We start from the raw sequence: 60,948 nt of genomic DNA, 5'->3' as shown, positions 1-60,948 counted from the left end.
AGCTCTTTGGCCTCTCCATCACACTTCAACCATTCACGCAGCCCAGTAGCTGTTCTTGATTTGATGTTCTTTGGTGGCCACTAAACTTTTGGTATCTGGATCGATGACACATTTTTTCGGGCAAAGTTGTGTTGCTCAACCATGCTGGAAAGGAAGTGTTTACATGTTTACAGATGGCCACGCTGGAAGGCAGAGTGAAAAGCCAGCAATAACCATTTAAATGTGGAGATAACAGCAAACATGCAGACAGTCAATCCTGAGCGGTATTCAGAAATAGTCGCGTAAAAGAAGACAAGAGCTCGCAAACAAACTTTGTCTGCTCTGTCACCTCTGTGCACCAGGCCAACGTTTGTGCGAATGTTGGATTGTCGCTTAAGTAACAGAAATTGTTGGATACAGCGTTTAAAATGCGACTTAAGTGCCTGCAGCCGTGCAGCTCTGTGAGACCCTAACTTTAAGCTAAAATCGGACCAGCAGGATAAATCTGGGTGGGGAAAGAGAAAGAGAAGCACTTGCCCCCCCCCCGACTCTTGATCTGCCTTAGCACTACTGAGGAGCCCTTAACACCCAACAGATCAGACTGTGTTTGTACTGGGTAACTTCCAGCTGTGCGCAGGGAGCACTGGTAGAAAGAAATAGAAACACGTATTTATTTGTATGTATTTTAACACCTTAGCTTTGTGTCATGAGTGCACATGGATTTATTAGTAAATGTTTTGTTGAACAAATGTGTTAAATGAATGGAAATATATTTATACTATAAACAAAAAATAAACATTGGCAAACTAATAAATCATGTTATTTTATGTATTCCACAAAATATAAACTGTAAGACATTATATTCCACTTGCATATATGGAAATATACATTTCTGCTCCTTCATGCAAGTGTGTGGATGTAAAAAGGCAAACTCACAAAAGGACAAACAGCCTGGAAAGTAATTCATTTTACAAGTGTCATACTTTTCCCTGCTTTTGCTTAAGATGATTAAAAGAAAACTTTTTCTTCTTCTCTTAAAATAAGTAGGACTGTTGCTGGCCCCAAGGTCAGCAAACTTCCCCACTGATGTCAAGGAAACTAAATTGTTGTTTCCTCACTGTCTTGGGTCAGTGAAGCATAGACTCGCCCCATTCAGGCCTGTTGAAGCATTTGTGCCATATCAAATACAGCAGGACACGTCAGTTGTTCATTTTTCCCAACCACTGGTGTCTTATGTCACACACACACACACACACACACACACACACACACACACACATTGAAACGCGCACACACACGCACATGCACACACTGAAGCAATTAGCTGCGGCCTTGTGGTTAAATAATGGAGTGTAGGCATTCCTGGTGATTTCTGTGGACTGGAGGAAAAAGACGATACTTTTATCCACTTCTTCTACAAGGTCCATATGTTTCATCTTTCATAGCAGACATGAATGCCCTCCTTCCACACCCAGACTGTCAACAAATCTTCACCACAAACATCTGAGCAGACTGGGGATCGCTGTCTAATTGTTCAATCCAGAGAGAGTAAACTCCTGCCAGCTGAGATCTACAGTTCCTGAAGCCCATCAACTAAAAATGTTTGGACACTTCAGATGTAAGCTTGTTGGTAACCCTGCATCACAGCTTTCTAAATAGCTATGATGACAAGAGATTTGCAAGTTAACCTTTATTTGACCAAGTAATATGCTTTTCAGCCATTTTCTCCTTCCTTCATGTTCATTCTCACTCACGCTCACAACTGGGAGCTGCCCAGTACAAACACAGCCCCCTACCATTATCTACTGAGCAGCTCCAGAAGAACAACTCAGATTTTCAGATTGCAGAACAACAACATCTCAGTGCATGGGCAGGATTTGGGAAATCTCATTAGTTTCTTCATTTAGAGATTCCCATTTATAAGAATACTCACATGACATTCTTTAATCTGTTATACAATGGAAAAAGGGGAAATAAATACCACTGTGTGAACAGCTGCTTCTGAATTTTTCGGTATGGAGTCAAGTTTAAAACAAACATGGCTGCAGATGGAAACTGCAGTGACTAAGCTCTGGCTGTCCACAAAACATTTTTCAGCTTTGGAGAAAAAAAAAGAAAAAAAAAGAAAGAAAAAGCAACATGACAAGTAAAAGCCGGAGTGACACTAATATATGAAAGAATCATATACGTGTAAACAAACCTCAGACAAACAGAAACCCTGGTTGTTAAGGTTTGAAAAAAAAAAAACTGCTGAGAGGCAGAAAGAGAGATGGAGAGAGCGCTGGGAGAGGATAATTCCTGACAGATTATTCCTTTACCAGATGATAGGCTCAGCTTTTCCATAGACACAGCCATGCACATGCACACACAGACGCACGCATACATCTTACACTTCTTTTGTAGAATCTTTCATGATACACTCATATTTCTCCAAGGAGAGAGCCATCTGCGTGTGCGTGTGTGTGCGTGTGTGTGTGTGTGTGTGTGTAATGGTAAATGCATTAACAGTGAGAAGAAAGGATTATGACTCTACAAGAAAGGGACTAGACACAAAGCCTGTCGGACCTTTGAGATAACCCAGCACTTCTCTCTGCACCATTTCTTCTCTCTTCCTACATGTGTCCTGGTCTCAATTGTGGCTCAAAAAGCTGCTTTCTGAACTGACTCAGCATCAGCAAAGGAAGGTAAATCATTCCCTAACCACAATGCTAAAATCTTCTGCAGACCAGTCCTCTGCACTGAAGTCGAATAACAGCCTCTCTTTCTTCCCTCTCTATTGTTCTGCTTGTCTTCATTTCACATTCCCAGCTGTGAGGCAGTGGCCACCTTACAGTCTCAGTCTGTGGCTGCCAAATCAGAGGTTGTAGGATTTTTATCTCTGCATAATTCTCCGAGGAAAAACACCGGGGAGGTAAATAGGTAATACAGTCGCTTCTTGCAAAAACTCCTGTCAAGCTTGATGCAGAGTAGCAAAGTCTTTCCCCCCCCAAAAAATAATAAATCCTGAAACTTTCAGCAGCCAGCAACCGAAGTCTGTGCTGTTGCACTGGAAAGGACCCAAGTATGACTGAGATGAAATATATGAAAGTGAAGCAGAGACGGAGCATGATGAGAAATCAGCAGTCTATCCTTGGATAAATAAAGATTTGAAAAAAAACCTTCCTTAATTCCCTTTAAACCTTTTCATAGTCGAACACGCTATAAATCCTAGTGTGTCTTCAGATGTTAGTTGGTGCTAAATGTAATGGGGAGTTGGTGTTGTTACAGACTCACTGCTCACACACACAGAAGAATCAGATGCAATAAATTCAAATTAAAGGGATAGTTTGACATTCAGGAGAATATGCTCATACAATTTCTTTTTGGATGGATAGATAGATAGATAGATAGATAGATAGATAGATAGATAGATAGATAGATAGATAGATAGATAGATAGATAGATAGATACTTTATTATATCTATATCTGGATGGTAAATATAAATCTACTGCTAGCAGTTGTTAGCTTAGACTATTACTCCCCTATATCACATTATATTCCATATATTCCAAACCATATAAATCTTGTCTAGTCCGGTCTGGTCTAGTGCGTGCATCTGCAGAAGTGCATGTGAATTAACTTTGTCTTCTCTGGTTTAGGTTGTAAACACAGTTTTTATAAAGAGCTTGCCAGTCTGTCTCATAAATCCTAACCGGCACAGCCTTTCACCTCTCAGTCCTAACCCTTCACTATTTCCACTGACCCTGAACAACCCCTCTCCTCTCCTCTACCACCTCCTCTCCTCTCCTCCTCTCTTCCTCTCCTCTCCTCTCCTCCACATTCTGAATTTCCTTGGGGACACACTCATGTTTCCCCCTATCCTCCCCTTTCCTTTTCTTTTCTCCATTAATCTTCTCTTCTCTTCTCTTCTCTTCTCTTCTCTTCTCTTCTCTTCTCTTCTCTTCTCTTCTCTTCTCTTCTCTCCACTTCATGTCTGTTGGCAATCCTCTTGTTGCTTCTGGCTGTAACCATTCCTTCTCACTATCTTCAGGACAAGTCTGCCTTTCATGGCCTTATTTGTCCTCATAATGTGACTTGACATAGTCGTCTCTCTCCACTTTGGTTCCTTTCGTGTGTTTTTTGGCCCCAGTGTCTGTGTTTCTGTCCGTCTCTCTCTCTCTCTGTCTGCATATGTGTCTCTCTCCACTGCTGTCTCCTCTACCGCCTTCCGTTTTCACTCAGTCATTCTCACACTTCATCTGTCTTTCTCGGACACACACACACACACACACACACACACACACACACACACACACACCTCTCTACCTCTCTTTCTCTCTCTCTTTCTCTCTCTCTCTCTCACCCAGGGAAAGTTGTTCTGGTGTTGAGTTTCAATACAGTAGGAAATATTTCGACCATGCAGGAAATGTCTGAACTGTTAGAATCGTTCTCTTCTCACGCACACACACACGCACACACATACACACACACACACACACAGAGTTTTAACAGCAAGGTGACTGTATTGCAATTAACTTGATCTAGCATACAGGCGCGGGAGCGGGAGCCAGGCTGCAGACAGGAATGGCACCATAGAAGAAGGGGTCTGTCAGCGGGAAGAGCAGCACCAGAAACAGCAGGGCTCCCATCAGATATAGGAAGAGTAGAGCTGTGCGTTGAGGGTGCTGCAGGGCGGAGCCGATGTCAGGCAGGCCCTGACTGTTACAGAACGAGTGGCACAAAACTGGGCCCACAATATGACCTATAGAGAGAGACAAGAGACTCAATGAGGCGTGGTCTGTGGTTGAGTAGCGAGGAAATGCGCTGTCCTGTTCTCTCCACATCTCACCAGTTCTCATGAATATGAAGGCAGTGAAGGCACCAAACACAGTTGTGTACAAGAACTGCATCCCTGCAACAGAACAGCATAAAGAAGAGCCGCATTTATAATCTTCCTCTACAAAATCAATATGATAAATGCTTATTATATCTTTAGCATGTCCATGTTATACTCAAGCAAAGCTGATAGAGGTTGTGTAATACATACTAAACATGAACCAAGGTTTAGATGAAGATGTCTGTGGTGCATGAGATTTGAAAAGCTATTTAATCCATGCAGCTGTGAGATAAAAGCATACATCAGCCGATGCTTGCATTGTTTCACTTTGGTTTACTTGAGGAGAAGTTTGAAAGCCAGCTGACCTGCCACCAGGAGAATGACTCTCATACTATCCTTCTGGAGGCGCCGTTGCTCTTTGATATGGTGGAAATGAGCTAGAATAACACGGTAAAAGAACTATGAATTGTGGGATAAATGTAGTTTGTTTGGTTAACAAATATCATGTCATCGAAAATAATCTTGCACTTACTAATAGGTATTTAAACAAAAACAACAAAAAACTTTCATTCATCCCGCAAACAAAAGGCATTCATTTAATTCATGTATTTTATCATTTGTTAATCTGTAAAAGAGTCAAATCTTGAGTTGGTAAAGTCTGAAAATCTGGTTGCCACACCGACACCGAAGAAGAGTGGAGCCATAAAGATGGCAGCTGTGGGTCCTGCACAGGGCACCAGCATGGGCAGCATGGCCCCTCTGAACACCAGCTCCTCCGTCACTGGCGCCACCACCTGGTTCCTGAGCCACACTACGTCTCCTAGTGAGAGTCTCCACGACTGAACATCTGGGAAGATTAAGTCAGGACTTTACTATGTATGACATAAACATCAAATACATACAAAGCACATATATATACACACACACAAAGTATAACTCACCCAGTGCAGACTGCAGTTCCATAGTGAAGCCATTAGGGTTGTCCATTGCGGAATGAACCAGGGGACCAAGATAAAAAACCTGATGTTTAGAATAAAACCAGTTGTTTATAACATCCAGTGGAAGTACATAAAAAGAGATTAAAGATGGGGATCTAGAAACAGCAGGGCACAGCATTTCAATGTGTGGTTTAAGGATGCTCATGGGATATTGCTACAAAATGCAGTAATTTCATGGAGGTTGTAAAGCCATGCTGTAATGCAGCAGGAATGGAAACTGAGTCTCTGAAATGTCAAAACTGCCTTAGTGCAGCATAAATAAAATGTTCTAAGAGGGAAAGAGGATCCACAGAATACCGTTTCTTTCATCCAAGTAGATTTACCTTAAAGAATCTCAGGTTGACTTTAGGTCTGGCAGGTTAAAGAAAATAAGGTAGTAAAAATTGTTAAAAATGAATAAAATAAAATGCTTTTTTTATTGTGTTTGTTTTTCCTCAGATCCTGAGATGTATCTCTCAGTGCTCCTTGCCAAGCAATATTATCGAACCAGCTGCGAAAAGCAGGTGCTCAAGTTGCAGAGAGTCTAATTCTTGTGATTTTAACAAAGCAAACATTTGCTCCAGATGGTTTTTAGGGATAGAAACATCATCTTTTTCTTGAGGGGCTCATCTATGTGAGGACTCTCTGACGTACCATAGTTAGTAGCAGTGGCAGTATGAGTGCAGGAACAAAACCTTCCAGACGAACCCCCATCAGCTCCCATACAGACGCATCGACCTGGAAGGCCAAAATTTACCCTTATGAACAAAACCTTTACACTAAAGTGACTGTAAAGTTAAGCTGATGAGTGACCCCATATGACCCCTTATTTATGGTGAACATGCCCCTTGGATTGAGGACACAGCCCTTCACCTGGATGGGTTCAGGGTTCAGTCCCCTCTGTGAAGTGTCCTTGAGAAAGATATTGACTCCCTGTACGGAGTGTCTACACTAAGTTACCAGTTTATTAGGTACACCACAGTCTGATGCAAGGGACACAAGATTATAAAGGTCGCTTTTTGTTCTACAGAAGCTCAGCGCCTGCAGGGTGTAGTTTGTGGTGCTGCTGAACTGTATCACATTATACAGAGAGGTGGGTCCGTCATTTAGGCTATCCTTGTTGATGAGACACCTGTCAGTATAAATCAATGGACCTTTTTCGCAGCAGACCTTTTGACTTATCCAAGTCAAGTAAGTGCACTTGTGTGCAGAAATACGGTAGTTCAGCGGTTGAAAAAAATGTAGTGCGAAAAGAAAGTGCTGTTTTCACAGGAAGATAAAAAAAATATAATATAAAAAAATATTTTCTATAGGTTTTGTGAATGTAGTTGGACAACTGGGTTTTGTATTTACATGTTTGAGAAAATAAATGTTTTTGCCACTGTGAAAAACCGTAGTAAAAATGTGACAAGCCGATAATTGAAGAGACATACTGTGATACAGATGATGAATTCTACTCACCCTGATATCAGCCCAGTGAATCCATGCCTTCACTGCTGCAGGTGACAGCGCAGAGACCAGCAGCACACTGACACAGCGACGCTTTATCACACTAGGATGGTCCCTGTGCGTACACACAAACACACACACATACACACAAAAGTTTAATAGCCCAGTCTAACAGCACTGTCACAGAACTGCTAGTGTGTTGTATACCTGGGTAAGCTGCTTCTCCAGACATATAAACTGCCAACGTACACACAGGCGAGCAGAAGGCAGCTCAGCACACACACCCAGCACCTTGTATGGGCGTGCTCCACCTGCCTTATAAGACCATGTTCTGGTTCCAGCATGACAAAATTGAGGGTGTGAAATCACAGTTTCAGGAGGTTCCTCAGGTGAGCTACGGCTAACAATAACAGCTCAGCTTCATCATGCTTTGGACTGGCTCAATCCAGTCTGTCAGTTCAGATTAGAGGGAGCTGCTTAGCTCTAATACTCTCTACTGAGAGGACACATATGGAGGTGTGAGTGTCCACACACAAACACACAGGTTATAATTATTGTCTTTACTGATCCAGTTGTATGCAAAAGTGTAGGAACCCCTGGGCAAATTACATGTTTTGTAGATTTTTGAATAGAAAAAGAAAAATACAACCCTGTATTTTATTGCATTCAACCGCCTTAAACATGGGGGTAGAATAGATTCCACTAAATAGCAGCAAATACAGGATGGAACTGTCATGCAGTCATTCAAGAAACTGAAAAGAGGTTGGCTTCTATAACAGGACAGTGATCCAAAGCAGACCTCAAAATCCACCATTAATTACTTCAAGGAACACAAGATGAAACTTTTGGAACGGACCTCACAGCCCCCCCCCCGACCTGAACATGATTGAAAATCTGTGGCTGGATCTGAAACATGCTGCATGTACAAGACAGCGTAAAAATCTTGAAGTGATCTGCAGGATGAGTGATAGAATCAAGAAGAGAAAGACTCTGAGCTGTTGACTTTTAGCTACAGCTTATTTACTCATTTTCACTTAAGAAAAAAACTAAATGTACTATTTGCCCAGAAGTGGCCAAAGTTAAACTATATCAGCTACAGCACAAGGACTAGACACAAGAAGATCACCTGTAAAACCTGTAAAATAAAACCATCCCAGATATCAAAATAAGTCTTCTTCTGACCCAGTACACCCAGTTCCAGTGCCCGAATCCGGTCCATATACAACATGATTGTAAGATTCTACTTCCACGTCTGGATCAATTATGCTGCACACAGAAAATCTTCTGGCTGCCAGTCAATATAAGAGGATAATAGCTGGAATCTGCCCAGATATGGGCCAGACTCAGGCCGAGGACCAAGGCATGTGTTGGGCCATAACTTGCATTTTACTATCTGGGATAGCTCCACAATAAATACTCCATGAATCTCATAATGTTAAATGTTGGTTGAGACTGTTGAGAGGTGTTGATTCAGCTCTTTGTTTGGTAAATTATCACACTCCGGATTTGATGGGATGAAATGAGAAGCAACATAACCGTTTCATGAACTACAACGTCAAGGGGAATACTTCTTCTAGCAAATAGTTGAGGATGGGAGGTAACTCCTTAACATGCAGAGGTTAATTTACAGAAACAATGAAGAACAAAATCCGAGTTGCGGTTAAACATATTAGCCTTTGCAGAGTAAAACGTAGTCGTTCCCTGACCGGGAATCGAACCCGGGCCGCGGCGGTGAGAGCGCCGAATCCTAACCACTAGACCACCAGGGAAGTGCTCACAATCCCGTGACGATGGTTAAAGTTTTTGAGGGAAAAGCACGTCTCTCGTCAACGGCTTCATATATTTTAGTAATACATTGTGCAAAATGAAAAAGAACAAAAAAATAAATAAGAAGGCAACGTTCATGTTTTCAAAGGTAGGCCCATCCATGACGTACTGTTGCACAAGATTACATAGCCTACATATCTGAACAAACTTCATTTTCCGACTTAGCCCTAACCACGCTGTTTCTAGCCTACACCAGTGATTTCCAACCTTTTTCTGCCCAAGGCACCGTGTCTCCGCTATTTACTGTGTGAGGTTTATTCTGCTTTGCAATAAACCCCACTAGCATGTAACTCGCCTCCATCGCCTTATCAGACACTTTCACACAATCCAACAAGCTGTCTTGCTGCCTCGGATCACGTGCTATCCTGGAATAGGCCAAGTCTCTCGCAGCGTGCGAGGGATGTTTGGTTTCCAAGTGCCTTTTAAGCTTTCTTGGCACCATGTTAGCATTAGCCAACTTCTCCCGACAGATGACGCACTCGGGCTAGGGGGTAGTTAACATCCCCGGGCCATCTGAAGCAATAAGACAGGTAGCGCTCGTGATTCTGCCTATTGACTTTGTTTCACTTTTGTCTTGGTGTTGGTTCGTTTTCTGCACTGGTGTCTACAGTTGCTCTCCTCCTTGGCACTGGCTGTCTATCAGGGCCATGGATGGCCCTTTGATGTGTCACACAGTAATAATTCCCACCATCTGATACCTGCTCCGACAGCGAAAATCAGGGGTTGCCGAAGGTTATTGAATGTTTTTTTTTAAGGGTATAGCATTTACCTGTCTTGGGAAATGAGTGCATACAAAGAACTGACAAAACTCAGAACTTTTTGTATAGTTGTGTAATGCAATAATAATGGTTTGTCTCAAAATACCATGGCACACCTGGACTTACCTCACCCGGCACACCATTTGTGAACCACTGGCCTACACTTGTTTGATTTGGATGAACTAATCCTATGAGTAAGTCTGGGCAAGTGTTGGCCTGAGCGGTTTGAACTCTTAACTCTTAAACTGATGCAATATGTTGAATATTTTTTTGCATTATGCAACATCAAAAACATCTCAAAGATGTAAAATAAAAATTGTATTTTGTGTATTTAACTTAAGTAATTTGATGTTTTAATTATCTTACACTTCAAAACTCACTACAGAGCTGAGGAGTTCATGACACTTCATAATACAAATATATTAATGTATCAGCACCACAAAGGGTGTGATGGGACATTGCATTAAATATATTTGTTTTCTGAGCACTATGGTACACCTTATCAATAATACACAGAATTCAAACATAGCAAATGTAAACAACAAACCAATATTTACTATAATAATCAACATCATTCTCAACATAAATAAAGACAGCAACCTTAGGTATACAGTGTGATAGGCATACAGTGATGATATGAAGCAGAGTACCACTTTATCAGCACACCTCAAAAAGCATGCATACAGTAGTCAAACAACACAGAAATGAGGAAACAGGTTAATTTCTGTGCATAAAGCAGGCGTCACAACCATATATACATTATGATTGATTTAAGGCACTTAAAATAAATACTTTAAGTTACAAACCACCATGAGCCTCCTTAATAAAACACTTTCAACCTCCAACATCTAACAAAGAAAAAAAGTATAATATTGCAAATACATGGAAATGCTTTCAGGCTTTATCAAAATGTGACATTGGAGTCATCCTGCAGTTGAAAACGTGTACACTGTACAAACAACACTGTGGCTTTGAGTCCAGCTCATGACTTCTCATGTGTGATGTCATCTGAAATGTTTTGACATGTTAACAGATATTTTTCAGGGTGGAAATGTCTGACACAGAAATGTAAAACAAACATCACCAGAAACAGAGCAGTTTCTTTTTTTATGTGTGCATACCATAAGCATCTATAAATTATTTGCCATAAAAGTTACGAGGATATGGCACATTCTGCTTTAATTTTGAAAAACAAGCAAACAAACAAAACAGGAAAACCCAGTGTTCAAATACTGAATGAACAGAAGAATACGCACACAAAACACACAAAACACCACATGTGCAATAGAAGTCCAACTTTCTGACGCATCATTTAAATAAATAAAAATAGGTGAATTGAATCAAAATAATACTATTATGTTAAGACAGACTGAAAATAATTCAACTGTGACATGAACAGACAAGCATTTTTACAGAGAAGAAGATGACAGTCTGCAGCCTCAATCTGGCAGTTCTCTGGGAAAATGAAGGCACTTAACTTAGAAAACAAACAGGAAAATACAGAGCCCCCACAAGTCCTGAAAGATTTGTTTTCATCCTGCGCACACAAATTATGAACAACCTACAAAAGTATCATCTTTTGTGACTTCAGGGGCTCAGCAGTAAAAAGCCTTTTGTGCTCCTCCTCTCTTCTCACTGGAGGACACATTTGTCTTTGTTGCTGTATTTTCTCCTCCTCATCTCTAGACCGCGCTCCAGTCGCTCGTCCTCCTCCAGAGCCCTGCACATACATTTTTACAATCATTAATCTAAAGGTTTCATTTAAAACATGGTAATCAAATAATATGAAATATACAATATATAAATATCAATTTTTAATGCTTTCTCTTTTATTTTAGGAATTTGCTATCTCCCTCCTGTGACTTTGTCTTTTTCACACAGCTGTACACCCACACACACTCACCCTCTCTCCTTGGCGTCGATGTCTCTGATAATCTCGTCCCGTTGGTTGACCAAAGACACCAGCTCTTGGAGGAGAAGCTGCTCCCTCTGCTGATGAGTGGACGACTTCTGCCAGTCTGCAGGGCAAACAGCAGCACTTTACATAATGGTTCACATAATCATTTACTGTAAAGATGTCGTTACTGAGGACTTTGCAGATTAATGATATTTTTACACTGTGATATTCCTGCTTTCACTTCAGTAAATGATTTGAATACTTCTTCCTAACCTTCGATAGCCATCATGACCCGTAGCTCTCTGGTCAGAAGCTCAAACCTCCGCTCCAGATCCTGCTCCTCTTGCCTGTGGATGCAGTCAGTAATCAGGTGGATAAAAAGAAGTGTGCGATGTATATGCAATATACTGTTTGTGCGTGAGAGGTCTTACAGTAGCTCCAGGTTGTCCTGTCTGCGTATCAGAGCGTTCTTCTTGTTCACAAGAGTGAACCACTCCTGGATCAGTCTCTCCTCCTCATCACGGTCACTTCCTGTATACGCAGAAAAAGAAAGGACAGTTTGTATAAAACTGTATGGTCTCCAAAATAAAGACAATTATTTTTCTACTTGCTGTTTCTAAGAGTTATTTGTTGAGAAGTGATGAGCAGAATGTGACTGACAGCAAACAGTCAGTTCATTTAGATCTTACTGGCTGCTTTATACATTTAACTATGCAGTGCCACTCCTCTCCTCTCCTCTCCTCCTCTCAAGATGTCTTTAAAAGGGTTCAGGCCAGAGCCCATAAATCTACTGTACCAGGTTTAAACGTGTGTGACACTCACCTGTTTCCATGAGGCTTCGCAGTCGTCGCTCCACCACGGCGGCTCTGCTGTCGATGTGCTTCTGCTCTGTCTCCAACGCTGCCAGCTCACTCAGCACATACTGACTGGTGTCCTGCAGACACTGACCACAAGCCCCATCACAAACAGACACACACACACACACACACACACACACACACACACACACACACACACACACACACACACACACACATATGAACATACACACAATGACAGACGGCCACAAAGAGAAGAAAAAAAGGGAGAAAGGAAATCAAAGGGAAAGAGGGAGTTGGAAAGTAAAGTAAAGAGGGAGGGGGAAGCAGGAAAACAGGCAGAAGAAGAGGGTCAAAGGATTAGAGAGAAGCCAAAGGTATGGAAAAATACAATTTGTGTATCCTGGAAATACTTTCTTTATAATGAATTCAACAAAAAATGAATGGGTTGTTCTTGCAGCCATCGGCCACATTGATCATATTCATTTGCTTTGATCTGAGAGTGAGAGTCAAAGGTAAAGAAAAGAAGCAGAGAAGATACGGAGCAAAGCGAGGAACACACAACTGACCATTGTTTCTGCTTCTTGCTTGGGAGGCTGTGTCTCATCTGCAGTCTGCAACTCTGCAAAAACAAGAACAAATTACAGTGTAAAAGAAGAAGAGGGAGAAGGGAGGGAAGTTTGATGCATTGTGATGTTTTTTTTTTTTTAAGATGCTAGCTTGATACGTCATGTACGCACCTGTTTTGTTAGTGTTTTCCGTCACTGTGTCTTCATCCTGAAGAGCGCAAAGCTGACACATTAATAAAGAGTATTTGATAGCTTTTCCTCCTTCCTTCTTAAGAATAGAATTTAAAGCCAATATTAGTTTAAACAATCAGCTACAGCAAAAAACACAGAAAGCGTCACCTGAGTTAGTCCAGATATGACCGTCTTGGCAATGGACCTTGGGGGTGGGACCGGGGTTATCGACTCGTCGACTAAAAGCAGATGAGAAACAACAATCAGACGGATGGATTTAACCTCTTCAATCTTGCTATTCCCCTAAAATTTCCACAGTCACCTATATTTCTCTATAACATTAAAACTGAAAGACTAAATAAGCAACGATCAAAGTTAAATAAAAATCCAATTAAAACATCGAAAGCTGCATCAGGACTGAGTGGGTGTGATGTGATCAGATTTCACTGACAGTGACCCGGCAACGTGAGCGTGCAACCCGACAACTGTCATCAAGATTTTGCTAACCAGTGAAAGGAGCTCAGAGAAAACAGCCACACACAGAAACAACAGAGCTGTTCTAAATCTGGTTCATGTAGGATTGCATCAGCTATAGTTAGAAGCTGACTGAGACAATATGTTGTCAGGAGATTTGAAATTAGAACAATAAACTTCATGACTCATACTGGGAGAAACACTTACATCCAAAATGCCTTGTTCATGACTGACATCTGCACAGGAAAAGGAAACCTCTAGATGAGCATCATTTTACACACATTTCCATCCAATTCAGCGTGACATTTTTTGTTATCTTTGGAAACCTTGGGAAACCTACGAGAATCTTAACTGCTGTGCTGTGAACTTGATTTAATGATCTGTTTGTCCTTCTTCCTTGTCCTAAACTCTGCTCCATCACATTCCTGAGTTCCCTGGAGACACACTAATGTTTTCCCCTTCCCTCCTCTGTACTGCTGTCCTGACTTGATTCTGTTTTGCTCCGTTTAATTATGTTTCTCTTCAGTTTTTTTTTTTTTTCATGTTTCCATGGAATCCAGCTTTATGTAGAGGGCTTGAATACCTTGGGATATGCTCTAAAGCACTGGGCTGAAGAGGCTAAAATCAGCCTTGAAAATAGATGAATGCTGACAAGACGATACCTTTAACTATTCGTTTGGTCCTCGGTGGCGGGACGACCAACGTGCTGCTTCCTCCTTCCTCCAGACTCACTCCTTCGTTAAGTCTGGCCATGCAGAAGGCGGCGGCATCGACGTTCGTGGGAGCAGGACCGGAGAGGGCGAGGCCATAGCTGGACTGGCTGCTGTTGTGCTCTATCTGCAGCACGCTCAGCTCCTGGTTGGTGAAGTGCGAGCGGATCTGGCTGAGGTAGGTCATGACTATGAGCCTGTCGGGGACGGACAGGAGAACCATGTCGGACGGCTCCAAGAGACGAGAGATGCCCAGCGCCTCGAAACCGTCAAACGCCTGATGTCGTCGTAAAAAAGAAGCACATCATCAGTGAAGAACAGAGGGACCGGTCCATCTCACTTTAGTAGTTTAAGTCTGTCTCTGTATACGATGTCATCCGAACCATTTCTGACTCACTCATCTGAATCGTTTTAATCACAGAAACAGTAACAATGAGCTTATTGAGCAGCAGAAAGTGATGTAGCCAGATTTTTATTGCCCTCTGTTTTGCCTCTCAGGACACATAAAGGTTGCTCTGGAGCTTGTAGGGGCTTATGCAAAGTGCAGACACTACTCTGAAATAAGCATGCCCACCTTCTTTGTGTGGAATGAATATTTAGAAGAAAAAGCCAGTATCAAGGAAATTAGAGAAGAAACATTACTTGGGGGAATTTATTTTAAGCTGTTTTAAAACAACATTATAAGGAGGGACCATAAAAGAGAATGGTCAAATAGAAAAAGAAGACTGTTCTTCGGTATTCTGGCCTATGAATTCTGGACCTCAAAAGCAACTTGTGTTAATAGTAAACCATTAACACTACTGATAAAACAGGGCACTAAGCAGCTGCTGTGAAAAGCTCCATTCACAGTAAATTTGATGAATCCGAGTCTCATCCTTACCCTTTTGTTGTTGAGCTTGATGTCATGAGGGTCTAACTGGTCAAAATCTCTAATGGGACAAAAGCCGTGAAGAACAAAATGAGAAGCAGATTGACAACATTTAAATAAATGAATCAGACTCTGAGCTGCAGTGCAACATGGAATAACGTTAAAAACTGAATGCACCCAAAGTGTTTATATAATCAGCGTACATTTTGTCTGGATGGAAGTGATGCAGGATGGCACAGAAGGCCAGGCCGTTTCTCCAGGACGTGCTGAAGTTTGTGACCTTCACCCCCTGGTGCCTGCTGGTGATGTCCTGGCACCACTGGAGCAGCGACTGACTGGAGTTCACCAGGCCCTGGTGGAGGAGGTGGAGGAGGAGGAGGAGGAGGAGGAGGAGGAAGAGGAGAGAGGGATGAGAAGAAAAATAAGTTCAGTTGTGGTTGTGTGCTGTGATTTATTGAAGCGTGTCAGACGTTAAGTGGACATCAGCGTTCTGAATATTTAACCTCCGCTGTGTCGTCCTTCCCATCAGCCTCCTCTCTGACTGTTGGAACTGGATCAGGCGCCGTAACGTCACTGGTTTCTTCCTCTGGTAACGTAGGAAGCCAAGATGTCTTCAACTCACAGTGATGGGGAGGAGTGATGTGTATGTCTGTGTGTTTCTTCTCTGGACCGTCGGGGAGGTCGGCCGGTGGGTGTTTTAGCCTGAGGCGAGACGAGACATAAAAAATAGGCAAGACAGGTGATGAATAGAAAACCAGACTTTGTTTAGAGGAAGAAAAGGAGCTCATCCAAGCAGCCTGGTATGAGCATCAGCGTCCTCGGTGATTTGGAGATATTGAGCAAGAGACATGCAAGGTTGCTAACATGACAAGGAGAAGAGAGCAGATCTCTTGATGTTAGAGGGCAGGATGGGAACACACACCATGAGGAGAATGGGTAGCTACATTTGAAGCGGGATAGATTAAGCGCAGGTCTATGCTGATTGGAAAATGTTTAACAACCTCAAAACCAAGCGGATACACCGAACAGTTGGATCTTTTTCTTTGGATATTCAGTTGAAAAACAGCAAATTCAACAGTTCAAACTCCACACAGCAACTTTGTGAAACGGGCTAATGTTACTGTGTCAGACTTAACAGCCGAATAACACGTTATATATCTGTTGATATTGAATTGTAAAACTGGTGTAATTCCTTCCCAAGTCTCTGCATATCACACTCAAAACACACATTCAAGGCTCAGTGTCATTTTATAGAGCAGCACAGGTTGACGCCTCATGCTGACTTACACATCCTCCTCTCCCAGTGGCTCCTCTGTCTCAGCCAGTGATATTTCCTGCAGGGCGTCAAAGTGGGGAATAAGCGAGCGCTGATTGTGATCAATAAGTTTGATTTCTGATCGGCTCTTGGGCTCTGTGGCGTCACAGTCAATATCACCGGGGGCAGGGAAAAGCCGTTTCATACTGTGAGGGCTGGAGACAGGTGATGTCTCACCTGTCATCAGGCGAATTTTAGCCAATAATAACCTCTCCTCCTCTTGGAGCTGCTGGTCTTTGGTGACATTGCTGTGATCGGGGGTGTGTGTCGGTGTGTGGAGGTTGTCCGTTGGTGTACCGTCAGTCTCTGTTGGGTGTGTGTGCTTATTTAAGCTCGGGCTCTTGGAGGGATTCATGTCTTTATCGTCCCTCATTTCAAGACTCTTGCGTGAATCTGTGGCTGTTTTGTCATCGTGTGTCTTGTTGATGTGAGTGTCAGTATATGTCTTGGTGTTATTTAAGTCACAGTGTATGCTACTAGTGTTTGCGCTTGGAGGAAGCGGCCAAGGCACCACCGACGACTGAACAAGTTCTGCCTCCTCATTGGCTGCCACCTCCTGGCTGTGACCGGTTTTTCTGTCATCATCACTCTGCTCTTTCATTGGCTGTTTTTGTGCCTCACTGTGTCTGAGAGCAGGTTTTGCCCTAGTTGTCTGACTGATTCTTTCCTCTTGCTTAGACACCAAAGCAGGGTTAGGATGAGGACGGCCAGCCTGATTGGTTAGGGAATCGGGAGGTTCTGGTTTATTTGGCTGACTGACAGCAGAGCTCTTGTAAAGGGTTTGTTCGCTGAAGGGAAGTGAGGAGGGCTTCTGAGCTACAGCAGGGGATGGGTGGCCTGGGCTGGAGACAGAAAAGGAGATTTCAGAGCTGAATTGCTTTTGAGAAAACTGACCAGCAACAGAACCGCGGTGTTCTTATCATGCTCCATTCCCCTCGGGCAGCATACCACCAATCATCTCACGCAGCCAGAGATCAATCCTGTTATGCTCACAAAGGTCTGATGAAATTCAAGAACAGGATAGAGCATGGTGCTGGTGCTCATTAAAGAAGGAAACCTCAAAACAAAAACTATCCAGACGTGCTTTTCCCAGTACAAACTCTATAGACTAAACTCAAGCATTCCAAAGGTCTTGACATGCCCATTGTTTGGATGAGATTTTCCCCAGGCTTTTCCCCAGGCAGAGATCTGGCTATGTGAGATTATTCCAAACTACAAATGTTAGAGGCAAAGAAAATATGGGACTCATCCAAAGTGAAACACGAGTTTTAAACATGCTCCAGCTTCCACTGAACTGCAGTATCCAATGACCGAACCAGTCCATGCTACGTGGCATGCTACTTAGCTGCAATGAGTAATGAACAAATACAAAGAGCCTTGTGATATTATTTGATGCCAGACACATAGTCACAGTCATGAACAGAAACACACAGGAGTGGTAGATACAGCCACAGTTAACCCTTTTTCATACTGCGTCAGGGGCCTCACGTAGGTTGTATGTGTCCCTGATAAACGGGTCCCAACATTGTGAGTCAGGGGTTTTCAAAGTCTAACCTCATGATGCTTTGGGGGATGTAAACCGCAAAAAATTTTATTGAGTTCCTATGCGTTACAACCGTACATTTTAGACAAATTAGCACAATAAAAAGAAAGCCGAATTAGCTATTAACAGTTCCTGTTTACAATTTGCCCAAGGATCTACAAAGTGCTATCATTACATTACTCTGATACTGAAGAAAACCTAAAACTGCGATCATTCCCAGGCAGGTACTGGAGTTCTAAGGACTTTCTTCTTTTGCTGTGCTTTCTACATGGATTTGTGGATGTTAATTTACAATGGATATTGGATGTAATGATATGAAGTACAAGTCATACTGAAACTAAAAATATGCATAAGATGTCTGTGTGTTCAGATTCAACTGAGTTGCGACTCTGAGAAGAAGGACTGGGATACATGAGGCAAATTACAGCAAATTGGGTGCTAAGGGCTTTTAGGTGCCTTAATTAAGGCAAGATGTAAAGAGGAAATTCCAGTTTTATTCACAAACAACACGGTAATGATGTTGCTTGGGGAAGAAATACATGACTCACATGCCAACAAACAGCTCTTTCCTGAGAAACACCTGCAGGAAAAGGCCACACCCTCAGTAAATGAGGGATACTAATGTTTGGTGAAGATTTCCCCGCAGACATAACAAGTTAAAAGGATTGGTTACTGGAAGTAAACACCAAAACGCCACAGGCACAGTCCTCTTATCCACATGAGGCAACAAGCAGATCTCTTTCGCATAGCCAACTCCTCCACAGTTACTCACCTCTCTCTCCCTGCTGCCATGTATCCCTCCCTCTCACCCCCCACCCCACCCCCTTACTCACCCTGCTTCCCCTTCCATGTAAAGCTCAGCCAGCCAGATGGAGCCAAGATCCTCATGTCCTCTCTCATACTCCACCTCCTCATCCTCCTCCTCTCTCATCCACACTGGGATGGCACCAGATTTAAGGTTTGGCTTGCCTTTTCTAACTGATCTCAGAGCAGAATGATCCAGGCCTTTCTTAACAGCAATATCAGAGTCATCAGGTTTGTCTGATCTGGAATCAAGTTTATTTGTTGGTATGTCTGCAGGGACTGAATCAACTGGTCTGGCCGAAACCAGTTTGATTTCAGCTTCAGGGTCGATCATTTTCACTGATTTGGGATCAGATTTGCTTTCTGACTCCTCCTCATTGCCCTGTAACCTCTCATCATATGCAATATCATCCAGGTCTGCCTCTCTCAGTGGCGGACAGTCAGTTGATTGGATGTTCTCATCTTTTTGGTTGCTTTGCACTGATTTAGAGTCAGAAAGGATCTCTTGTCTCTGTTGCGGTTTCTCTTCTTTTTCCATCATCCTGCCCACCTCTCCCTTTTTGTTTTTTTCCCTTTCCATCTTCTTTTCTGCCCTTTCTTCTTCCTCTTCTTTTTTCTTCTTCTCCCTATCTGCCCTCTGCTGCTCACTTTCTCTTTCTGCCTTTTCCCTCTCCTCCCTTTGCTTGTTCTCCAGCTCTTCCCTCTCCTTTTCCAACCTCTTTCTCTCCTCTTCCTTTTCCCTCTCCATCCTTTCTCTCTCCTTCCTCTCCATCTCCCCTCTCTCCTTTGTCAACCTCTCTCTTTCCTCCTTTTCCACCCTCTCTTTCTCCTTCCTTTCTGCCTCTTCCTTCTCCTTCCTGTCTCTCTCCTCCCTCATTATCCTTTCTTTCTCCCTTCTCTCCCTCTCCTGCTCCCTCTCTTTCTCCTGCTCACTTGCTGCCAGTCGCAGACTCGCCACCAAACTGAGCCCACGTGTCTCCACTGTAGGTAAGCACTCTAGTTTCTTAACTAAAACAGTGTGATTTTCTGTTGCGTCTGAGAAGGCCGTGGGTGGCGAAATGTCCACACCAACGCCAATCAGCGACTCATCATCTGGCTCAGAGGTATACAGCATCTCTGCATCTACTTCACGTATAAACAGCTGATCTTCATCGCTCAAAAGGAGGCACGATTGTTCTGCAGACGGGTGTGGAGGACCTGCATCAGTGGATCCAGTTGTGTGCAGGATGGAGGCCACTGTCTCATAGCTACAAGGACAGACATGAGGGAACAGAAAAACTCTGAGAACGAGCTCACCCTACAATGACCTGCACAATGACCACAGCAGGCTCTGAACAGTGTGACAGAAAGCCAGACAGCATGCTTGATTAAGTAGTTCCCTCTCAGACTTTGTTTTGGTGCTTGTCCAAAGCGCCGTGCGAAAGCAGACCGCAAAAACATTTATTGTTTGTTACACTGAGAACCAACCAAGCTCCCCTCACCCCCACCCTACCCAGTGCACTAAAGATCTACATCACTTATGGCATCATTAAGTTCAGGTAAACAACTCTTTGACATGCATATGAAAGCTCAGATCTGCTCAGAGAAAGATACACAGCTAACTGCGAGCTAGCTAGCTAAATACAAGATAAATTCTCTATAACACAGTGAACTCACCACAAATCACAGAGTGGATTACAGCCAAATAACCAAAATAACCCCCGACACCAATATAATGACGGAATCTAAGTGCTGGTAAATGAAGGATGGATAGATGTACATACAGTTTTTTTACAGGTCAGTTAAAGGGGCTATTTGTAAGTTTTCTCTTCTGCTGAATATGTTTTTTTTGCAGGGAACAAGTGGTGGTGATCGTTGCTTGAGGATATCGTACGACCTCTGAGCAGCGCTACTTCTTCAGGGCAGATTTGATGCTAGAGTGATTTACTATTGGAAAGTGAGAAGATGGGCCGGGGCTAGCTGGTTAGCATGCTAACTTCAGTAGAAGAAATAACGTTGCTTTCCACCTCTGTAGTCATCTCTCGGCGAGTAAAGGAATTAAGTTGGATGCTGAACTCACAGCATTTGTTCTAGATTGGTAAGTAAACAGCTGTTAATGCTAATGCTAACTATGTAGCAATAGCAAAGCTTATAGATAACTCCCTGAACAAACACCAAACTGTTTCAACACTGCTCTGGCGGTGTCTGTCAGTTTTTAGCTTTGAGGAATCACATAAGCTACATACGTGTATATATGGGAAATGTAAAAAGCAACTCACACTAAAATAACTATCATGTAAATAAAACTACTGCTTAAAAATGTATCAAATGTAATAAAATAGCTCTCTGAATAGGTTGACAATGTAATAAAAAGTATGATAAATAATTTGAATAATTGAAAACCATACTGCAACATTGTTTGTCCAATTTTACTACGTGCGGTGCAACATTTAACTTTTTAACTTTTAAGTCTGACATAACAGTGATTTTAAATCGGAAATCTATGTTCGCCTAATTATTTCAAAATATAATTTGACAATCTTAAAGAATAAGAATGTAATAACTTGAATTGTTACATCATTAAAATCATTGATCCTACTTTTGAGGTGATAGTTGATAAAACCTTGTTATGTTGTGTTTACTGCGTCTGTATTGTATGTATCTGACACATTATTAAATTAGCCACTGGCAACATATCCCTACTGTATCTCGACGTAGTCGACAAAATCTTTTTTGCACTCGTCACATCTTAACAAATGATTCAACAACAGAGGCAGGCAGAGAGACTCACCCTCTATACAACACCCCAACTACTGCTGACATGAAGCCAGCAGGTGCCTCCTTCTGCTGCTCTGCAACACACACATCTGCCTCTGTGTCTGCACATTTGCGGGCACTGCCACACACAGAAACACACATACACACATAAACACACATACACACACACACACATACAAAGCTCTCATCAAATCACATTAAAATATTCAGTCCAACAGCATAGACAGAGGCTGAGATGGAGCATCAGCTGTGGTTAATCGCAGCTGCTGAGGAAGCACTGGTTAGGCTGCAGCACCACAGAGGAACGTTAGTGAGCGTGTGTACAGGTGTGTGTGAGTGTGTATGTGGTGGTTTGCCAGTGAAGAACAGACATGTCACGCCATGCTGCTAAGGCTGCATTGCTGACTCACCCCCCTATTACACCCTCCTCCTCCTGCTCCTTCTCTTCCTTCTCGTCAGTGCTCTCACTACTTTCCATCCCTCTCTCTGCTCCCGTCTCCGCTGTGGTCTCCTCCACGGCTGCCCACAGCTGCTTTTCTGCCTCGCACACTGGCTCCTCGTTGTTGACGAAACTCTCCTCACCACGAGCCACGCTGTCTGCTGGTTTCTCCTCATCTGCTCCCTCCCCCTGTGGCTTTCCTGATGGCTGGAGAACTGGTTCCGGCCGCAGTCCCGGTTCTGGTTTTGAGGGCAGCAGCGGCTCCAGCGCCAAAGCCGTGCGCTCCCCGACCGGTTTGGGGGAAACCTCGAGTGAGGTTGCTGGTTCCACACTGGGTCCCTCTGGCTCTTTGGGTTCCTCTTTAACTGATGGTGCAGCGGGTTGAGCAGGAAGTGGTGGCACTATGTGATGTGTCCCTGACTCCTTGGCTGTGATTGGCTCGTGCTCCTGCCTGACAGGGGTGTCCACCTTAGCAGCATCTTCTGTGTGTGAGCTAGGAGAGAAAAAAAAACGCATGAAAGATGCAGCCATTACAAATTTACATTTGCTACTTACTACAATAATAAGAAGCCAGACTATTAGCGAGGCCGCCACAGACAGTCAGACAGGGAGATAAAGCACAGAAAACAGAAAGACAGACACCCCCTCATCCATTCTTACCCTCTGCACAAAGGTTTTGCACTCTCCTCGGCAGAGATTTTTTCAGGTGTATCTTTCCCACTTCTCCCTTCTAGCACTTTCCACAGAGGAATCTCTGCAGCACTCATCCTCTTTGGAGGTGGCTCCTGGGTCAAGACCTCTAATGTGATTGGTTTATCCTGAGCAAGGGGCTGAACAGTGGGGTCTGAACGGATGCCAGGTGGAGGAGTACATGTGGCAGATATTTTCTTTTCTGGGACAATAATGTTTGACAATGAACCTTCCTTTATGAGAGAGGGTTGGGGACTGGAGTGAGGCGAGAGAAAGAGGAAAATGTGAAACAAGGAAGAAAGGGGTGGGGGGGGTGACAGGTGGAAGAACATGAAGAAGAGTTCAGCAGCAATAAGATAGACAAATAGTAGGGGTGGGTGATACCACAAAAATTGACACCAAGTAATAAGGGGATTGAACAAATCAATACCAGTATCAATACTTCTTATCATTAGAAGCAGATAGGAAATGTGTCATGATTTATTAGGTGAATGCATCTAATACATTTTTATCACTACTGAATAAGTGGCAATTAGGCTTTTCTTTTGACTATTCTCCATTATCACATGCATGTTAAAATGCCATACAGCTTTTAAAGGTGAATTACAGAAGTTTATTGTGTGAATTCACACATGCACAAACAACGACAGCAGAGAAACAAGATGGTGCAGCGCTAAGACGAGTGTTAATGAGCCCAAAATCAATCTCAAAACAAGATATAGTATCAGTAGTATCAATACTGATCAGCCCACCCCTACAACACAGATAATCAATGATGTTCTACGCGAGCAGAGAATCACAATGTTTCACAATGTTTAAATCAGTAGGAGGAGAATTTAAAGTGTAAAGTCGCCACTTTAAGAATAACACTGATTAATTGATTTATTTTATTGATGCTGATTAAGAAAGCAGACGACAAGCAACACCCACAGTGAAGCCATTACTTTTTTATTTCAGTGCTGTAACTCACCGGTCTTTGTTGGAGTCTACGGCGGCAGAGCTCGGTTTGTTAACTGACTGAAGGGTCGACGGTCTCGATCGTGATTGGCCGAGAATGTGTGAGGGCAGCTGCTGCTCGGACGTGTTCGGGGGAGGGAGGTGGGAGGCGGCGGGTAACAGATTGGGAGGAGGTGTGTTTGTGAAGCTGGGTGGAGGGATGTTGGTGTGTGTGTTTAGCAGAGAAAATGGCAAAGAAGAAGAAGAAGAGGAAGATGAAACTAAAGTTCTCATCTTCTGCTTGTCCTCATCTGATCTGTTGACCTCCAGACTGCAGACTGGAGCTGCTCGTTCCTCTGTCCTCCTCCTCTCTTCCTCCTCCCTGACTCTCCTTTCTTCCTCCTCCTTCTTCTTTCTTCTTTCCATCTCTTCTTTCTCCTGCTGTTTCCTTTTCTGTTCCGCCTCTTTCTTTTTCCTGTCTTCTTCCTCCTTCACTCTCCTCTCTGCTCTCTCTTTCTCCTCTTTCTCTCGCTTCTCCTCCTCTTCCCTCCTCTTCTTTTCCTCCTCTTTTTTCTTCTTCTCTGCCTCCTGCCTCCTCTGCTCTGCTTGCAGTTGTCTCTTCTTTTCGTCTTCCTCCCTCTTCCTCCTCTCCTCCTCCATTTGCATCCTTTCCATTTCTCTCTGCTCCTTTAAGAGTCTTTCTTTCCTCCTCGCCTCTTCCTCTTCTTGACGTCTTTTCTCATCCTCTCTTTTCCGCCTTTCCTCCTCTTCTTTTTTCTTCTTCTCCACTCTTACTTGCTCCTCCTTTAAGAGTCTCTCCTTCTCTTTCTCCTCCCTCTCCTTCTCCTCTTTCAGTAGTCTCTCTTTTTTTTCCACTTCCCTCTTTTTTCTCTCCTCTGCTTCTTTGACTCTCTTCATCTCCTCCTCTATCTTCTTCCTCTTCTCTTCTTCCTCCTTTTTCTTTCTCTCCTCCTCCTCCTGTAGACGTTTATTCTCCACCTCTTCCTTCCTTCTTCTGTCTTCCTCCTCTTTCATCTTCTGTTGCTCCTTCTCTTTGTCCTCCTTCAAGCGTTTCTCCTCCATCTTCTTCCTCTCCTCCTCCTCCAGGAGCCTCTTTTTCTCTTCCTCCCTCCTCTTTTTTTGCTCCTCAAGCTCTCTCTTCTCCTCCATCCTTTTCTCCTCCTCCTCCTTCATCTTCGTCATGAACCTCTCTCTCTCACGTCTCCTCTCCTCCTCCCTCTGAAGTCTGTCTTTCTCCTCCTCCGCCTCGAGGAGTCTCCTCTCCTGCTCTCTCTTCTTCCTCTCCTTCTCCGCCTCCCGCTTCCTCTTCTCCTCTTCCTCCCTCAGCTTTTCCTGCTTATCTCTCTTCTCCTTCAGGAGTCTCTCCTCCTCGCGTTTCCTCCTTTCCCTCTCCTTCTTGACCTCCTCCGCCTCTTGCAGGAGCCTCCTCTTCTCCTCCTCCAACAGTCTCTTCTTCTCTTCCTCATGTTTTCTCCTCTCCTCCTGCTTCAGGAGCTCTGCTTTCTGCTCTTCCTCCTTCCTCCTCCTTTCTTCCTCTTGTTTTTTCAGGATTTCTTTTTCCTTCTGCTTCTCCTGCTCTGCCTTCACCACCTCCTCTTTCTGCACCGCTGCTCCCTCTAACTGTTCTGTCAGTGACGCCTTTTCTCCACAGGCCTTTTCATTGGTTTTCTGTTCAAGACTGCAGAACAGATAAACAATATTCCTTAATCCTACGTCTCCATCTCTCTGTGTCTTTAACCATTATCACCACTACCAGTTCACATTTTCTCATCTTATTTTTTTTTATTTTCTGGATCGTGATTTTAACTGTGAATATAAATACTCACCCCGGAGGACACCTTTTGATAGTATCCATCTTAGAGTCATCCTCTTCCAGAAACAAGCCCCCTGAATCTTGGTTAAACGACTCAAAGATGATGCTGTCAAAGTCAGGCTCGGGCTCAGGCTTTGCCAGAGGCGCCTTTTCGGTCTCAGAGAACCTAATAATATTCTGCAGCTCGCTGACTGGCTTTTTCAAATCGATTCCCCTCTGAACATTTGGCTGTTTAGGAGTGATAAAAGCCGCCACAACAGTGGTGGTGGGCTGCTGGGGGGTGGAGCTCTCACAGCAGGAGAACGGCCATGGAGGGGGTGGGGCTATGATCAGCTCTGAGCGGGATTGGGCAGGACTGGGGATAGAAATATTGGCGGGTCAGGTGGGCGAGAGTTTCACAAGGGGGTGAGCGTGCAGGAGGTGGCGACAGGGGGGAGACAGGCGGGACGCACAGCAAGCCAGAGAGCTGACGATTATTCGACTGCCGTGTACTGGAAGGTAAGTGCGACTCGAGGCGAGGCGTGGTACAAAACACTCTGCTACTGTTAGCACGTGTTAGCATCAAGGAGGCACAAATACCAAGCACAAAGCAGCTGTGAGGCCTCGAGCAACAAGTCTCACAATACTCTCACAAACATAGATAAACTGTAACTCAGCCACACGTCAGCAAGCTGATGCAGATTGGCCTCAACATTACAGTGGGTTATTCTGGGGTCATTTAGACCATGAGGATTGTGATAAGGTGCTGATCAATACTAAACATGCCTTATTACGTTACTGTAAAGTGATGCATTCAATGTTATCTCAATGTGTGATGCACTCTGAGACGCCCTGCATACACTGATGTCTGATATTATTGATAGCATTTTAGCCGGGGAAATCTACATCTGTGTGACTGTGTAAGGAATAGTACAATAGGCCTAAAGTATAATGAGATGGTTAAATAATAATAATAGAGAGTTATATTAAAAAAAATCAGTCAAACCAAATATTCCTTTATATTCAGTTTAAACAAATGAGATATAACAACTTAATTGGAGCTACTGGCAGGCAGATTTTGTTAGCCTACAACAGAATCAGGCTAGCTGTTTCCCCCTGTTTCCAGTCTCTTTGCTAAGCTAAGCTAACCAGCTGCTGTTGAAAGCTTTGTATAACATACAGGTATGAGAGTGGTATCAATCCTCTCTATCTAAATCCCCTAAAACTTTGAACTTTTCCTTTAAGCAATCATGCAGTGTCAAGCAGGTTGGCCGTACGAGTCGTTTCCTCTTTAGAAAAGTTGAGAGGAACAAGAAAAAGAATATCCAAGCCTTCTGGCATTGTAAAAACTTTTCGTCATCTATGTCATGTCTCCTAGGCTCTATTAGGGTCGCCATCAATCTTCAAGATGCCTCTTGAGCTCTGAGGTCTGTTGACACATTTTCTCCACACACAGCAGTTTGAGGCCAAACATATCTTTGAGGAGCCAAACCAAACAATCTAATTTTAAACACTCATGTGATATCATCCCATGACCTCACCTGATCCGTCCTGGCTCAGCCTTGTTGTCTGTGATGGCCGCCTTTGAGTCCTGGCCCGGTCTGTTGGTCTGGTTGGAAACTGTGATGTTGGCCACTTCTTGACCTCGGCTCAGAGGGCTTGGAGATGTTTCCTTGTCTGTCTGAGCAAAAGCGAATGTTGAGCCTATAAAGAGGAAGAGTGAGGTCAGATAACAAATCACACACTGAGGAGTTGTGTTTGTAAGAATGGAGGGAAAGTGTGGTTAAAGCATGACGCAATTGCTTTTGAGATGACTCATGGAAGGGGGGTTACTGGCAGGTGAAATGTTTGATGAGTTGGCTGGTGTACCTGGCTGGCAGGAGCTGATCGGAGCAGGAGGAGCAGAAGGAGAGACAGCAAGATGAGGGTGAGGAGAGGAAAACAAAACAGAGGTGGAAAAAGAGGAGGAGCGAGGGGGTGATGAGCGTGGAAGAGAGGCAGGGAGGGTTGGAGCAGCGGGGTCGCACAGAGCGTCGAGATCGGGACTACTCAGCAGAGGGATAGGGGTGACGTCTCCTCCAATCAGAGCAGACTCAGACGTCAGCCACGCCCCCAGATCACCTGAAGAAAGCAGAGCGGTGAAAACGAGGAGGAGAAAGAGATGGAGAAAAAAAAGTGTGCAGAGAGATCATTTTCAGATGGATAATGGAAACAAGAAGAGAAATGGGAAGGGACAGAGCATTGGAAGTAAAGTGCACTCAGCTGGTTACCTGACTCAGAGCTACAGGGGTAAGATTTGGGGACAGGAGGTGCTGAAGCCAGTGGAGGGGCATCAGCAGAAAATGGTGAGGGAGAAGAAGGGCGGGCGATTGACTTGACAATCTGAGGTTTGAAAATGTGGGAGCGAACTACTAGGAGAAGACAGAGAGGAGTAAAAGAGAAAAGGACAAAAGCAGAAAAAAGGATTTTTAAAGATTTGAAAATAATATCAGCAGCTGATAAACATTTGTTTAGTCTGGACAGGGAAAGCAGAGACAGACCAGTGGCTGAAATAGGATCATCTACAGTTTGATCCTCCGGGGGGCGCCGTTGATACGACGCAGGAACTGAGAGAGCAGAGAAGGTGAAGAGAGAGGAGTAATGGACAGAAGAGGAATTGAGAAAAAAAGATATGTGTCAACAGGGACAGGCAAAAAAGTGAAAGGGGAACAAAAAAGCTAAATTCATATCATGCGGTTTACTAATTTTATGACACCACAGAAGTGAGCTATATCTGTCAGGAACAAACACATGTTTGCAGTCTGAAAAGCAGCTGAAAGCACCCCAGTTGGGCAGTTTGTTTTTGTTTTTGTAATTCAGTCTGATCAAAGTGTATCAATTTTATTTCTACAGATTTTTATAGTCTGTAGATAAGAGTCAGTTAAGCACATCTTTGCAATGAATAAACTGTTAATGTTATCATGCTATATACAGTGTGTCTCAATAACATTGAAGCGCATAGGTTTATGCATATTGAATATTCAGTATATGTGTTAAATTAAAGTTTAAGAATAGCATGGTACTACTTATAGAGAAGTCTGTATACGCATGGATGGAAACAAGCTTTTGATTCTGCTTTATCATGTAACAACACATGATAGCGTGTTCGGTTAAATCACATAACACCGTATTAAAAGGATAGAGCATCAGCTCCCTGAAGGTGTGATCTAAATTTTTTAGATCCAGCTTCCTGGAATTGTGAATACACTAGTTTTAATTAACAAGAAAGATGGATTTAACTAAAACAAGCAAAAACTAAAATAATCTGATTGGACTAAGTGGCTTTTGCACTTGGGAATAGTAAAACAGTGAATAGTGATAGTCTTCTTTTTGGCAGCAGGCGGTAACAAACAGTCAGAACACTGAAAACACACCTGCAGCATCAAACACTTCCTAAAAGCAAAGAGGCAAAATATGAAACAAAGAAACCCACAAAAACAAGCAGATACTAACTATTCAACTTTCCTTTGTTGTTGTTACCTGAGGCACTGCAGCATTGACAAAACGTTCAGATGTTCAACATATTAGTGTCGGTTAAAATTCTTATGACAACCAACACACCATACTGCACATAAGTAAAAACTGTATATACTGTATTACACTTGTAACACACAGCTAACTCATGCGGAAACAAAGTCTAACCAGACAATCACACATGAAGAATCAGTTAGTGGAAAGCATGCAGCGTGCCTGTCTGCCTGCCAGCCTGTCGATACCTTTTGCCGAGTCTGACTGGAAGATTCTGGGCAGAGAGGGAGGCTGAGAGAGGCTCCGGATGAGAGGAGGGTGAGAGGACGAGGGCTCGGAGGACAGGGTGGGCTTTGAGGGTGAGGAGGATTTGGAGGGGGGAGGATGAGAGGTAGCAGAGATGGGCTTATGGGTCAGAGTGGTGAGAGAAGACATTTGGGGAGCTGCTGAGGATGATGTCAAGACAGTCTTGGTTGATGGCAATGCAGTGGAGGGATGTTTGGGAGTTAAAGAAGTGATGCCAGTTGCAGGTGTACTGGTAGGTTTCAGGGACAGCTTAGAGGGGGTGTTTAAATGTGCAGGACCTTCATAGTTATCGGATGAAGAAGGATTGGAGGGAACTGAGGGAACTGCTAAAGAAGGCTCCACTGGGGCAGAAGGTAAAGGAGATACAGGTTCAGAGCATTTCAGAGATGGAGGATGGGGGGAAGAGGAAGGGGCGATTGTGGTCGTCTTGGAGGATTTGGGTGATGGAGGGCTGGCAGGGGACACATCAGAGAGAGGCAGGACAGGGGATGCACTCTGGATTGAGGAAGTAGCTGCTGGGACCTGGGAGCTTGGATGTTGTGGGTCAGATAAAGCAGGAGGCTCAGGGGGAACAGGGTTGGTCAATTTTTTATGCTTGGACCTGGGTGAGGGTTGAGGGGAGGGGGCTTGGGGAGGCTGGATCTCTGATTGGACAGGGGCGGTGGAGAACGGGTGTCGAGAGCGACGGGGCGAGGGGCGAGGAGCAATAGGTAGGGGAGGGCGAGCGAGGACGGCAGGACTGGGAGGCCCGCCATCACGTCCAGACGCTGATGGATGGATTGATTGGATGGATGGATGGATGGATGGATTGCAGTATTGCAGACAGAAAAACAATGGAAAACACAGAGGGAAAAGATCATGACTTGAGAATGAAAAGAGGATTACTGTTGGCACCCCATGTCAGATAATTCAGCTGCCGTCATGAGGATCCTTTGTTAATCACATGACTCGTTTGTTTGAGTGACAGCACAAACAAAAAATATGGAACTGTGATGAACTGTGATGGAATTATAGCCCATTTATTATCGTGTACTTTCCATGTCTCCGGATCATTTTACTATACGCAGTGACATTTGCAACTGATAAGCACCTCAAACCGCAACCTAAGAGCTCAGCCATCGCTGAATTTCAATTCCAACATGCTGTTATGTCTCAGGTTGGGTCGGTGGCCACTTTGCATTAAAAAAAGGTCAAAGCAGCATAGGTTCACAAGGCAACACTGCATGCTTTTCTACTACTTTATACTCCACTACATTTATGGAAATGGGGGTAAAAACTGTGCTTTTTACTTCACTACATTTATAGTTAGTGATTACTGACACATATCTATATATTTTGCAGATTATTTTTTAAAATATACACAGCTTTTTCAACAAGATTCATTGTCCAGTGAAAAAAAACTTCCTCTCATCAAGTCACGTTAGTCTGAAACTAAATAAATTTTCTTAGAAACAGTTTAAAAAACATAGACAGGAATATTTTAACCTCTTTTAAATCAAATTAACTCGTTTCAAATGTTTCTAACTTCTGACTTTTAATAACACTGTGCCTTATTTTGTCTTGTTTAAAGATACAGATGCTCATTTCAGAATACTTTTTCAAAATTTTAATTCAAAATAGGTTTAAATATTCTCACCTTACTGCACTGCAGTGTTTTAAGGACTCTTAGACTAATGACATGCATTTTGCTGCTTCTTTTGCATCTTTAAAATATTAATATTTCAGTACAGAACTTCTGCTGTGTCAGCTAACAGAGACACCACAAAGCCATACATTAAATGTAGCAGTAACACTTGAAAAGGAAGGAACATGTAATTTAATTTGCTCTAAAAAAAGAAACATCATGGACGAGTAGCCAGATGTCAGAGTTATGGCCATTTGAGCTGCCGTTACACTTAATTTCCCCTTTTTCATGTTGTCATGTTTATTTACAGTCATGTCTCTGTGGACACAGGACACTGACTTTTCCATGCCTCCAAACAACCTTCAGTACATTTCAATACAAGTTGTCATTAGCCTTTCATCACATGATTCACATTTAAAGTCTAGATGAGAAATATGTGGTATGGAAAGAACTTAGTTAGAAGAAGCAGTGCAGTCATGTGGGCAGGACTGCAGAACAAATGACATGAGTGTGTGAAATACTGTAATGTATTTTCCCTAGGAAGAGGAACAAATGACAGGAGCGAGTAAGAGCAAGAGGGAGCTACCTGAGGCTGGAAAAGTGGGTCCGGTGGAGTTTCGCTTGTCTGGTGGAGGGGGAGCGGGGCGATTTGGGCGAGTTAGAGTGTGTGGGACCACTGCAGCAGCCAGAGGAGAGCAAAGAGGCAGGAAAAAGAGAGGAAAAAGAAGGTAGAGGAGGAAGAAGTTTCAGAGTTGCAATGAGCGGAAGGAACTCGCAGAGAAGATCAGACAGAGGGAACAGTGTTGGTGTGAGTCTGCCCACCTGTAGCAGTGACAGACTTCTTGTCCTCATCTTCATCGCTCTCATTGAAATCATCCAGGTTGCCGATGTCTGAGGGTTTGACGCTCATCAGGCTCGCCAGACTCTGCATGTCTTCATCGCTGAGGAGCAAGGGCAAACATTTATCACACTGAAACTATTCACAACACAGTTTGTTTCAAACATTTCAAACAGATGAGGTATGGTTCATTTATAAGCCTCCAAAGACACTTATTTTCAGCCGGAGCCATGCACAAATATAGAAGAATTACTTGAGTTTATGTCTACATTCAAGTAGTGTCTGGAGCACTACTGTCTAGGCCAAACAGACAACATGACATTGGTGTAACATCATCTTTAGGGGATAAACATGTGCAGTAGCTATCAATTAACACATGGACATCATCAAAAACATACGGTCATGTCTTAAAATACACTTGTTACAATGTAGCAAGTAGCAACAGAGGGACAAACAACAACAAAAAACTACTCACGTGGCTTTTCCCTCGCGAACAAAGACACACGACAGTGAGAGCTTGAGCGTGGCCTCCACCACTTTCACAGACAGTGGTTTCAGCTTAAGCGTCAGGTCAGTCTGGGTCGGCATGGGACTGGCGAACTTCTTCAGGTTGATGTCAGCTGATGCCAGCACCTTACGATGCCCCTTATTCTCCTGATCATGACCAACAAAAACAACCAGGATATGTTTTATTTTGAATCACATCCCATTTACATATTGAATTGTATTCTTTTATTTCCACATGGTGATTAAATCTAGTCTGATTCTTAAAGCAGGATTCTTTGCTTACACCCTCAAGGACAAAGGTCCACTCTTTGTCCTCAAACTCGTCAGCGTTGGCCTCCTAAAGATGCGAGAAACAAAAATACAATTTGTTTAGTGAAACATCTTCTCTAAACATTATCCATGCATTTTTCCACACATTTATATGTTGCAGTTTCGCCCTAAACATTTCCTTATATTTGTTCCTATTTTATGAGTGCATGAATTTTCTCATCTGGTTGTATAACATAGCCTCTTTATGTCTCTCTGAGCTCTACCGGAGGGATGGAACACCATGCTTACAAAAGATATTCCTTCAGTTCGTGTTTGGATGAGTGTGGTGGAGAGCGCTGTCTAACTCCAAAATCACCCATAGCTGAAGGCCATAGGTTATGAATCACATACTATCATACTAAACAAACATTTCAGTGATCCCTTACACTTTGTATTGACGCATTGTGATTCCCCACTCATTTTAAAAACCCTCAGGATTTCGATTATGCCACAGCACAACAACAGCTGCATTATGTGAGCTTAATTACATTGTTAATACCCTGGACAATCATCAGTACTGCGCTGCACTTTTTATAGCCCTGTCTTTACTAGAATAGCAATCTTTGTTAGAGCTAGATGAAAAGTCACAGAGAGAGGTAGTAGTTACAAATAGTTCCATATCGAGTGCTGTTAAACTTAGTGGTGTCCCACAAGGGTCAATACTTTTTCCTTTTATTGTCCATATAAATAAACAGGTACCCCTCATTAAACATAAGCTTGTTTTAAATTCTGATGAAACAATCTCAAGAACACTTAAGAGTGTACAGCATACTGTTCCTATCCATACTCTTCATGGTTCTCAAGTTGAAATTGTTGAGAGTTTTAAATACATGGGAGTCTGGCTGGACACTAGAGTTACTTTCAAGACACATGTGGAACACTTGACAAGCAAACTGAAGGTCTTGGTTATGGTGCTATTGTTCATGTAACTGCCACTCCCTCCACTTTAAATCCTCTTGACTGCCCATTATCACAAGTGATACAGTCCTCACTCAACATCACATCTTACATGAAAATGTGTGATGGTCCTCCTTAACCAACAGAAGGGAGTTGCAGTATTTGTGTCTTAAGGCAAAAGCAGTCTCATTATCTCTGCTGTCTGGTTGTTCCAGATACTCTGCTCCCGAGAAATGGGATGAGTTACATAAAATTTTGCAAGTGAAATCTGTCATTTCACTTCAGTTTTTAAAAGACTGAACTCACGTTTTCTCTGATCCACTTGTAACTACCTGTTTAAATAAAGGAGTGAAAAGGTATTTTTGTATATATTTTTCATTAATTTGCCACCTGTCTGTTTATGTATACTGGGTAAATAGTGTGCTTTGGTTTTGCTACCTTGAATAGTGTAACAGAGATGTCGATGTTCTCTGGGACCGGCCACACCACCATGCCCCTGTAGGGGTTCTTGATTCCAGGCTGCCAACTGTGGAGCTGCATCAACAAACAACACATTAATAAGACTGTGGGTGTGTGTGTGTGTGTGTGTGTGTGTGTGTGTGTGTGTGTGTGTGTGTGTGTGTGTGTGGTGTGTGTGTTTGTGCTGTTTCAGTGGTTTCACCTTGGAACACATGCGTCTGTTCCTCCTGGTCCACACCACCCTCAGTTTGTCTGGTTGCCTACAGAAACATACAAACACTGATTAAAACACACAAACTTCACCTTTCCTCCTGCCGTTACATGGCAGTTATAGTTATTACACACGCAGGACTAAAAAAAAGGCTCTGGAAACCATTTTCTAAAAATGAGAAACTCTTGAAATTCATCAGATAAGATCTTTAAACAAAGTGGACATTATATAAATGAGAAAACACAAGGTCAAACAGAAAGTCTCATGACTGTCGCTGCGGGATGAAAATGCCTTGGAGTGAAAAACAAGGCACTGATGTGTGTGTTTAAATATCTTGCTGCACAGATGTCCATTTATCTTTCCGTGTGTGTTTCTAAAGGTGTGATAACTTGTGTGTGTACACTGGCAGCTATCCACCCAATTCATGGATATGTGTATTAATACGGTGTGTGCCTATTTGTGTGTGTGTGTGTGTTGATAATACATATAAATATGCTGCTATTGTATTTTTCTCAGTCCTCCGCAGCACAGGACGTGAAACAGGAAGCTGCAAAGTCATGTGACCTGAGTTGATCTGAATGTGAGGCGTGCCTCTTGACAGGAAGAAGGAACCCCCTTTACCAGCAAACACACACATACTCACACATACACATACACATAGACCCCAAATAATAGGCCGGTACATAATAACACACCTCTCTTCAAACCTCACTGCTTACTCCTAATATATTTTCTTTACGACCATTTCAGCAACCACAGACGCTCTTTAGAATATTGATACCAATCGTTTATAGATGTTGAATATTGTCTCAACTCAAGTTTCAGCTTATCACTGTACAAGTACAGCAAAGATGACTGTGTGTGTACATGTGTTTGTGTGGTATGTGTGTTAGGGGGTCAGGAGTGGCATCAGAAATAGACTGACAGCAGCAGTGTGGGGGTAACAGAGGGGAGAGAAGAAGGGGGTAAAGAAAAGAAGAGTTAAAATAGGAGACATCAAAGACTTGTTGACAAGCAAGAACAATCTGAATCACAAAGACACAAAGACATGTAGTGAGCACAGTAACAATGGGCAGTGGTGTTGGAGGGTTGTGACCGGTTTTACACAGGCAAACATTAGTGGCGTAATGCAGTTTAGTAACATGTAATTACTGTACATGGTGGTTCAGCAGACAATGGGTTGTGATAAACATCACCCTCCTCCTCTATGCTGAAATGTTCAAGTCTGAAAAAGTCCAGGATCAAATATCTGACCGAGGCATCAACATCTCTTTTCTCATGTTTTTGTCACATGAAGCACTCCTAATGTTACATAAAAATAGTCCAGTTACTAAATATTTAACTATGTTTGTGCCACTTCACTGTCTCTGTCAGCAGCACTGTATCATTTTTGATTGATGTCATGTACAAACTGCCGGGCCGTCTTATCTTTGCCCCCGTCTGTATTTTTGTTTCGGTTATCCGAAAAAACCTTGTGATGAAGAACATCCTTCAGGAGGCCTCGTTCTTCTATAGCCTCTATAGCCGTCTTGTTGATAGGACTTTATTGATAAAGCATAACTAAATACAATAGGAATACTCCATTATAGTTGCACTTTTAGCATACAAAGTCTAAAATGTGTCTCAGTAGTTTGTTTGCATGATGTGTCTCTATAAGAAAGCCAATCATAGTGGCAAATTAAAACAACCCCTTAAAAAACTTGTACACAAACATGAGACCTTTACAACCCCACATGTGGACAAAGGGTTCATTTCCCATCCCTGATGCTTCGGTAACCTGACACTGGGATTAATCACATAAGAGCTATGGGCTGATTTCATCTTCATTCCTGAGGTAATATGACTGAAACTTTGGATTCATCTCCAGAGATTCCTCATTTCCTCCTGTCCTTGCTTCTCCTCCTCCGCCTCTCTGTGCGTCCTGACTTTTGCCTCCCTGTTTGAACAGCACCCTGGTAAAGGCGTTCAAACCCTGATTTCATCACTGTTAAGTGGGAAGTGTCAATCTTTCTAAATCAGTGTTTCTCTTCCCTTTCTCTGTGTTCAGATGACACAAGCTTCTCTGCTGCTGCTGATCAAACTCTAAAACTTTATTGACTTTATGGGAAAAAAAACTGCTCGGTGTTTCTTATCATGCTGCTGACAAGCCGCTTACACAATTATTCCATCCTTTAATGTAATCTGGACAAGATAAGAAGATGAACTAAGGGCCAAACTGACATGTGGGTAAAGGTTTAAAGATACTGGAGAAACTTTTCCATCATGCAGCAAGCTGAGGAATGTGTGTGTGATTTTCAAAGATTAAAAAGATTTTAAACACTACTGATGTTGATGTTGTAGGAAAGGTAGCACGAGTAGGATAAAAAAAAAGACATGTCAATAACCCTAGAACCCTAAAACTGAACATTTTCATTTGTTTGCCCGTTTAATTATGTATCAGAGCTGAACAATGGTCCATGCTGCATCACTTGGCCATCTCCCAGCTGTTTTGTGTAACAGGAAATTGCAGAGGAGGGAAAAAGCCCTACGGCGTTTGAGCTGCAGTACAAAGTGATTTGACTGCATCTCTGAAATGAAATAACAGCAAAACACGAGGGTACACTGTTGTGGTTATAATGTTAAATTATGATGTTGAATGTAAAACTGTAAGTCAAATAGTAGAGCATGTTGAACTTGGTGTGATCGCCTGTATTCTTAAATTAAATGGGAAATGGCAAGTAAGTTAGGACACTGACAAGACCACAGACTAATGAGTACCACAGTTTTCATGTCAGTTAGTCTGATGCTTCACAGGGATGACGTCCCTGCGCAAATGTGACCATCAAACCCCCTTTCTCCATTGACTCACAACTCTCCGTCGATAGGCGGGGTCGGGAATCGAACCCACAATCACTTTGGATCAGTTCAGCACATGTACGTACATGGGGGACGCCCTCATCATTCTCAGTGTAGCGGAAAAGAGCGACAACATGCCCATAATGGAGCCTTATTATATAATAACAAACTAAGCAGGCCCTCGGAGGGTTATTGACATTTCAAACAGTGACAGACTTTCAAACGGGACAGTTCAGGAAGTGAAAGATGTAATTGAACTCACCATTTCTTGGTGCACTCCAGTGCGAGTTCCTGGTAAGACGCGACAAACTGAAACTTTGAAGCCTTCTTCCCGACCCGCTGCAGTCTTTTCCACACCGAAGTCATGACTGCCCGAGGTGAAATAAAACTTAACACACGAGATAAAAGGAGGAAATCACACTCTCCCGCGCGCAACAATAATCCAACTTAGTCCGCAGCTTCTGCTCCTTAAAAGGTGTCCTTCTTCCTCCTCCTCTGCTGCCGCTGCTGCTGCTGATGATGATGATGATGAACCTCACACAAGCTGAGACTTGCGCTCATTTGCAGTAACTTGAATCACGCACAGATTTGAAAAAAAAAGAAAACATTAAAGATGTCGCCATGTACCAAAAAGAAATAGCTGTAAACAGAACTGGCAATTAGGGCATCAGTAAAGAGGAACCGATTCCGCCCTGCTCATTGTCTTCCACACAGGCTATAAACGCCTGATATGAAGCTGAAGTTTCAACCAAACAACCGCACTGACAACTTCTCTCTCTCTCTCTTGCTCTTTCTCTCTCTCTGGCAGTAATCCACATGCAGCTTAGTCAAGCCTGGGTGGGGGTGGGGGGGTTGTTGTAATATAGGTCTGCTGCCTCTAGAATGAGTTCACCCTCCCTCTTTCCTTCAATGACAGCAGCCAGTGACACAGAGTGTGAGACAGGATATGCAAAAAGTGTCTACTGGTGATGCAGCAGTATGCAAAGTTCATCTTGCTCTCCATTGGGCACAGTGTGCAGAGGTACAGAGTGAACAGTGTTCAGCCATACCTATAGACTTTGATCCCGACTGTCCCTGTCACTGGAACAGCCTTATCTGCTGGTGACTATTTCACTTAATCAGCTCTGCAAACTCAGATCTCCCTGAAGGTTGCGAGCCGTTTGTTCCAGCTCTGTTGCGCCACTGTGTTTTTTTGAAATACATTTTCTTCTGAGCTCGTAGTTATAACTCGAGTCACTTCCTGACTTCCAGCCGCGTCATCCAGTCCTCTCCAGAAAAGTGTGTTTCATCCAGTTAATTACAGAGGAATAGTTTCCATGGAGAGAAGGGTAGGCCAACCGACTCCAGTGTGTGTGTGTGTGTGTGTGTGTGTGTGTGTGTTCAAGCTAGGTCAACGCACAGGGATTTTCCTCAGTGAGAGCAGGAGTGTATTTTTAGGTGGGGGGGGCATGGATGGATGGATGGACAGAGGCAGCTGGTGGTGGAGGAGTGTGGGGCAACAGCAGAGGAGAGGGACAACTCTCTCATGACTCAGAGTGGGTCTAATATTTCACTGTGGGTCCAGTATTCAGAGGTGCGTTATTGCTCCCTCCCCAGACATGCACACACACCTAACAACATGCGATGCCCTCCACTGTACTGACCTATCTACAGCTTCCTTGTGGACAAACCTGACCACTGCAGCAGTTACTTTTACACCATGTTCTTCACTGACCGAGGAATAGTTAAAAGTATCGACAGTGTTCTTTCTCGTGTTGTTTCTCGTCTTGGTGGAATTGTGCTCGAGCATTTGATTCTTTTTTTCAACTTTGGGGCATTTCCTCACTTTAAAAACTGATCTCGCCATTCATTGTTTTCCAGAGGAAGCTTCCCCACTAACACCTTCTTGTCCTTCTCAGCTCTCCCTGCTGACATCCACCGCGCTGACTTCCAGTCAAGACTCTATTTATTTTAATAATCACACACTGTACAGCATTAACGGTTCTTACTGTAACTGTGGGGTGTGGTAATAAATAGAATAACCATAGGCTGACTGCCCGTCTATTAGGCACAAAGTAGATGGATGGACACCAAAAACATAAAGAGGTAAAGACAGAAAGGTGCAAAAGTGAAGATAAGAAAGAAATAAGTCAGTTAAAAATCCACATTCGAATGATCTGCAACTGATAATCCAAATCATTAAAACATGCTTTGTGATGGATGATATGGAGAGCATTCACACACACACACCCAGATCTACAGCCAGACCGGCAGAGAGACAGGCAGAGAGACAGACAGGCAGATATATTCTAACTATATCCACGACACATGTTGATTATAAATAGAGAACAGCATGAGATTTTCTACTCCCCTTCATTCCTGCTCCCTCCACAGCAAATGGTTTTCCCCACGCTGCTGCTTTCAGCATGAGCTCAGAGCAGGAGGCCTGCAGGAGTGAGAGAGCACTCTGCCGATTAGAGACAGTGTGTCCCCTGTTGGTCATATTGAGCAATATCTTCCCATGATTGCCTTTCATCTCAAATGCGGGAACTCACCCCTGTGCGAGAAGTTTTAATTTAGGATTTAGAAAACAAAAAGGCATTTGCCTGTTTAAAAAACTGTAATATATTTAGTTTGATACATAAGTGAAGTGAATACAAGACTGTGAGACCATTTCTGCAAGTCAGACTGTGCCCTTTTATTTCTTGATATACAGAGTGTGACAGTCCTATGCCCATCCTAAGTCCTATAGGCCTATGTGATAAAAAGATTGAAGTGATTAATACTTACTTTCATTTAAACACAACCCATAGATAGAGATACTGAAAAATTCTCAACGTATGAGCAGTTAATGGCAGGTTAATCCGCCTGGATACAAGACAGAGCAGAATCCCATCGGAGTTAATCCTTAGCTTGATGTCCTGACAGAAAGCGACAGTTTCCTATCATTGCTTTTTTCTCTCTCTCTGTTTTGCTACCAGTTGGACTGTTGATGAAGCAAAGTGTAATTCATACAAACTTTTAAAGACAGCCAAGAGACGTCTGTGTCTTTGTTTCAGAGGATCTTCAATTAAGAGGGAGATTAATAATAAGTTAAACATCATTTTCCAAAGAATATTCTCTTCATCTGTGGGAAGGAAAAATGTGCATACTGTGTCAAAGGCTTACAGATTCACAGCTTCCCATCCATTGTAATATGACTGACAGAATACAGATTATTGATCGACGGCGCTTCGGTTCTTGTGTCGAGACACTAAAAGGTGAAGAATACTGTATGAGAGGAGGGATTTTCCTACTCACCTCACAAAACAGGGAGTCTCAAAGCCTGAAATCGTCACAAAACCACATGACCAAAAGTCACCGGATGTATTACCATTGGGCCCCATATAGTCCACTTTATGCTTCTTGAAGTGCTGTAACCAGATTCGCACTCAATACAAGCATAACCAAGACACATTCAAGCCGAATTCAAACCTGCAGTGGTGCACAAACTTGCTCCGATGTAAATGGAAAGGCCACATACAGTATGCCACTGCTTATTTTATAAGCTATGAAAATTCCCAACATCATCAATATGTCAAATAAAGTCATTCTTGGTTGAGAAAAGTGTCAGAAAGATGCAACCAACTTTCTATGAAACAGACAGTGATTTTGCAAAGTGTAAAAAACGTAAGCAGATAAGACTATACGCTGCTGGACGTATTACATGTGTAAGAGATGCATAGCATAGAAGCCAGTGTAAATGGAGCCTAAAAGCACAGTAAGAGACATCAACTGTGAGAAAATACAGTCAAGGAGTCTCCACAGTGCATGGTGCATGGAGCGTATGAGCTGTGTCTGCATCAGGGAATGTGAAAAGAGTCTTTGATCCACTGGTCCCTGGAGTTGCTGCTGGGTGGAGGCAGAGACAAGGACGCCGAAGGCTGCGAGAGAACTACGGTCTCCTCATCATCTTCCTCCTCTACTTCATCCTCCTCCTCGGAGTATCCGTTATCAGCACTGAAGGAGGCCTCAGACAGAAGCGAGGAGCCCTTGTAGTCCTGGATGGCTTCGTGGAGAGACCACAGCTGGCACAGCAGAGACATGTCAAGCTGTCGCAGACCGACCTGTCACACAAAAACATCAAATATCTGTTTTGGCCACCAGAGGGGGGTACAACATGAGCAGAGTAAGAGGGAAATTTAATGTGAAAGTTGTTGTTTTTTACCTTAGAAACAGCATACTGATAAAAATAATCTTGGCGAATGAACCATCCTCATGCAGTTTTGTGGCACTTACTTAACTCCACTACATTTAACTGACTGATATAGGTCCTAGTTGCCTTTCACAATAAGAGTTTACATGAGAAAGAGATAAGATTATTAAACACAACAAATTGTTAAAGATTAAACCACTGGTTTCCTTGTAAAAGAGTATTTTTACATTAATGTAATGGTTGCATACTTTTACTTAAGTAAGTTCTTCCACCACTGTCTCCATGACAACTGCACAAACTATACACTGATGAGATGTGGTTGAAAACCTTAGATTAAAACTTATTTTGTCAAACTTTTTGCATAGACAGGATATAGTCTGTGAGCGACCGAGCTCCTTACCATCTCCTTCCGCAGCAGAGCCAGGGCAGCGTCCAGTCCGCCCGGCTTGCTGTGACCGCGCGGCGCGTCGCCGCTGATGTCGGCCTGGATGCGCGCTCTCTTGCTGTGGACCTTCTCGATGTCCCGCCACGACCCGCCGCTGGAGTTCAGGATGCCGCTCAGGCCTTTGGGCAGCGGCGGCAGCCCGTCCACTGAGAAGACACCGCCCACCGGACAGTCCGCCGCGCTGCACCCGCTCCCGTTCATCACGACGGTGGACTCAGCCGGAGACGCACCGACACACTTTCTGCAGGAGAGCGTGATCACTCTCAAATGCTCATACACTGTGTGAATGCCGTTATGCTGCCTCACCATCACCTTTAGGGGCTGTTTTCCCTGTCTCCCAGCAGCTGCACGCGGAGGTGTCTTGGAGGCACGCTGCAAGTCGATGCAATCCTGTTTTCTGGATGTGTTCGGGCTACAGTAGAAGCAGTGAATGCCGGGTTAATGTCATGCTTCCTGGCTTTGTTTTGTTTCCTCTCCTTTGTGTGGGAGAGTTCACCGACAGCCCCCGGCTCCGCCCGGCAGTGACAGCTCCGCGCCCCGCCCCGCTACAGTCCGTGTTTGTGGGTAAAAGGAGACCGTCAGTCGTTTGATTGATTCAACTGGATTTCTCATAAGCAACGTTTAGACGTTTTCAAAACACAAAGTGATAAGCTCGGGCTGTGCAAAAATGAGAATCCAAACAAGCCCATAAATAGGCAGACTAGAAGGTTGTTAATTTACCCACGTCACAGAAACAATAAATACAGGAATGCCCCAATAAAACAGGCCTACACCAGTGTAACACTGGCAACTTGTGTGCAAAAATATAGCTGTGTAATTAACTGAAATTCACAGGGCGTATTATAAACACACATGCAATTCATATATATTCAATGGTACTTGAAATATAGCATCTTCCAATTAATAAACTTATGGTACTGTGTTTTGTATTTGGCGACCTCTTGTGGAAAGAAACAAACTGCAGAACTCCTGAACAGGCAAAGCTTTATTCAAGTACATAATAAAAAACTCTGACTGCCTTGAACAACACTGAAGCTTGCTTTTTCTAATATGAAGTGCCGTCTACTGATGTACAGTGCACAGTTTATTTGCTCTAGATGGTTTTAATGAATGAGGAACAATGAGTCTGACTCCTGAATGTTGCCTAGTCTCATCTGAGCATCACTGAATAAACTGACCACCACTACCATCATGCATCAACTATATTTACAATAAAAACCTACGAACTGTCAGCGCACAGTGACAAGCTTTATACCACCAGAGGGCCAGAGACACCAGAAAGCCATCTGAGCGTCAGACTGAGCAGCAAATAGAAAAATGTTCCTGTCTTTGTGAAGAAGCAGGGTCAGATTTGAGGACAGGTGTGTTTAACAACATACCAACAGGCTTTACATTTTAACTGATAACTTACATTAGTTCTAGTAGCATCTTGTATATGAGCACAAAGACTGTTTTGTGCACACACACAATCATTCAGGCAAGTGTGCGCAGGGACTTTAACTTTTTTTAGAATCTTGTGATTTGCAAAGCTATGCCATTTTTGGGATAGTACAGAACAATCAATCAGGAAAAAAGAATTCCCAGATGTTTGGCAATTGCTTCCATTTCAGATTAACCAGAGCTACCCAACTATGGATTTGGTAGCATTATATTTTTGTAGAATATAGATTAAGCCCTATTTAAAATTTCTAATGGTCAGATGGTTTAAAATTAATACCAACAATTGTTGAGCTTTGACAAATGATCAGTTTTTTTTATAATTAAATCATAAATTACAAGTTGACAAGTCACATGAACATATTAAGAAACCATGTAACATGATAGTTTTGCCAGCGGTATAGTAACGTTAACCCAAACTAGTAACCTGTGCACTTTTGACACTTTAATCCCATACCAAGTGCATTTTTGGACCAATTTTGAATTCAGCTCTACACAAGGATTCAGTCAAAGGGAGATGCTGCAAAGCAGCGAACCAGAGTCAGTATTCCAAGACAGAGGCAAGTAGAAACAGCGTTCCCATGACCCCATGGTTTCCACCAGTCCATGATGGTTACTGGCTGAGCTCCTTGAGGCTGCGCAGTGAATTGGCACAGCTGGTGATGAGGCTGCAGAGCTGGATACTTGCCTCTAGGGAGGCTGAGCTCTGTAGCTGGGTGGTGGCCCAGCGAAGTTTGGTTAGAACAGCTTCCTCAGCTTCTTCCAACACAGGTTGGAGGGCAGTGCTCTGTGGACAAACTGGGGGACGAGTTGGTGCCACGGCTGTGGTGGAGGGAGGAACTGAAGGAGAAGGGACAGCAGGTGGAGGCAGGAGGGCTCTCCCTCCTGCAGCAGCCCCTTCACAGTGCTCCGGTCTTGGCTGAGGAACTGACCCACTTGCTTGACTGTTGCTGGGGCCTCCGTTGAGTTCAGGGGCCTGGGACGGTGCAGGGGACTGGGCTGCAAGTTGTCTTTCTCTCACCTGGGACAACGCCGCCTGTGCATTTAGAGCTGAGAGGAGTGGAGAGAGGAAGACAGGGAGACATGGGAACAAGAGCAAATAAAATTGACAAAAAGCACAAGCTGAGAGGAGCAGTGATGGAAGAAATTACACATATGCTTCGTGCATTAAACATATGCGTATGTGTGAGTTTTGTATACCAGGGTTGTCCTTGTCAATATCAGAGTCCAGCTCCTGACATGAAACACAGTAGTTTTTCTGCTGTCTGTCCTGGAGAAGAATAGTCTAGAAACACAAAAGACATGTTATTCCACTCTGCCTTTTCTACATTTTCAGGGCACTACCACCTTCACAGACAAAATAAATATCCGCTCTACTGACCCCGCACACATCACAGCACTCTCCCAGCATCTTGTATCCTTTGAGCAGGTAGTCTCCCATCAGCTTGCTGATTTTGTCTTGTCGCTCCCTGCGAGCCTGAATCACCTTCATCTCTGCCTCTGTTGGAGGCTCCCACTCAAAGTCCTCGTCACCTGGGATGAGTAACAAAGTGCTTTTTAAATTCAAGTGGACTGCACCTACACAGACACTGTGTTGCAGTATCATCCTCATAAAACGCAGTGTTATTGCTGTGATATAACTTAACAGTTCTCAACGTGTGCGTGTATATTCTCGTTGCCACTTTGCCAGTTTTACTCATTAGATTTTATACAATTTTTGTACTTATTAGATAATTCTTTGGTTTAAGTTGCGCTGTTTAAAAAAGTGATTAGCATAGCCGCAGTGCTCTGCTAAGATAAGATAGCTAGCAAAGCAGCCGGGCTAACGTCTAGCTCGCGACATGTATATGGCGGCGGCGACAAAACATAGTAAAAAATAAAATTACACTCGAAAACGACTGCATATATGCGTGCCAAAATGGTGTTTTATGAGCAGGCGAAGTGAATGCGAGAAATGTCAAAGTTAGCTTGGTTATAAGTTCACAAACCTCCATTCAAAGCCATGTTGCTTCGGTCCTACACGTTGTGCGCGATGACGTAGGTGTCGTCGTCTTCGTCGCTGGTCAAAGAGAAACATTCCAGAAGAGCCGGTTGTGGCCCTCTGCTGGCCACCGAACATAAAACATCTTCTGCGGTGAAATGCATTTACTAAAACCTGTTATGCTGAATGTGGACCACTGCCTGTTAGTTAGCCCTTAAAATCTAACTATTCAATCCGTATTATCCATATTATTATTATATAATTAATCCTACTGACTCCCCTGTTTCACAATGCACATGCAGACCAGATGGCCATTTACCTATTAGATCTAATGCTTTATTTAGACTTGTGTGCCCCAATATGTGTGCCGGTCTTTAGTGTTTCTTCCTACTGATCCATGGTGCCCACTTCATTCTGAATTGCATAAAATTTCATCCCTGTTATGTAGCCAGTTGTTGCTGTTTTTGCTTCTGCTTTGCTAAATTAAATTTCCATGGTGCCTTCTTGTTTGGCCTTCTTTGCTAGCATATCTGATATTTCATTCCCTTTAATTGCCCTATGAGCTGGAACCCACATGAATATGATATGTTCATATTTCTAAGTCATATATTTCATTCATTATATTCTGTCTGCTCTAGGATGAGGATAGCTGTAGTGATAGTAGCTAATGCTGAACTTGAGTCTGAAACCCAAAGTGACCTTACTTTTTTGTACCTGTTCTACACTTTAAAGCAGTTGTGATATCTAGCATTTCACTTGTATAAACTTCATTCATTAATTTTAAAACAGCAGCAACACTTTGATGAGACAGAAAAAACCTGCTTCTCAGAAATTCATTTTTTATAATTATTTTATTGTATTTTGGATGATTTAAGTCAGCCACTCAAAAACAGAAACTGGTACATTTCACAGAAAGAAAAATATATAATTCATAATCACAGATGAGCGGATCCCTTTCATCCAAAGCAAATTGGCTTTTATGGGCTTCAAACTGATTTCCCACCTTTCCCCACTCATACTCTGAAGTAAGAAGAAAAGGATTTTTATTCTGTACATGTATGTGTGTGTTTCTACAGAGGTCTTTGGTCACGAGATGCTGGATACTATATTGCAATCTGAATACTTCCTCTACAGCTAAAGGACACAAATTAACCAACAAAAACAACGACAACAAAATGTGTGAGGGGGCTGATGTTCCATCTGTAAAAATACAGAATAATTGGTGTGCTGAAAAGATCATTCTCTTCAGTCGGTTGTTGTTATTTGATTTCATTGCGCCGGTCACATTCTTCTTCGTCTTTGTTTTATGTCCCCTCCTCTTGCCGTCGTCCTGTCTTTATATGGGTTTCTTCTCGGCCTCCAGGGTAACATCCTTTCTAAAAAGAAGTAAACAAAGATAAGTTTAGGACACCATTATTACATGGATAATATCAGTAAAAATTAAAAAGTGAAAAAGATCTCTTATCTTTGTATAACATAAAACCATGCTCAGTTATTCATTTTTAATGTCCTGGAAGTTTTAATTAATTTAGATTTTTGCTTTTATCAAGATTTTATTGACATTAGGCAATAATACTGACTATTTATTGCCATACCACAGTGTAGTGATACTCTGGTACAAGTAAAAGTCATGCATGCACAGTTTTCCTTAAGAAAAGTTAATAGCATCAAAATATACTTAACTTACCAAAACTAAACTTAGTCATTATGTAGAATGTCTTATTTCAGAATAATACATATTGAATTCTTGGATTATAATTGTTAATTGTTAACACTGTGTTTCGTAACCTCACCTCATCTATAGGGGAGTTTTCTTTCAAGACACTGTAAGAGTAAGAACAAAAGATATATTTAAAAAAGGCTGAACTGTTGCCCAAAAGAAAAAAAATGCCCAAAGGAAAGTAACCGGTAACTTCACCATAAATTTCAACAATATGATTTCTGGGCGATGGCTCCAAAACTAAAAGCAATTTGGTACTTACTTCACTAGCTGTCTTTACTCTGCTCAGTTTGGAAGGGAGGTTGATGTAAAAGGAAGAAAAGAGAAAAGGGTGAGAGCGTGAAATCCTTACAATAGACAGCATGTAAACTGTGGGGTGCATTGATAGCAGTAACATTTACTGTGCAGACAGATCAGACATTTGTATGTGTGTTAATAAATAAAATACCTGCAGGCTTGGGATGCATGAGCATCAATGGCAGCTCCACTGTGACGTCACTGCAGATAAAATAAACCAACCAATCAGAATCATACAGATAATTGGTAATCACTGTTAATTGGCTGTATGGGTTGTGATATACAGTAATAGTTAATGGATGGTACTCACCTGGCTGTGAGGCCGCCCAGCAGGCTACAGGAGGACAAGGAGGGACATCGTAAGATTGTTCTGGTTTATTTCACTCCATTCAATCATTTAGTGAGTTTTCATGTGCCAAAAATGCTTGAACAGGAGCAGGCACTCACCCTCCTCCAGCCACCATCAGGTTAATTTTAATCTTGTAGGAAACCAGGATTCCCAGCACATCTTTTTCGACACCCTGTCGCAGCCTTTGGTGAAGAAGAATTACAAGGATTTGAGGGATTAGAAGGTTTAATGTAGTTAAGCGTACTTCTACAAGACATCATGGACAATGAGTGACATGCAAGAAAAAGGCTACTGTAAATGTAAAACTACAAAGTGGATTGCATTATGTGCAAAGATGTCGGTCACAGAGGAGATAACTACTCCAGTAAATATCCCTAATTGTCCAGACTTTCCAGCGGTAATCAAATGAATCACATGTAAATCCTACTTTAGACCTGTCTGCTGTGTTTGCGCACTTACATGGTGGTGGAGGCCAAGTTAGTGTCCTCATCCTTCAGCCGTCCATCCAGCGCCAGACCTCTTTTCTCCTTGTTGTCAGCCAGCAGGGGGGTGATGGTCAGAGTGTTCTCGTAGGTGCCACTGGGATCCACTGTCTCTCTGCGGAGGAGGAAACACAAACAGATCCACGCATAAACACATGCTTTGTCACAGCTACTTTCTGATGTTTGATATTTGCTGTGTGTTGAGTACTCTCAGTCTTCTGTACACGTACCCAAACTCTTGGGTAAAAACAGCCTTGGTGTATTTGTCTGCAGAGTAGAGGACAATGTCTGTGGTTTGGTCCACTGTGAGAAGAGAAGAATGAAGACACAGAGAGTGAGACAAAGTATTTGTTTAATTCTTTAAGTAACAGTCATGTTATTTCTATTAACAGAGGAACCCACCAGTGACTTTGAATTTCTTGACTGTTTTGTTGCTCTCGTTGTTGATTTTGATTTTGATTGGGATTGCTTCACCGTGGAAATAGAGCTGTGGTCAAAACCAGGAAGGATTAATGGAGGCAAATGGTGTTTGAATGGTCAGGATAACATACTCTCAGCCTGGACTCAGACTCACGCTGGAAACATGACAAATATTTTGTATAGCAGAAAAAAAGTTTTGCAACTGTACATCTTTTTCCATCGCAGCTTCTAGGTGAACGGGCTTGTCGGACATCATGAAGCTTTTGCAGATATCAGCCTTGGGCCCGGCGCCGACCTCAGAGGGAGCGAACTGGATTTTACGAATGATAAGGCGAGCAGTGTCCCTGTCAGACAGAAATGAAGAAGAAAGATGGAGTAGAGAAATTGTTAGTTAGGCAGAATAGTACATATAAAAAAAAAAAAAACGCTTGGAATATGAGAGAAAACAAAGAGATGGTGAAAAGGAAAGAGAACTCACTTCTTCTCGATCTTCTCATCTGGGTTGCTCTTTTCCTTGGCAAGGTAAGTTTTGACCTCAAAGTCGACACCACAAGCCTGGAAAGCAAAAAAAAAAAAAAGAAAAAAAATACAGTTACTATACTATACACGCTAAGGTTATGGGATGAAGTCTGTTTAATTGTGAAGGTGAATGGTGTTAGCAGATTAACAAGAGATTTACCTTCCCCTGGTCATCAGGTCCAGGTTGCAGAGAGACTGAGCATGGCAGGTTGTTGGGAATCTGGAGAGAAAGATGAACATTTATTTCTAAATATACGAGTTATATTTATCGTCTACTTAATTTTGAATATATCAAACAAGCAGTTGAATGTAATAACCCAGTTAATAATTGATAGTGTTGTGGTCATGAATCACTTTCACTTCAACCTTGACACCTGAAGAGTGCTGAACAGATTTAATGGGTTTAAACTCTTTACACTTGTAACTGGACATGTTGTCACATACTTCAAAAGAGAAGGCGTGTGCGTTGTCCCCAGCCTTCTTCAGCAGGGTGTCATGCATGGCGCTCAGTTCGGGTTTGTGATTCTCAGGGTAGATCTGGACGTGCTGGATCCAGATGTCCTTCCTGAAGCACAGGCCTATCACGTCCAGGTCGTCGCTGCCATAACGGAAGGCACATGCCAGCTGCACAAACACTGTCAACACAAAATTGTAGATTTATTATTTTATTATTGTATCTTGCATCTCCAAGGGACTTGTGAAGGTTTTGTATTTCTACGGCTTTGAAAATGGGAATTTTTAATGACGCTACCTTTTCTGTCTCCAAAGTCTGCTGGGTCCAGCTTTACAACACCATCTGTAAAGGAAGCGGTATTACAGAAAAATGTTATATTTATCACCCTCAAGCAGCTGCACACTGACAGACACATGCACACGCTGGAGAAGGAACGTACCAACTTTGTCCACTGAGGACATATGGTCCACATAGTCTCTCTTCCCCAGGTAGAGGGTCAGCTAAGAAGACAGAAAGGAAAACAGCTGAGTGTTTCAAACTCTGTTGATAGTTTCATTAATTTTCCATTGATGAAAAAAAACAATGCAAACCAAAACATGAGAAAAAAATCAATCCAAATCATCAAGTGTAGACTTACCCCTCCGTTTCCACTGGTCTTCTTGAAAACCCTGTGAAAAATAGGAAGAGAAACAACACTTTAGGACTATTTGGTTTTAATCTATCAATCTGTATTTATAATTTTCCATCCTTCATCATATCTTCCAGTAAGTGGCTTGTGAATGCAACTGTCTGGATTAATCAGATAAAATAATGATTAGTTTTAGACTCTGAAGGTAAAGTAGTTTCCTTGGCGAGTGGCAGAAGGGCCTGTAATCCCTTATTCCTTTTATCCAGTTAGGAATAGCTAAGTGTGGAGCAGCTTTACCTCATTTCGCCTGGATTGAAAGGCACGCCCAGGTGAGGGAGCTACAAATGGTGCAACAGGGTGCCCAAAGAGCTGATTACCAGTGTGATCCCAGAAAGATAATTCTTGAGACCCAGTCTGAACTGACGCATCAACTGACTAAGCCTTTACGAGCCTTAAATAAATACTTTTAAACTACTCGTGACTTCTAGGAGTTGGCTGACCTGGGTCTTTCCATTTGTTTTCATGAAAAGATACCAAGCTTCCCATTAGTACACTTTTGATTATTATATTTGGGAAGTTGCATTGCTTTGATTTTTAAGAGAACTACCTTTGGGCGACAGATGGACAATAACAACAGGAAAACAACACTTACTTTGCCATCTCTGGATGATTTTATGAGGGTTTCTGTTGGGAGGAAAGAAAAAAATAGATGTAACTTTATGTTGTTAGGAGCATCATCAGCAGCATCAGTCAGTTATTGGGATTAAGACATTGATCCTTCACCAACTGTCACCTCTTAGGCAGCTGGAGTAATGTTTTTTCTTTTGAAGGTACGGAAGGTTAATCCTTTGGGATGAGATTACACCATCAGTGTTGGGGCTCCTGGGCTAAAGCTGTTAACTGTTATTGTGTATCTTCTAACAGGCTCCCATCCCATAGACACAGGCCTCACACTGCAACTCTGAGTCAGATTTACATGGCACTCCAGATTATGTCACAGTGTGTTCCCTCAAATGAAACAGCAGCTGCCAAAGTCGAGTTGACTGTTCAAGGACGGTTAAATGGATAAAATCCATTCAGTGACTTGCTGTAGTATTCCTGGAGTTAATGAGACACTAAGTCCTAACAGTAGCCCTCTATAACTCTAGGATTATAACAGAAAGGTTAAAAGAGTTGTGAGTATTTGTATCGTTGTTGATCAAGATTTCAAATTCAACTGGAGAGCCGTCAGAGGTGTTTACCTGCTTTACTTTGAGGCTTCATCTACTGTCCTTAGACTGTTTGGTCTTACTTATTAGCGAGTTCTGCATGCAGCTGTAAAAGTTAACTATTAATGCAACACTGTACGAATTAGGTGACGTATCCTAATATTGGGGATCACTTAATGATACAGTTACCAGCTTTTTTTTAAGGTGGAAAGGGAACGAGAGAGTGAATATGGACATACCCAGAGATTGCTGTGGTGGGTACATGCATGGAGGAGAAGGGTGACTTGTTTGGTTCAGAAGGAACCTCCAGTTCAAAGCAACTGTGTGGATTCAGGAACATGGGCTGTGTACATTTCAGCACCATGTAGAGGAACAGCACAGTTGCTTCCTTCAGTTCTGAGTGGCTGAGTGTTATGAAATACCTTCTTTAAATGTTAATGAATTAAATCAAGCTTTTCTTTGATTCTTGCTTCTCAACCTATCCAGTAATATAATATTAACAGTAATAAATCTAATATTTTGAATGAATACGGGGTAAATTTTCTCTTATGATCATTGCTCAGTTTAGCACAACTGATGGTGGCTGTTGTCTGCAGATAACTTTGGAGACTTGATGTCAGATCTCTCCTTCAATTTAGCCAGTTTATCCTCCGACAGCATTTCACACAGGGAAAACTACAGAAGACAGGTGATTTGTTTATTTTACTAATCTATTATCTGGCAGCACTTGAAGCTTTCAATCAGGGTTTAACTGTAAAAGCACTATGAATATTTTATGTTGCTTTAATACAATCCAAAAACAGAGATGCATTACGTTTCGTGACCAGGCTGGTGTAATGATTTGCCCATAACAGGCATCACATTATCTGTTGTAGAAATTGAAATGGACCATATAACCCCTTTTAGAAACTGTGTATATGATAGCCTGCAAAAAACTTTACAGTGTAATGGAATCAGGTTGAGTACCAACATACCCAAATACACATCAGCGACCCTGAACCACCATGGTTGTATGTAATCTTTCAAGCATGAGCCCATTGTTTTTCCTCATTAGGCATCCATCAATCCTTCCATCCATCCATCCATCCATCCATCCATCCATCCATCCATCCATCCATCCATTCATCCATCCAGAAGGAGAAGACATAAGGAAGACTTACCTCTCCTCAGCTGTCTAGGATCTTGGTAGAGTGTGTCAGGGTAAGCTGAAAGTGCGGTCTGCAACAGTTGAGCTCCCCTTTTATACCTACAGCCACTCTGTCGGCATCCTTCGGGTTTAACCGGTCCATTATTATTGTCGTTGCCTGCCTCATAATCCAGTTAAGCAATCAGTGGATGGCTTTTTTGGACTACAAAGGGTTTAAAAATACCAGCCAGCTAAATCACAGGGACAGCCATACAACTACATAGTCGCCACATGGCTATGGTTGTAGTAGGCTGATAATCCCCCTCTGCTCCTCCACAAACCAATCAAGTTTCCTTTAATTCTGAAGGGAGAATAAATCAGGGTCATAACCTTTTTAAAATCAGGGTTAATTTCTCTGAGAAAGAGCATCGTGATTTTTTTTTGTCAAAAAGGCCTGGATTTATCATGACATAAGGGTTACTGCTATATGTGTTGGTTCACTTATGTTTAATAATAGCCTTTCAAACTGCTATTATTAGCCTGATTTATCTGTGAGCTGCATCTTAGCTGTGACCTTTCCTTATTGCCTAATCAACAATGTGAAACTTCAGACACATTTCTCCCACCAGTAAATGAAGGAAATATGCGTATTTGATCAAAGAGACGACAATAAAGAAAAGCTTTTATTTTAACTGCCTGTTGTGACATCTGGTAAATTGGGATAGTTAAGCTTTTCTAAGAATATTTTTTTCAAGGAATACATTGCTGAAAAGGCATTTGATAAGGAAAAATGGACATATGAATATGACACATGTGGTATCATGTGCAGTTGACACTTCCAGTGTGTCAGTGTGATCCACGAATCACAGTGACATAGTGTTTTGACATAAAAATGGTTGAGCTTATAAAAATATTAATAAATACTATACTATACTATTAAATGCACATTGTTTAATTCCAGTATATTTTGATGGGATGCAATTGTGTATCAAAATTACTATGAATTAATTACATACTCCTTTCACCTGTCTGAGAAATGTCAGTTTTGATAGTATCCCATTTTGCCACTAGCCTGTTAAAATGGGACTTTGCTTTCAGTAATTTTGATGGGGGAAATGTGTTTTTTAAAGATCACGAAATACATGGTGTCATGAGAGAGACAACTTTTCTAAACTATTAAATATAATTTCTCATGAATATGTTATCAGCTATAGCTTGCTGGAGCTAAGCTACAGAGCTGGCATAGCCACGTTTTAGCGCACGCGAGAAAATTTCGCCTTCAGAGTTTTCTGCCAGAGCGCATTAGTGTTAAAGGAAACATTGGACTCAGATGAGGAGTTTGTTGTGCACAAAAATCATTGACTAGCAGACGTATCAGAACGTAAGCGTAGTTCGCATCTTTTATTTGTACATGTTATTTGTTAGCTTGTAACTGGCAGCGGCTGCATTAGCACAACCAGTAATGCTGCTTCAATGTCTCACTCTATGTACTGACAAGGTTTTGTTTTTTGAGGCTGTCATTGGTTCACTGCAGTTCATGCGGGAAATGCTATGGCGTTGTTTCGAATGGTGGCTATGTTTTGTATTGTATAAAAAAAACACCATAATTCTTAGATTTTCTTACAGAATAAGTCTCAAGATATTTAGAGTGGTAACATGTTAGGGGTTAAGTAATTGGGAAGTATTTTTTCAAAAGTGTCCAATTTACCAATACTCACAGTATATATTTTCAAGGAACCAACACATCTGAACAACAATTCAAAGCTTTCGTTTGGAATAATCGGGTAAAGTGCAAAGAAGTGTGTAAAGTAACAGCTGTAGGTCTTTGTGTTCACTGTTTCAGTCTGTCTGATCTCAGCAGATTAAGGGCTCCCAGTCCCATTACGGTGCGGATGATGGGAGCATCGGTGGCAACGTCAGAGTAAGCTGCCTTATTCAACGGTGTCTCAGGACCGTGCCAGAGATTAGGCAGAATCGCCAGATAGATTCCCTTTTGACCTTTGAAACCCCACCAATCCTTTGACAGGTCCATTATAACAAGCTTATGTTGAAAGGTCAAATCTGCAGAACTTTATTTTAATTCCCAGTCAATATGTTAAAGTTGACAAAGACACCAAGCCAGCCAAGCTGTTTTACAACCGATGCACTGACGCAGCCATATAAGAGGTGTCTTTTCTTGTGAAGTGCTAAAACAGGCACATGCAGAATATTTTCTTTAATGTTGAAGACAGAGAACATGAGGGCCAGTTTAAGGGGATTGTTGAAAATATACTGGTTCAGATGGCTTGGCGGTTTCATTTAGCAATAAAGGCAACTGGGTGATGTTTTAAAAAAAAATACAATTTAATCAAATAAAATGGAAATATTTAATTTATTAAGCAGTTAACGGGATGTGTCAAAAGGCCTTCACTGGAATCCAGCCATGGTCAGCAGAGAGACCTCTTGGCCACCATGACGCCCCACAAGGCAATGGGTTACCGTGCTGTAACGTCTGTGGCTTAACAGTGTTCGTTTGCTCGCAGGGGATTTGGTTGTTCAGGTTGTTTCAATCTGAGTGATGCAATGGGAAAACAAAGTCAATTATTCAATGAAGCAGACAAACATTTCCACGGTTACATAAACTTTCTTACCGCCTCAACACTAGCCAAAGTTAAACTAAAACACAAAAGTAGGTTCAGGTTTTATTTGAACAGATCACCTCCGAACTAATCACTGTTTTGACTGCTCTGCAGTTTGTTTCCAGGAATCTGTGCAGCTTCTCAGGTTCTCAGCCTTTTGATCTTCAGCCTAAACACAACGTGACAGTATCATTCTTTCTGAGAAGGATCCCAATTAAGCACATGACTGAGTGACAAAAGGTCACACTCATTTGTATTCAATTAATTAAGAGAGGGAGAGAGAAGAGACTTTGGAATCACTGACATATGAAGAACTATCAGAAAATAATAATGTGGTATGTGCAATTTTAATCAAAACACAAATATACACAAATATACAGAATCAAATCTTAACAGTCAAAATACATGTTTAAAAACCCACTGCATTGCCATCCTTGGTTTGGTTTGACAGAGAGAAAGAAGTTGTCTGAACACAGATGATAAGAGAAATACAGAAAAGACATTTAACTGTATTTCATCTTAATATCTAATTTCAGTTTGAAAACCTGCAGAGAGTCAGACACACACAGTCTTCTTGATGTGTATAATTCACTATATTTGTAAGCTCATACTGAAATAGCTACCATAAATATTGCTGAATGACAAAACAAAACTTGAAATGCAGCTTTATTAAAGTGATCGTATTATTTTAACTTATTCTCTTGTCTCTGCACCACACACTGGGGAAAATGCAGTGATTGGGTAACTATGCATAAGTAATTAAGACAGGTGGCATGTACCTGAGGGACCATTTGAATTCAGTATAAAGAGTTACTTGGATTTATTTTTTCCAGTCCTGTTGTCAATGTGACGAATTTGCTCATATGCAAGAACAGTTTTGTTTTTGTGTTCATTATAACCCAAACCTTGCAGCACAATACAAAAACACATGGTCACATGGTCACGTCTGTTCTATGTGTTTCATTTATAGAGTGAAACAAATCCCATTTTAGCACCTGGTCAGCAAAGCCCAAGTTGGCAATGTCCCCATGTGCTGAGAGGTTTTATTTAGGATGAGTGGGTGAGGGCACTGTGGGCAGCTGAGCCGTTTTTCAGTTCAGCACACACTAAAGATGTGAGTGCCTCGTGTGTGAGTGTCAGCCAAGGGGCAAAACCAGCACCATCAATTATTCAAGGGTTAGGACAGACTGATGAGGTAAATAAAGCCTGGTGAGTATAAAAACATGAACAAGACAAAATTAGATCGAATGGGATGAGGCAATGTGACATAATGTACAGGTGAAATAGTATAAATACAGAAGTTCACTGTGTGTTACTGTGTGTTTGTTGCAAATACAACACATGGAAACCACTAAAGTATCTAAGATAATAACAATGAAGCGTGTCCTCCATATTTTGACTAATCTCATGTCCTGCAGAGGGGCCTATCAGTCAAAATTTAGTTTTAAGACCTCAGTTATTTTTGTTTGTGCTCATATGGTTCATATCCCTAAAGTTGTATTTCATCAAAAATGACCACAAGCTAATTTATGCACAGAAAAACTGGTCCCAATTATCTCAGCATAATAGGCTACTGGTCTGTAAGCACAATTATGAAGTTTTTTTTCATCATCTGCTCTCTGTATTTGATGGGGCTCTGCAGGCACAGAGGGTGGGGGAGCTTGGCAATATAGGGGCCCATTAATTTGCACTTTAACTGGTTAACCCGATCAGGCCAAAAGGTGAGCCAGAGGTGGCTTCTCACTATCTCCTAAATATCTAGCGCCATCTAGCGGATCCAGTAAGTGGTTCAACAGCACTCTGACCATCTCTCTTTATATTGTGTGACTCTCAGTGTTTCATTGGATCTTGTTTGGAAACAATAGACGCAAATCATAGTCCAGTCCGGTAACTTCACTGATGCTAACATGGACATTTTGCGCTTTGGAGCGGTAACTTATTTGGGCTTTGACGTCAGGTGAGTGAAACACACCCCGCCATCGTGGTCCAGAGCAGAAGTGCGTCTGCTGAGGTGCGCACTCAGCGCGCCGCTCGGCCCGCCCGGACACTGCAGTGTAGGTTACGGTGCCATCGCTGCGGCTGCTCGCCCCCGACACCGCGTCCCGCAGCAGACTTCCCGGGCCCGGGAAGGACAGGGAAACGCCAAAAGCCATGGCCGAGTCCAACCCGCTGCGGGGGTTCCCCCGTCTGCGCCGGGCCGCGGTAAGCTCCGCAGGGAGGTGGGGAGGTTGTGGGAGGCTTGAAACGGGGCGGCGAGGATACTGCAGCAGAGAGATGAGGAGAGCTAGACGGGCTGTTCTTGACACACTTGACACACACACACACAGTACTGCGACACAGAGGCTGGGATGTGTCCTCAGTGCAGTGCAATGAGATGCAGTGTGTGAGATATTTAACAAGCCTCTCGGTGAACAGCCTGGTCAGATTCAGATGGCAGTTCAGTTTTAGGAGTCTGTGTAGGGGAGCAGGACAGGCCAATGACAAATGGGGCTCGTGTGTGTATGTGCGTGTGTGTGTGTGTGTTTGGACTGCCACTGCAGGTGCAGAACAGCGGGAGGGTGTATGTTTAAGCTTTAGCACTGCAGTCTATAAGTGTGGAGTGTGTTCAAGTTGTGCAGCTTTATGTAACAGATTTGGGAACATGACTCAAATACTCATGAATGTAAATGCAGCTGTGGGATGCAGATGTGTTGAAATGACTGCAATCATCCAACAACATCCATCATGGTTGCATTAGGAGTTAAAGTACAGGCTCACTATGACGACTTGAAAGAATATTTAACGTGCATTATTTTTTTTCTACAATGGGCTTCTGGGAGAGACAGTTGTGTGTTTTGCCTCAGGTGAGCCGTGTGTGGTTTAAAGGTCAAAACCTCAGTAGCTGTGATGATGACACCAGAGCACAGAAAGTTTCCTTTGCCACTGTCAGTGAAATATACCTGTAGCCTTGTTCCTGCAGTTGGACAGTGTAACCTGTGCGTTATAGTTGGGGATAATGTGAAGGATGTGTGTCGAAAGCCACGCTGCTTTAACAGTCAAGTCAAGTTTCATTTCTAGCACATTTCATACACAAGACATCACAAAATGTGTTTTACATAAAGCGACAATACAGTCGCAACACAATCAAAGAAGTGCCAAAAAATCAGTGCAGAAAATACAAATAACTCAAAACGTACTTGGGGGATGAATACAAAAGGCAGCTCCTCCGCTTTAGAGCAAGTGAGAAGAAGGGATCAAAGACCACTGCCTGTGGACCTGCGAGTTGTTGCCGGTTTCTATCTAATTATCTTGTCTTTTATTTTCCGAGGTGCAAGGTCATTTAGAGCTTTTTATACCAGCAGCAGAACTTTCAAATCAATTCTAGTTTTAACAGAGTCAGCGTAGGCGTAAGACAGTATGTTCAGACTAAACCAGCTGATTTCTGGAGGCCAGTGAATAGATCGTTACCGTAGTTTAATCTACTTGCTATAAATATATGGATTCATTTCTCAGTCTTAGTTTTATGATGACACAAACTAGACAGAACAGAGATGAACAGAGCTGCAGTTTTCTGTCTTCTGTCTCTGAGTCTTTGCGCCAAAGATGAGTAATTATGTTTTGTCTCTGTTCAGTTGTAAAAAAAAACAAAAAAAAAACGTATCATCGGTACACTGGGCCAGAGAAATGTATGGGATCTTGGTCATTAGGAGACAGGATATGCACAGATGTGAATCTATAACATCTGGTGCACCTGAGTACACTTTCCCTCTCAGGTCTACCAGTTGTTGTGGAGTGGAGGAGTTTTATATGAAGTTTAAAAGTCTTCCTCTTGGTTAATAATAAGTCCTCAGGCTGTATGATCTGTGCAAACACCAGAGGAAATGCGGTGACTGTGGACAGTAGATAGTTTGGAGGAAGGGAGAGGAGACAGAGGTGATTGGACAACATGCGAAGCAGGTGAGAAAAGAGCGGTGGTTGATTAGTGATCTGCTCAGCGGTCTAGTCACTTGTCCAAACTGGCTGTTTATCCTTGTGCCACTGAGTTTACAGATTATGATTTTCAACCAAACATGATAACGATATGCAAATCTGGTAAATTCTCTGCTGCAGAAATGAATAAAAACAGAGCCACAAAGCCGCAAAGTAAAAATGAGCAGAACATATTTAGACTAATTCCCACTGTAACTGACGCTGTAACATCTTGTGAGAGTAATAGTGTAGACGATGACAGCTCTGTGTTCGCAGAGGACAAACAAATACAGTCTGTGCTACGAGGGAGGACATGTGAGGGCATGCGGAGGGATGACAGTCGATAGCGTGAAGAGTGACAGAGGAGCAGAGTGAGTGAGACGGGCCGAATGTCAGACCTGCTGAAGTGCTGTGGAGAGCAAAAGACCTTCCACGGACTGACACAGGGAGATGCTGATGCTGTGTCGAGCTCTGCTAGGCCGCACGACTAACACCATTCGGCTGTCAATGCTTCTGACTGACAGACTGACTCCCCCACTCCCCTGACTGTACACGTCTGCCATGGTCCAGAGATGCGGTGGAGGAAAAAAATCCCCATTGTTACGCTGACATACTTTCTTTCTGCAACACTTAATCCTTACAGTCAGAGCCAGGAGAAGCACAGGTGTATTGGATACGTGGTATTGGCGGTGCTGGTTTTTTGCCCACTGGCTCACTGGCGCTTTGTCATGTTTCACTGGGGCGCTCGAAAAGAACAGAGCCATTGTTTTAAGTAACACCTGTGCTCAATGATAATTCAAAATGTCTGCTGTGAAAAAAAGGCCCAGTAAAGCTTTTGGAAATACAGACGGGTGACGAATCAAAGGAGGAAGTTGAATAAACGAGTGGAAATACAAACAAGTGCAGATGGTTCCATACAGGGGGTCACGAGAGGTCACTGTAGTGCTGCCAGTTATTTTCTTCATTATTCAATTTATCCCTTTTTCTAAAAAAGTGTTTAAAAAATAGTTTTCCAGTCAAAGTTGACGTCTTCAAATGTCTTGTTTTGTCTGACCAACGGCTCAGAACTGAGTTCAGAAATTCAGTTCACTTTCACCTGTGGCAAAGAAAAGCATCAAATCCTCACGTTTAAAAAGACGCAACAAGAAAATGTTGGGGATTTTTATTTGAGAAATAATCAGAATGATTCATTATTTATCATAATACAGTGGCTCCAGAAAGTTAGATTTTTGATAAATCTGCACTTTGTCATTATGGATTATTGAGAGTAGATTGATGGACAAAACTGCCAATTTTATCCATTTAAAATTACAGCTACAAAACAATTAAGCATTCCAAAAATGAAGGGGGCTGAATACTTTCTGAAGCAAGTGTAGTTGGTTCATTTACCTTTAATTGACTCTTAAACGTTTAGTGTGTATGAAAAAGATTTGAATTATGTGTTAAACACAACGAGGGAGTATGAGGTGAGTTTTCTGCGATGTTGGCGGTTGCCTTAGAGAGAGATCTTGAGTTTATTAATTTTTAATGACCCCCATCCACTCAGAGATGTGTTTTGATTGTTGTTATTCATCTTAGATGTTCAACCTTCACCGTGCAGAGTGATGTATGACACTAAAAAGCTAACGATCCTGATCCAGTGGTGCAACTTACATTAGTGCTATATTCTTTTCAATGATGGAGGGGTAGAAGGGATTTGAAGACATTTGTCTTATGTCTTAAACATGTTTATTAACTCTCCTCTGGTCCTTTGTGCTAACACTACTTTTTCCCCTGTTCCAGTTCATACAGTTTCTGACAATATTACAGTGTTGAGTAAACAAATAAAATAACACACTTCCTTTTTCAGACCTCATTTCCAGGCAATCTGCATTTGGTCTTGGTGCTCCGCCCCACCAGCTTGTTAAGCTCCGCCCCCAGTCCATCTTCAAGCACTGACCTGGGATTTCGCTTCAGCCAGGATGACTTCCTGTTAAAGATGCCGGTGAGACAGAGGGAGAAAAATGAGGATTGAGGAGTGGGAGAAGATTTGTATTTT

At 42.5% G+C, this 60,948-nt stretch overlaps 6 protein-coding genes and 1 non-coding gene across 17 annotated transcripts in view; 1 reads left to right on the top strand and 6 right to left on the bottom strand.

Moving 5' to 3' along the window:
* Window positions 1–3,898: 3,898 nt before the first annotated feature.
* Window positions 3,899–7,566, bottom strand: LOC111672089 (CAAX prenyl protease 2-like). The gene is made up of 8 exons (XM_023429381.2): window positions 7,430–7,566; window positions 7,235–7,337; window positions 6,428–6,511; window positions 5,738–5,816; window positions 5,476–5,643; window positions 5,162–5,233; window positions 4,809–4,871; window positions 3,899–4,721 (listed from the first exon to the last, which is right to left on the bottom strand). The coding sequence occupies exons 1-8, from the start codon at window positions 7,564–7,566 to the stop codon at window positions 4,501–4,503; spliced, it is 927 nt and encodes a 308-aa protein (XP_023285149.2). The 3' UTR covers window positions 3,899–4,500.
* A 1,353-nt stretch (window positions 7,567–8,919) lies between these two features.
* trnae-cuc (transfer RNA glutamic acid (anticodon CUC)) lies at window positions 8,920–8,991 on the bottom strand. Its single transcript has one exon. It is a non-coding gene; the product is annotated as a tRNA-Glu (tRNA).
* Window positions 8,992–10,337: 1,346 nt separating this feature from the next.
* ehbp1l1b (EH domain binding protein 1-like 1b) lies at window positions 10,338–38,480 on the bottom strand. 10 transcript variants are annotated; one of them, XM_087180154.1, is made up of 31 exons: window positions 37,367–38,480; window positions 34,261–34,318; window positions 34,038–34,133; window positions 32,677–32,730; window positions 32,362–32,540; window positions 31,871–31,989; window positions 31,635–31,724; window positions 29,367–30,191; window positions 28,152–28,217; window positions 27,882–28,019; window positions 27,481–27,732; window positions 27,153–27,315; window positions 25,646–25,987; window positions 23,833–25,497; window positions 22,833–23,117; window positions 22,144–22,665; window positions 21,747–21,851; window positions 19,006–20,223; window positions 16,602–17,471; window positions 15,818–16,016; window positions 15,518–15,666; window positions 15,327–15,375; window positions 14,399–14,723; window positions 13,431–13,501; window positions 13,263–13,299; window positions 13,092–13,144; window positions 12,527–12,647; window positions 12,136–12,235; window positions 11,978–12,051; window positions 11,711–11,825; window positions 10,338–11,527 (listed from the first exon to the last, which is right to left on the bottom strand). In XM_087180154.1, exons 1-31 carry the CDS (start codon window positions 37,468–37,470, stop codon window positions 11,440–11,442), a joined length of 8,532 nt encoding a protein of 2,843 aa, XP_087036280.1. In that variant the 5' UTR covers window positions 37,471–38,480; the 3' UTR covers window positions 10,338–11,439. The 10 variants fall into 10 exon arrangements, with proteins under 10 accessions (XP_087036280.1, XP_087036271.1, XP_087036273.1 ...); XM_087180145.1 differs by lacking the exon at window positions 21,747–21,851 and having other exon boundaries at window positions 27,882–28,022; window positions 37,367–38,478; XM_087180147.1 differs by lacking the exon at window positions 21,747–21,851 and having other exon boundaries at window positions 12,527–12,638; window positions 27,882–28,022; window positions 37,367–38,478.
* A 1,276-nt stretch (window positions 38,481–39,756) lies between these two features.
* On the bottom strand, window positions 39,757–42,294 carry fam89b (family with sequence similarity 89 member B). The gene is made up of 2 exons (XM_023429418.2): window positions 41,679–42,294; window positions 39,757–41,189 (listed from the first exon to the last, which is right to left on the bottom strand). The coding sequence occupies exons 1-2, from the start codon at window positions 42,030–42,032 to the stop codon at window positions 40,926–40,928; spliced, it is 618 nt and encodes a 205-aa protein (XP_023285186.1). The 5' UTR covers window positions 42,033–42,294; the 3' UTR covers window positions 39,757–40,925.
* Window positions 42,295–42,690: 396 nt separating this feature from the next.
* Window positions 42,691–45,223, bottom strand: znrd2 (zinc ribbon domain containing 2). The gene is made up of 4 exons (XM_023429416.2): window positions 45,149–45,223; window positions 44,542–44,693; window positions 44,361–44,445; window positions 42,691–44,210 (listed from the first exon to the last, which is right to left on the bottom strand). The coding sequence occupies exons 1-4, from the start codon at window positions 45,162–45,164 to the stop codon at window positions 43,774–43,776; spliced, it is 690 nt and encodes a 229-aa protein (XP_023285184.1). The 5' UTR covers window positions 45,165–45,223; the 3' UTR covers window positions 42,691–43,773.
* A 750-nt stretch (window positions 45,224–45,973) lies between these two features.
* Window positions 45,974–52,438, bottom strand: arr3a (arrestin 3a, retinal (X-arrestin)). 2 transcript variants are annotated; one of them, XM_023429345.2, is made up of 18 exons: window positions 52,379–52,438; window positions 50,663–50,694; window positions 50,020–50,050; window positions 49,822–49,882; window positions 49,680–49,724; window positions 49,373–49,563; window positions 49,089–49,148; window positions 48,888–48,964; window positions 48,618–48,753; window positions 48,392–48,476; window positions 48,220–48,292; window positions 47,967–48,104; window positions 47,606–47,689; window positions 47,469–47,492; window positions 47,310–47,359; window positions 47,124–47,142; window positions 46,935–46,965; window positions 45,974–46,517 (listed from the first exon to the last, which is right to left on the bottom strand). In XM_023429345.2, the coding sequence occupies exons 2-16, from the start codon at window positions 50,668–50,670 to the stop codon at window positions 47,138–47,140; spliced, it is 1,068 nt and encodes a 355-aa protein (XP_023285113.1). In that variant the 5' UTR covers window positions 50,671–50,694; window positions 52,379–52,438; the 3' UTR covers window positions 45,974–46,517; window positions 46,935–46,965; window positions 47,124–47,137. The 2 variants fall into 2 exon arrangements, with proteins under 2 accessions (XP_023285113.1, XP_023285114.1); XM_023429346.2 differs by lacking the exon at window positions 46,935–46,965.
* Window positions 52,439–57,076: 4,638 nt separating this feature from the next.
* Window positions 57,077–60,948, top strand: part of mcf2b (MCF.2 cell line derived transforming sequence b) — a 17,302-nt gene continuing 13,430 nt past the window's right edge. Inside the window, exons 1-2 of the mRNA XM_087180141.1 lie at window positions 57,077–57,164; window positions 60,760–60,894. Coding sequence (XP_087036267.1) covers window positions 57,114–57,164; window positions 60,760–60,894 — 186 coding nt within the window. The 5' untranslated portion in view covers window positions 57,077–57,113. The remainder of the gene's footprint in view (window positions 57,165–60,759; window positions 60,895–60,948) is intronic.

This window comes from Seriola lalandi, unplaced genomic scaffold (assembly GCF_002814215.2).
Source record: "Seriola lalandi dorsalis isolate HSWRI2012SDOR001 ecotype SW California unplaced genomic scaffold, Sedor1 jcf7180002054893, whole genome shotgun sequence".
NCBI lineage: Eukaryota > Metazoa > Chordata > Actinopteri > Carangiformes > Carangidae > Seriola > Seriola lalandi.
This window is presented reverse-complemented; position numbering and strand designations above follow the sequence as displayed.

Excerpts from the sequence above, each read along its gene's own strand:
- LOC111672089 (XM_023429381.2), bottom strand. The coding sequence starts at position 7,566 with ATGCTGGAACCAGAACATGGTCTTATAAGGCAGGTGGAGCACGCCCAT. Across the intron at positions 6,512-7,234 it reads TTCACTGGGCTGATATCAGG|GTCGATGCGTCTGTATGGGA; the intron begins GTGAGTAGAATT and ends TTGGCCTTCCAG. Across the intron at positions 4,872-5,161 it reads AGTCATTCTCCTGGTGGCAG|GGATGCAGTTCTTGTACACA; the intron begins GTCAGCTGGCTT and ends GTTCTGTTGCAG.
- ehbp1l1b (XM_087180154.1), bottom strand. The coding sequence starts at position 37,470 with ATGACTTCGGTGTGGAAAAGACTGCAGCGGGTCGGGAAGAAGGCTTCA. Across the intron at positions 34,319-37,366 it reads CTGGAGTGCACCAAGAAATG|GCAACCAGACAAACTGAGGG; the intron begins GTGAGTTCAATT and ends ATGTTTCTGTAG. Across the intron at positions 28,218-29,366 it reads CCAGTCAGACTCGGCAAAAG|TTCCTGCGTCGTATCAACGG; the intron begins GTATCGACAGGC and ends CTGCTCTCTCAG.
- fam89b (XM_023429418.2), bottom strand. The coding sequence starts at position 42,032 with ATGGTGAGGCAGCATAACGGCATTCACACAGTGTATGAGCATTTGAGA. Across the intron at positions 41,190-41,678 it reads CTCTGCTGCGGAAGGAGATG|GTCGGTCTGCGACAGCTTGA; the intron begins GTAAGGAGCTCG and ends TTTGTGTGACAG.
- znrd2 (XM_023429416.2), bottom strand. Across the intron at positions 44,446-44,541 it reads AGTGCTGTGATGTGTGCGGG|ACTATTCTTCTCCAGGACAG; the intron begins GTCAGTAGAGCG and ends TTGTGTTTCTAG. Across the intron at positions 44,211-44,360 it reads TATTGACAAGGACAACCCTG|CTCTAAATGCACAGGCGGCG; the intron begins GTATACAAAACT and ends CACTCCTCTCAG.
- arr3a (XM_023429345.2), bottom strand. Across the intron at positions 49,725-49,821 it reads GTCCTCAGTGGACAAAGTTG|ATGGTGTTGTAAAGCTGGAC; the intron begins GTACGTTCCTTC and ends CTTCCTTTACAG. Across the intron at positions 49,149-49,372 it reads CACACGCCTTCTCTTTTGAA|ATTCCCAACAACCTGCCATG; the intron begins GTATGTGACAAC and ends CTTTCTCTCCAG.